At 42.6% G+C, this 65,085-nt stretch overlaps 1 protein-coding gene across 6 annotated transcripts; it reads right to left on the bottom strand.

Moving 5' to 3' along the window:
- Positions 1-9,280: 9,280 nt before the first annotated feature.
- On the bottom strand, positions 9,281-37,996 carry TRA2A (transformer 2 alpha homolog). Of its 6 annotated transcripts, XM_025379522.1 has the most exons (10): positions 37,744-37,996; positions 37,136-37,225; positions 28,125-28,424; positions 27,700-27,833; positions 22,140-22,305; positions 18,984-19,172; positions 13,248-13,363; positions 10,638-10,766; positions 10,250-10,314; positions 9,281-10,069 (listed from the first exon to the last, which is right to left on the bottom strand). In XM_025379522.1, the coding sequence occupies exons 5-10, from the start codon at positions 22,170-22,172 to the stop codon at positions 10,059-10,061; spliced, it is 543 nt and encodes a 180-aa protein (XP_025235307.1). In that variant the 5' UTR covers positions 22,173-22,305; positions 27,700-27,833; positions 28,125-28,424; positions 37,136-37,225; positions 37,744-37,996; the 3' UTR covers positions 9,281-10,058. The 6 variants fall into 6 exon arrangements, with proteins under 6 accessions (XP_025235307.1, XP_025235305.1, XP_025235303.1 ...); XM_025379520.1 differs by lacking the exon at positions 28,125-28,424 and having other exon boundaries at positions 10,250-10,317; XM_025379518.1 differs by lacking the exon at positions 37,136-37,225 and having other exon boundaries at positions 10,250-10,317; positions 28,114-28,424.
- Between the last annotated feature and the right edge of the window lie 27,089 nt (positions 37,997-65,085).

The following is a 65,085-nucleotide window of genomic DNA, read 5'->3' as shown; positions in this document are numbered from 1 at the left end:
TTTTTTTTTTTTTTTTTTTTTTTTTTTTTTTTTTTGAGACGGAGTCTGGCTCTGTCGCCCAGGCTGGAGTGCAGTGGCGCGATCTCGGCTCACTGCAAGCTCCGCCTCCGGGGCTTAGGCCATTCTCCTGCCTCAGCCTCCCGAGTAGCTGGGACCACAGGCGCCCGCCACCTCGCCCGGCTAGTTTTTTGTATTTTTTAGTAGAGACGGGGTTTCACCGTGTTCGCCAGGATGGTCTCGATCTCCTGACCTCGTGATCCGCCCGTCTCGGCCTCCCAAAGTGCTGGGATTACAGGCTTGAGCCACCGCGCCCGGCCTAAAATCATGTTTTAAAAAGAGTTTTAAAAATGACTGGGTGTGGTGGCTCACGCCTGTAATCCCAGCACTTTGAGAGGCCGAGGCTGAAGGATCACCTAAATTCAGGAGTTTGAGACCAGTCTGGCCAACATGGTGAAACCCCATCTCTACTAAAAATACAAAAATTAGCCAGATGTGGTGGCACGTGCCTGTAATCCCAGCTACTCAGGAGGCTGAGGTGGGAGAATCACTTGAATCTGAAAGGCAGAGGTTGCAGTGAGCCGAGATTACACCAGTGTACTCCAGCCTGGGTGACAGAGCGAGACTCTGTCTCAAAAAAAGAATTTAGCTGGGCGCGGTAGCTCAAGCCTGTAATCCCGGCACTTTGGGAGGCCGAGACGGGCGGATCACGAGGTCAGGAGATCGAGACCATCCTGGCTAACACGGTGAAATCCCGTCTCTACTAAAAAATACAAAAAACTAGCCGGGCGAGGTGGCGGGCGCCTGTAGTCCCAGCTACTCGGGAGGCTGAGGCAGGAGAATGGCGTAAACCCGGGAGGCGGAACTTGAGTGAGCTGAGATCCGGCCACTGCACTCCAGCCTGGGCGACAGAGCAAGACACCGTCTCAAAAAAAAAAAAAAAAAAGAAAAAAAAAAGAAAAACCCCAGATCATGGCTTGAATTTAGTTATCATGTCTTTTCAGTCTCCTTTAATCTGAAATACTCCTGTCTTTATCTTTTATAATATTGAAATTGTTTAAGCTCCCAAGTCAATTATTTTACAGACTACTTCTCAATTGGGGGGTATCTGATTTTTTCTGATTATAGCAGTGATTATACTTATTTTTTGTGAAGTATCACCAATGTCTTTAGTGCATCAGGAAGCACATGATATCCATTATTCCCATTACTGATGATATTAACTTTAATCCCATGGTTTGATATGCCAGGTTTCTCCAGTGTAAATTTACAAAGTTTTTTTGTTTTGTTTTCTTTTTTTTTTTTTCTTTTTTTTTTTTTTTGGAGATGGAGTCTCGCTCTGTCACCCAGGCTGCACTGCAGTAGCATGATCTCGGCTTACTGCAACCGCTTTCCTACTGCAACCGCTTTCCTACTGCAACCCATGTCTCCCAGTTTCAAGCAATTCTCCTGCCTTGGCCTCCCGAGTAGCTGGGACTACAGGGGTATGCTGCCACATCTGGCTATTTTTTTGATGTTTTTAGTAGAGACAGGGTTTCACTGTGTTGCCCAGGCTGGTTTCAAACTCCTGAACTCAGGCAATCCGCCTGCCTCAGCCTCCCAAAGTGCTAGGATTACAGGTGTGAGCCACCATGCCTGGCCCAAAGTTTTTTCTTATTTGTAATAAGTAGCTTGTGAAGATATATTTTCAGATTATATAAATTCCTTGTTATTCCTGAATTTTTTTTTTTTTTTGTTTGAGATGGAGTCTTACTCTGTCGCCAGGCCCAGGCTGGAGTGCAGTGGCGCGATCTCAGCTCACCACAACCTCTGCCTCCCAGGTTCAAGCGATTCTGCTGCCTCAGCCTCCTGAGTAGCTGGGACTATAGACGTGTGCCACCACACCTGGCTAATTTTTTATTTTTAGTAGAGACGGGGTTTCACCATGTTGGCCAGGCTGATCTTGAACTCCTGACCTCAGGTGATCCACCGGCCTCGGCCTCTTAAAGTGCTGGAATTACAGACATAAGCCACCACACTCGGCCTATTCCTGAAATTTTTATGTACTAGTTTTAGTACCCATCAAAGACTTCCCTTATCAACTATTATTATTGTGGTTGCCAAATAATAACATATAGTTTTTTTACATTTATATATTAACCCACCTATAATTTGTATTGTTGCAATATTGTATGAGGCAGGAGTCTAAATCTATTTTCTTCCAAATAGCCATATACCATCCTTTATTGATTTGTCATTTTCCCATAAAAATAAAATGCCACCTTTATCGTATAAGTACACAAGTTTTCTTTCCTTTTTTGAGACAGGGTCTCATTCTGTCAGCTAGGGTGGAGTGCAGTGGCATGACCATGGCTCACTGCAGCCTGGATCTCCCAGGCTCAACTTACACATCAGCCTCCTGAGTAGCTAGGACTACAGGTATGCACCATCAAACCCAGCAAATTTTTTATTTTTTGTAGAGATGGGGATCTCACTATGTCGTCCAGGCTAGTCTTGAACTCCTGGGCTCAACTGATCCTCCTGCGTCAGCCTCCCTAAGTGCTGGGATTACAGGCATGAGCCACCACGCCCAGCCCATGTAAGTTTTCATAGGTACTTGGATCTAGTCTGGAGTCTATTCCTGATTGTTTATTCATTTCTAAGTACATTCTTCCATGTGATCTTTGGAACTATTTCTTTTTTTTTTTTTTTTTTTTTTTTTTTTTTTTTTTTTGAGACAGAGTCTCGCTCTGTCGCCCAGGCTGGAGTGCAGTGGCGTGATCTCGGCTCACTGCAAGCTCCGCCTCCCGGGTTCACGCCATTCTCCTGCCTCAGCCTCCCAAGTAGCTGGGACTACAGGCGCCCACAACCGCGCCCGGCTAATTTTTTGTATTTTTAGTAGAGACGGGGTTTCACCGTGGTCTCGATCTCCTGACCTTGTGATCCGCCCGCCTCGGCCTCCCAAAGTGCTGGGATTACAGGCTTGAGCCACCGCGCCCGGCCCGGAACTATTTCATTGAACTTCCAGCCCCCAGTCCCAAATCTTGTAGGGACAACTATAAACTGTTTAATAAGACCTTTCCCCTTCTGTGTAGGAATTTGGCCTTTCATTAAATTTCTAGTTGTTTCTCTGGTACCCTGATAAGGATAGTATGTCAACTATGTTACAACATTGCTTGTGGTAAAAATGATTTGACTGGTAAATTGTGTCTGGACTGGGAGAAACTAAAGTATCCAATGGAGACACTACATCTTAAGTGCAATGACATAAGAGGCATGTGTCTCAGGAAGCTTGGAAGCGATGCCTGTGGGTACTGGGTCATAAAACTTTTAAAACCAGGTGTCTTGTGCACTTGCGTGATGTGGATCTCACATCTCAGACCTAAGTTGTATTGCTGTGTGAACTGCTACAAGGTTTCCTGTGGAATGCCTGGCACTGCCCTACTTGCTGCTTCCTATCCGGTATCTTTCGAAGTGAATATGCCAAATGTGGACTAATGGTTTTCTAAGTCTGAATGTTTAACTTAAGACACCCTGCTGGTACATTCTCACTGTAACTCCATGAAGTGTACAATAATATACATTTGGAGGTAAGGATTGAAATATTTATAGTACTAGGTTTTCCCATTCAGTAGTATGAATTCAGGATATATACATAAAAGACAACAAATGTTTTTCATTTTCTTCATTTGAGCTTTGCACTTTAATAACGAATTTAATAATTTGTTGTTAAAAAATAGTATAAACTCTAAATCACCTTAAGAACAACCAAAGCATACAAACCATACTTTAAAATGATAAATTTTATTAAAAGTTTGATTACAAATATATGTGTATGCCTTTACAAAGACAGGTTTGAAACTTTGCCTACATTCATTGTTGAAGGAAATGCTAAATTTCAGGTGGAAGTTTGTGAAAATAATGTATCAATAGCTTTGTTAGAGTATTTGAAATAAATCCAGCCGGGCGCCATAGCTCACATCTGTAATCCCAGCAATATGGGAGGCTGAGGTGGGCGGATCACGAGGTCAATCGATCAAGACCATCCTGGCCAACATGGTGAAACCCTGACTCCACTAAAAATACAAAAAAAGTAGCTGGGCGTGGTAGCGCGTGCCTGTAGTCCCAGCTACTCTGGAGGCTGAGGCAGGAGAATCGCTTGAACCCGGAAGGCAGAGGTTGCAATGAGCTGAGATCGCGCCACTGCACTCTAGCCTGGGCCAGGTGACAGAGTGAGGCTCCATCTCAAAAAAAGAATATAAATCCATATCCCTTTTAAGTTTCAAAAAAAGAACATTTTCCATTGTGACTTTTTTTTTTTTGAGACAGAGTTTCACTCTTGTTACCCAGGCTGGAGTGCAATGGCATGATCTCAGTTCACTGCAACCTCCACCTCCCGGGTTCAAGCGATTCTCTTGCCTCAGCCTCCCGAGTAGCTGGGATTACAGGCATGCGTCACCAAGCCCAGCTAATTATATATTTTTAGTAGAGACGGGGTTTCTCCATATTGGTCAGGCTGGTCAATTCCTGACCAGGTGATCTGCCCGCCTCAGCCTCCCAAAGTTGCTGGGATTACAGGCGCGAGCCACCGCGCCCGGCCCATTGTGACCTGTTTGCACTTGATATTCTTGTGAATATCAAATAGAATGCTTAACTTATCTGACATATATAATCAGGGATCCCAGTATTCTGTATCAATGAATTTTCTTTTTTTATTTGGAGATGGAGTCTCGCTCTGTCGCCTAGGCTGGAGTGCAGTGACACGATCTCAGCTCACTGCAACTTCTGCCTCCCGGGTTCAAGCGATTCTCCTGCCTCAGCCTCCGGAGTAGTTGGGACCACAGGTGCATGCCACCACACCTGGCTAATTTTTTAATTTTTAGTAGAGACAGGGTTTTATCGTGTTAGCCAGAATGGTCTCGATTTCCTGACCTTGTGATCTGCCTGCCTTGGCCTCTCAGAGTTGGGATTACAGGCGTGAGCCACTGTACCCCGCCATAAATGAATTTTCAAGGTGACTTAAGCACCAATACTTTAATGATAATTAAACTGCCATTTTTCTTCCCTTATTACAAAGATTACTAAAAGTGATTTTTAACCATTGTTAGGGTTGTCATGATTTTCAGCCGAGATCCCTTCTGTCACACTGCCCTTATACTTTAGCTCTTTCAATTACTCTTCTATCCTCATTCATTTATGCAAATATTTATTGGATACCTACTCCATGCCAGGCATCATTCTGTGCAGCAGTCACAAAGCAAGGAAGTTACCTCATTGGTTAATCATTTTACAACTTTCAAATTGCAGAGTATACCAGGAATAGTTATGTAGCAACAAACTACATATATGTGGATTTTTTTTGTTTTTGCTATACATACTTGAAACTATACAGATTAAACACTAACTCCCCATTTCCTCTCTCTGTATATACTTTGAATTTTTCCTAGTGTTTGGAGCCATACTCTGTAACAGTCTGAAACTAGTACCTCAATTACTCACGTATCCATGCACTTGAAACTATACCCATTAAATACTAACTCCCCAGCGGGGCACGGTGGCTCATGCCTTAATCCCAGCACTTTGGGAGGCCGACGCTGGCAGATCACAAAGTCAGGAGATCAAGACCATCCTGGCCAACATGGTGAAACTCCATCTCTACTTAAAAAAAAAAAAAAAAAATTAGCCGGGCGTGGTGGCACACGCCTGTAGTCCCAGGTACTCAGAGGCCGAGGCAGGAGAATTGCTTGAACCTAGGAGGCGGAAGCTGCAGTGAGCTGAGATTGTGCCACTATATTCCAGCCTGGAGAACAGAGCCAGACCGTCTGAAAAACAAAATAAAACAAACAAAAAACCACCACCACCACAAAAAAACAGTAACTCCCCATTCCTCTATATACACACATTTTTCCTAGTGATTGGAGCCATACTTTATAACGGTCTAAAACTAGTACCTCAACTACCCATGTATCCATTCATCCACCTCTAAGGGGTGAATAGGATAGTCATTTTAAACTAATTTTGTGTTGTAAATAATTGAGTATATAACCTTAGTTTTCTTTGTATAATACCATCTTTTTTTTTTTTTTTTTGAGTCTTGCTTTGTTGCCCAGGCTGGAGTACAGTGGTGCTCTCTGTTCACTGCTACCTCTGCCTCCCAGGTTCAAGTGATTCTCCTGCCTCAGCCTCCTGAGTAGCGGGGAGTACAGGCACATGCCACCATCCCTGGCTAATTTTTGTATTTTTGGTAGAGGCTGGGTTTCACCATGTTGGTCAGGTGAGTCTCAAACTCCTGACCTCAGGTGGATCCACCTGCCTCTGCCCCACAAAGTGCTAGGATTACAGACATAAGCCACCACGCCCAGCCCAAAAAGTAAATTTTTTTTTGTTTTTTGAGGCGGAGTCTCGCTCTGTCCCCCAGGCTGGAGTGCAGTGGCGTGATCTTGGCTCACTGCAAGCTCCGCCTCCCCGATTTACACCACTGTCCTGCCTCAGCCTCCCAAGTAGCTGGGACTACAGGGGCCCACCACCACGCCTGGCTAATTTTTTGTATTTTTAGTAGAGACAGGGTTTCATCATGTTAGCCAGGATGGTCTCGACCTCCTGACCTCGTGATCCACCCGCCTCAGCCTCCCAAAGTGCTGGGATTACAGGCATAAGCCAGCGCACCCAGCCTACTCTCTTAATAAATACTGTCTTCCAGGCCAGGCACGGTGGCTCATGCCTGTAATCCTGGCACTTTCGGAGGCCGAGGGGGGCGGATCACCTGAGGTTGGGAGTTCAAGACCAGCCTGACCAACATGGAGAAACCCCGTCTCTACTAAAAATACAAAATTTGCTGGGGTGGTGGCACATGCCTGTAATCCCAGCTACTTGGGAGGCTGAGGCAGGAGAATCGCTTGAACCCGGGAGGTGGAGGTTGTGGTGAGCCGAGATCACGCCATTGCACCCCAGCCTGGGCAACAAGTGCGAGAAGACCATGTCTCAAAAACAAAAAAAACCTGTCTTCCGGATTGCGGCTAATGTTTTCACTGTTGATATACTGCTTGTCTTTTAAAGTCAACAATGTTCTATTCAGAACTATAGGTTCTTTTTATTATTAAAGCCAAACCAAACCTTTATTATTATTAGAGGCAGGGTTCTCACTACGTTGTCCAGCTGGAGTGCAGTGGTTATTCACAGGCACAATCATAACATAATAGCACAATGCAGCCTTGAATTCCTGACCTCAAGCAATCGTCCTACCTCAGCGTTCCAAGAAGCTGTAACTATAGGTGCACTCTGCTCAGCTCCCTAGTCGCAAAATTTATTTAAAATAATTTTTAGTAATAAATTTATTATTTAAAAAAGACAAGTCTTTCAAAAAGTAAGCTTTTAAATAAAGATGTCTAGCTGGGCATGGTGGCTCATGCCTGTAATCCCAGCACTGTGGGAGGCCGAGGTGGGAGGATTGCTTTAGCCTGGGAGGCAAGGGTTGGGTGGTCTCTGCACCCAGCCTGGGTGACAGAGACCCTGTTTCAAACAGAACAAAAGATGTCTGAGGCTTCAATCCCCTAACACTTTTTGAGACCACTTTAGCCAGGCTGGTCTTGAACTCTTGACCTCAAGTGATCCACCTGCTCAACCTCCCAAACTGCTGGAATTACAGGCACGAGCCACCACGCCTGGCCCTAATGTTTTTCTTTTTTTTTTTTTCTTTTAGAGATGGAGTCTTACTCTGTTGCCCAGGCTAGAGTGCATTGGTGCGATCTTCGCTCATTGCAACCTCCACCTCCCGGGTTCACACGATTCGCCTGCCTCTGCCTCCTGAGTAGTTGTGATTATAGGTGCGTGCCAATGCACCCGGCTAATTTTTGTAGTTTTAGTAGAGACGGGGTTTCACCACGTTGGCCAGTTTGGTCTTGAACTCCTGAGCTCAGGTGATCCGCCTGCCTCCGCCTCCCAAAGTGCTGGGATTACAGGCATGAGCCACTGCTCCCAGCCTTTTTTTTATGAGACGGGAGTCTCACTCTGTCTCTAAGGCTGGAGTGCAGTGGCATGATCTTGGCTCACTGCAACCTCCACCTCCTGGGTTCAAGTGATCCTCCTGCTTCAGCCTCCTGAGTAGCTGGGATTACAGGTGCCCGCCACCACGCCCGGCTATTTTTTTTGTATTTTAAGTAGAGACGGGGTTTCACCGTGTTAGCCAGGATGGTCTCAATCTCCTGAGTTCGTGATCTGCCCGCCTCGGCCTCCCAAATGCTGGGATTACAGGTGTTAGCACTGTGCCCAGTCCCCTAACACCTTTTTTATAAAGGTCACTTGAAACACCCTCTTCTTCTTTTACTTTATGGTCATTTAAAAATGTGTGTTTTCTATTGGAATATATTCAGACTTTTTAAGATATTAGCTACCTACCGGCCAGGCGCGGTGGCTCACACCTGTAATCCCAGCACTTTGGGAGGCTGAGGCAGGCAGATCACGAGGTCAGGAGATGGAGACCATCCTAGCTAAGACGGTGAAACCTCATCTCTACTAAAAATAGAAAAAATTAGCCAGGCTTGGTGGCGGGCGCCTGTAGCCCCAGCTACTTGGGAGGCTGAGGCAGGAGAATGGTGTGAACCCGGAAGGCGGAGGTTGCAGTGAGTCAAGATCATGCCACTGCACTCCAGCCTGGACAACAGAGCGAGACTCTTGTCTCAAAAAAAAAAAAAAAAAAGGCCGGGCGCGGTGGCTCAAGCCTGTAATCCCAGCACTTTGGGAGGCCGAGACGGGCGGATCACAAAGTCAGGAGATCGAGACCATCCTGGCTAACACGGCGAAACCCCGTCTCTACTAAAAACACAAAAAATTAGCCGGGCAAGGTGGCGGCGCCTGTGGTCCCAGCTACTTGGGAGGCTGAGGCAGGAGAATGGCGGGAACCCAGGAGGCGGAGCTTGCAGTGAGCTGAGATCTGGCCACTGCACTCCAGCCTGGGCGACAGAGCGAGACTCCGTCTCAAAAAAAAAAAAAAAAAAAAAAAAAGAAGTATTAGCTACCTATCTTTCCTTCAGCATGGTGCTAGTACTGAATATTCTCAATATTTACAACTTGGTCTCCTCCCTCCAAAAGAGAAGAAAAACAAGGGTTTTAAAAGAACCAAAGAAAAGACAAGAAATAACATTCTGGTGTAAGAAAAAATATTTTTAAAAATGAGAAACATTGGGAAATTAAAACTCAGGATGGGTAAACTTTCATATAAATATGCACTGGGGGGATGTGAGGGAAAAGGACCAGTTCCTCAATCAATCATATTTCTCCATTATACCACAATAAAGAGACAATCCCATTTTCAAAGAAATTAGCTTTTATTTGAGACTACTTTTCCCCACATGTATCTTTCAAGAATTCTATGCTATATGATAACCTGCTTATCCACTGTCCCAATATCAGAATTTCTAACAGCAAATTATACAACTGCTGTAGGTAATAAATAAGGGTTGTCCTTCACTGATTAAGGGACTAAACGTCAATAAATTTAACAATAACAACAAAAAAATCACACTTTAGTTTTTAAGTTTTAACAGATGTATTTCAAATACAGCATGTTTTACAGGAGTTCACAAACTTTCCATCCCTAAAAAAAAAACTTTCAACTACTTGACTGTTCCATTCCACCCCAGACAATCCTGACACGACTGAACTACTTCATGTGTTACTTTCCTGAAAATAAAGTTAAAAAAAGGAGTTCATGATAAATGCAGATCTCTAATACAGTATCTAACACAAAATAAGCTTTAAAAAGACAGTTTCTTTCCTTATTTGATTAGTTAGAAGTTTAGGTAAAAGCAAAAAAAAAAAAAAAAAAATTACAAAGCATAACATTGGGGTTCTTTTATACTCAAGATGTTTAACTGCTCAAAATGATAACAATTACATCTTTAAGAGTATAATTAAAAGGGGTGGAAAACAGCAACACAATTGACAAAAGTGTAGATGCTAAATCAAAGATTTTTTTTTCTTAAGGAGTAGGAAGAATCCAAAGCTTGGGGAAGTCTCAGGAAAAAAAAAAAAAAAAAAAGAAAACAAAGAGGAAAAAAAAGTCCTTAATTGCAACCATTCCGTTATCAATAGCGTCCTAAAAGAGAAAAAGCAAAAAAAAAAAAAAGAAAAAAGAAAAGGTTAACAATTATAGTTTAATTTGCCTAATATTTTTCCAACTATTAACTGCCACCTTCCACCTTATACTCTAATATTCTGAAGTAAGCCATTAATTAGAAATGAGGTTTTTAATGCTACAAAAGCAAAGTTCACATACTTGGGCTGTAGGAACGAGATCTTGATCGTGATCTGTATCGACTATAATAAGGAGAAGGTGATCGTCTTCTGTAAGAAATGAAAGATTACTTAGCATACTACATAATCACTCCACTGAGGCCGATGAAAATAAAAATTCCTCATCATTCAAAATAATAATGTACCTAAGGTGATAACTACTTAATATTAAGTTCTCTTTGTGCCAATGAGACCAGAAAAGTATAGAGCACAACAAAATACTGGCATATACAGATTGCTAACTTCTGTTCCCAAAGCGTCATATATGATCTATTTTAAAAATCAAGTTTTTATTCATATGTATCAAACATAAAAGTGCCAAACACTACTATCATCTAATTTAGAACAGAAAGCTCAAGTTAAAACATTACCTGTACCGGTAATCATAGTCTTCATATCTGTCATACCCACGATCATATCCTCTATCATAGTAAGAATCTCGACGTCTGCCACCACCTCCACCTCCACCACCGCCTCCTCCTCCACCACCACCACCACTACTGCAGAAAAATGTAAAAATTCTACATTAGTGTGAATGACTATTTTCCAGGACACTTTAATAGAAATTGAATGCCTTAAAAAAGAGAAAAGTGAGAAAGAACATCCCTTTCATCAGAAATTGCCTCCGTATCTCATTTTACTGACTCCCATGGTATTCTGCTTTGCCTTATTCACTACATACATAACCAAGAAGGACTTCACAAAACTCTCAAAACTATTAACTGCTCTTCTATTAATGCACTGCCCAAATCATCAAAACCTTTTCAACAAATTGAAACGATGAAACACTGTGTTGAGCAGCAGTATAAAAATGCTAATATGCATCCCTACTGCTAAATGAGACTGGTAAAATAAATAAATAAATGAATAAAAGGTGTATCCCTGTGACTAAAAGGCAATAAACACCAAGAATTTTAAAGTAACTAACTCTGGACACCAAAGAGAATACCAAGGAATGACTATATTCCTTCTTTTATTCCCAAGAAATACCTCCGTGAATACTGCCTTTGGTTGTATATTTTATTTTTATTTTTTGAGACAGAATCTTGCTCTGTCACCTAGGCTGGAGTGTACTGGTGTGATCTCAGCTCACTGCAAGCCCTGCCTCCCGGGTTCACACCATTCTCCTGCCTCAGCCTCCCAAGTAACTGGGACTACAGGCACCCGCCACCACGCCCGGCTAATTTTTGTATTTTTAGTAAGAGACAGGGTTCCACCGTGGTCCCAACCTCCTGACCTCATGATCCACCCGCCTCGGCCTCCCAAAGTGTTGGGATTACAGGTGTGAGCCACTGCGCCTGCCCAATGAACATCACAAGCCAGCCAGGAGGGTTGTATATTTAAAAACATTATCAAAACCCCTACTTACGTTTTTTGTTTTTAGAGTCTCACTCTGTCGCCCAGGCTCACTGCAACCTCCGCCTCCCAGGTTCAAGTGATTCTTGTGCCTCAGCTCCCGAGTAGCTGGGATTACAGGTGTGTGCCACCACACCCGGCTAATTTTTGTATTTTTCTTTTAGTAGAAGCAGGGTTTTGCCACGTTGCCCAAGATGGATTTGAACTCCCGGCCTCAAGTGATCTGCCTGCCTTGGCCTCCCAAAGTGCTGGGATTACAAGTGTGAGCCACTACACATCAGGATGGCATACAGTGGCTCATGCCTATAATCTCAGCACTTTGGGAAGTCAAGGTGGGTGAATCCCTTGAGCCCAGGTGTTCAAGACCCACCCAGGCAATGTAATGAGACCTCTTGCTCTAAGAGAGTCCTTCTCTCTTTAAAACAAAAAAATTAGCATGGCGGCATGCACATGTAGTCCCAGCTACTTCACAGGCTGAGGTGGGAGGATTGCTTTGGCCCAGGAAGAAGTTGCAGTGAGCCAAGGTTGCTCACAAGGTGCTACAGGTTCTTTTTATAACCTACCTCCAATTTTATTCTTTAGCTTATGAGGCGCAACCTCAGTTCACTGCAAACTCTGCTTCCCAGGTTGAAGCAATCCTCCCACCTCAGCCTCCTGAGTAGCTAGGACTACAGGTACATGCCACCATGCCTAGCTAATTTTTGTATGTTTTAAGGAGAGATGGGATTTCACCATGTTGTACAGGCTGGTCATAAACTCCTGGGCTCAAGTGATCCACCCACCTTGGCCTCCCAGTGCTGGGATTACAGCTGTTGAGCCACTGTGCCCGGCCTACTGTGGCATCTTTTAATATTTTTTACAAATGCTAAAACCAATAAAATCAGTCTTAAACACAGAGACTTCCCCAAATCACATAAGAACAAAAAGAGAATCAATATTTAAACAGCCTATGATATTTTTCTAGTATTCAGTAATTTTTCTGCTTGTACAGTACAAAGAGCTCAGCCAGGCTGGGGGGAAAAAAAAGCCAGGATGCACTTTTGATAGTTTTAATTTATCCTGTTGCTCAAACATATGTATGTAAAAATAAAAAGACTGGCTGAGGCAGGTGGATTGCTTGAGCCCAGGAGTTCAAGACCAGCCTGTACAACATAGTGAAATCTTACCTCTGAAATACACAAAAAACAATGTATTTAACTTTCAACTCTCTCCTGGCATGGTGGCTCATACCTGCAATCCTACACTTTGGGAGGCCAAGGCGGGCAGATCACTTCAGCCCAGGATTTCAAGACCAGCCTGGGCAACAAGGCAAAACCCCACATGGCAAAACCCCATCTCTACAAAAAATACAAAAATTAGCTGGACATGGTGGCACGTGCCTGTAAGTCCCAGCTACTCGGGAGGCTGAGGTGGGAGGACTGCTTGACCCAGGAAGCAGAGGTTGCAGTGAGCTGAGATGGCGCCACAGCAGCCCAGCCTGGGTCACAGAGGGAGACCATGTCTCAAACCCACACCCTTGCCAAAATCAATTCTAATTATAGGAAAAAAGTTTTTCTGAGTAATCAAAATTTTGCACATATTTCTGGTGGATTTCATAGTTTAGCTTAGGAAACTTGAACTCTTACTGAGTTGGTCTGCCCATGTAGATGCCTGGTGTTGGTGTGTGTGCTCTCTTGGTGATAGAATAATCCACCCGAATTCTTCTACCATCCAGCTCCATTCCATTTGCCCTTTCCATAGCCTAGAAAGAACAGGCACAGAAAGTCATGTATAATTCACCAGTCTTGAAGTAATCATTACTTAAAATTAAGCACAAAGTATTTGTAATCCAAATAAACTCCTGATTTTGAAAATGACAGCAATGTAGCTTGTACAGGGCACTGTATAGACAATTCTAGACCTCAACAATGTCCAGAACACATTTTAATTTACTCAGCAGAAAAAGTAGTTAATAAACTTTCCCAAATAATTTTCCAGTTCTGGTTCAATTCCCATTCCCCACTCCATGAGATCAACAAACAGTAGTTAATAAACTTTCCCAAATAATATTCCAGTTTTGGTTCAATTCCCATTCCCCATTCTATGAGATCAACAGGGGAGCGGAGACTGAAGTCTTTTCAAGCTAATTTTGTAGGTTGCCTAGGTAGACTGCCATTTCATACTTTCTAGTTTCCGGCGATTTCACTTATAAAGACTGACTTCAGAACATTAAAAAGGGTTTGCTAAGCTTTATACAGGTTCTTTTTATAACCTGCCCCCAATCTTATCCTTTAGTTTGCAGTCTAGTATACCGACAAGACTCAGTGAGCAGTCAAGAAATGATGATATAAATAGACAAGAACAAATTTATGGTAATGCCTTTCAGCCTTTTACTGAGACTGAACTAATAAAAGTATAATAAACTAATAAAAGCTACACAATTTTTATGTATCCACAAATATTTCTCTGTAAGAGTGCCCTATAAACTAAAGGTCATTAAAAAACAAAACAAAACAAAAGACAAGGTCTCACTCCGTTGCCCAAGCTGGCAGTGACAAGATCATAGTTTACTGTGGCCTCAAACTTCTCGGCTTATGCAATCCTCCAGCCTTAGTCTCCTAAGTAGCTAGAACCACAAGGTTTGTGCCACCATGCTTGGCTAATTAAAACAAAAATTATTGGTAGAGAAGGGGTCTAAATAGTATTCCATTCAATGGATTGCATTTTATTATTTATTTATGAGAACAAGTTTCGCTCTTGTTGCACAGGCTGGAGTGCAATGGCGTGACCTCGGTCACTGCAGCCTCTGCCTCCTGGGTTGAAGTGATTCTTCTGCCTCAGCCTCCCAAGTAGCTGGGATTACAGGCATGCGCCACCATGCCCAGCTAATTTTTTGTATTTTTAGTAGAGACGAGGTTTCACCATGTTGGCCAGGATGGTCTCGATCTCTTGAGCTCGTGATCCGCCCACCTCGGCCTTCCAAAGTGCTGGGATTACAGGCATAAGCCACCACACCCGGCCTGCAAGCATTTATTTTTGTAGAGACAAGATCTGGATATGTTGCCCAGGCTGGTCCCTTAACTCATGGCCTCAAGTGGCCTTCCCACCTCAGCCTCCCAAATTGCATGAGCCACCTTGCACAGCCTAATTCTTGAAGATCAAGAGATGTCTCTTTGAAAACAACTCTTTAGAGTATTATTTGTTTCTGGAACAATTTTTTTCCTATTCTCTCACACACACATATATATTTGTAGAGACCAAGTCTCCCTACGTTTCCCCAGGCTGGTCTCAAACTCCCGGGCTCAAGTAATCCTCCTGCCAAAGTGCTGGGATTAGAAGCATGAGCCACCACACCCGGTTCAATTTTTAAAAAGAACTTTACATCACATAAATGTCTGTAAAAGCAAAGCTGCAAAAATTTAACACATTTTCCATCTGAAGTTCCAAAAATCAAAGTTGATCTCCCCTCATCCCATCCTAAGCACTGCCCCCCAAAACACACACAAAACCTCTAAGTACTTCTTACTAAAACAGGGTGAGGAGCTTATATTATTATCTTCACCACATGCACTCTAACAACTTTGACACTTCAGTGAAATTTTCAGAATCAGGGAGAAGTTAGTTAATAAAGGACACAAATTTTAAAATGATTTTAAAAATCACTTTAGGCTGGGCGTGATAGCTCACACCTGTAATCCCAACACTTTGGGAGGCCACGATGGACGGATCATGAGGTGTCAGGATTGAGACGATCCTGGCCAACATGGTGAAACCCCATCTCTACTAAAAATACAAAAATTAGCTGGGTGTGGTGGCGTGCGCCTGCAGTCCCAGCTACTCAGGAGGCTGAGACAGGAGAATTGCTTGAACTCGGGAGGTGGAGGTTGCAGTGAGCCGAGATTGTGCCACTGCCCTCCAGCCTGGCAACAGAGCAAGACTCTGTCTCAAAAAAAATAAATAAAAAAAAAATAAAAAAAAATCACTTTAGCCAACTGAAGTGGCTCATGCCTGTAATCCTGGCACTTTGGGGAGGTCAAGGAGGGCAGATCACTTGAGGTCCAGGGTTTGAGGCTAGCCTGGGCAATGGGGCAAAACCCTGTCTCTACCAAAAAATACAAAAATTAGCCGGGCATGGTGGTGTGCACTGGGGTTGTCCCAGCTACTCTGGAGGCTGAGGTGGGAGGATCACTTGAGCCTGGGAGGCGAAAGTTGCAGTGAGCTGAGATCGTGCCATCACACTCCAGCCTAGGCGACAGGGCAAAGAGCAAGACCTCATCACAAAAAAAAACAAAAAACAAAAAACAGAAACAAGAAAAAAATCAAATCACTTCAGATTGCCTGTCCCTAAAGACTGGAGGCAGTCTCAGCCATAGAGAAGAAACCATACAACATGCCTGTGTTAGCTGAGGATTCAGCCTAGGCAACTGAAAAGAGAAACTGCGATTTAGCTGACAAGCCTAGTCAACCCAATCCTTAAGTAACACATTGTCACCTAGTGAACTAAAAGGAACTTCTAAACCTGCCACTAAGTAACTGTTCCTGTCTTTAAAGTTGCCATTTAAGCTTTTTTTTTTTCTTCTTTTTGAGATGGAGTGGAGTCTTGCTCTGTTGCCCAGGCTGGAGTGAAGTGGCACGAATTTGTCTCACTGCAACCTCTGCCTCCCAGGTTCAAGCAATTCTCCTGCCTCAGCCTCCCGAGTAGCTGGGATTACAGGCACATGCCACCATGCCTGGCTAATTTGTGTACTTTAGTAGAGACGGGGTTTCACTGCGTTGGCCAGGCTGGTCTTGAACTCCTGACCTCAGGTGATCCACCCACCTCAGCCTCCTCAAATGCTGGGATTACAAGGTGCGAGCCACTACGCCCAGCCTGCCATTTTAGCTTTATCCAGAAGTGGAAGGGGGAGAGGTGGAATCAAGAGATAAACATGTTTCATATTAAAAAATAGTAAGAAGAAAAAAACTGTGTTCTGGCTTGCACATTGCAACTTTTACTTCAGCTCAGATATCCTAGTATTTCTAAATTGATACCTTTATCTCTTGAGAAAAGAAATATATATAAATCACAAATATGTAACAGTAAAAAAAAAAAAAAAGTCACAATACTGACAAATTAAGGCATTAAACTGCCTGTGACATAAATGATTAAAAACTGAAGTACTAGGCAAGATTGCGCCACTGCACTCCAGCCTGGGCGACAGAGCGAGACTCTGTCTCAAAAAAAAAAAAAAGCCTGATTATTAATAGAACTTCTAGATATATACAAATATATATATATTTTTTAATTTAGAAGACAGAAGGTCTAATAAAACTAAAAGTATTGAGCTTCAAATTCCTTAAAATGCAATTTTATAAATCAATTACTATCAACTTTTAGTAAAGAGTAAGCGAGCCTAGGCCAGGTATAGCAGCTCACATCAGTAATCCTAGCACCTTGGGAGGCCAAGGCAGGAGGAACAGTTGAGGCCAGGAGGAGTTCCGAGACCAGCCTAAGCGACACAGCAAGACTCCCTGCAAAAACTTAAAGCAAGCCTAACACTTCGTTTATAATACCTAATGTGTTAGAATAGCACTATTTCAAATCATTGACATTGATTAGTTCATTGTTAGACAAGAACAGCATTAAAAAATTATCAATTCTTTCCTTGTAGTATTTTTCAATTATTGAACAGACTGATACATGAACATTTAGAGAACAGAAAAACAAAGTTCCTTCCTCATTATAGACACAAAATTAAACATATCAAACCTAAACATCCCAGAATTATTTTTAAAGTTAACGTAATCACCTATTTGGAGCATCATTATGGCTTATTCAAAAGAGAACACTTACACATATATACTTTTTCCATTAACTTTTAACTTTTTCCATTAACTTTACATAGCCAGATTTCAATTAGGATATGCCTATACCAGAGAGCATAACTGAAAAAAGTGAAACTGTGGTCACTCCAATTGTTAACACTGAGAGGCAGAGTTTGAATCAGGTCAAAATTAGAAAGGACACAACAGACCACATATGATGGCTCATGCCTGTAAAACCAGCATTCTGGGAGGATCACTTGAGGCCAGGAGTTCAAGATCAGCCTGGGTAACATAGTGAGACCTCATCTCTACAACAAGAAATTATCTAGGCATGGTGGCCCACGCTTGTAGTCCCTGCTACTCAGGAGGCTGAGGTGGCAGGACTGCCTGAGCCCAGGAGGTCAAGGCTGCACTCCAGCCTGGGCAACAAAGCAAAATCAGCAAGATCCTATCTTTTATTTTTTTGAGACGGAGTCTCGCTCTGTCGCTAATCAATGTCAATGATTTGAAATAGTGCTATTCTAACATATTAGGTGTTAAAAAGGAAGTGTTAGGCTTGCTTTAAGTTTTTGCAGGGAGTCTTGCTGTGTCGCTTAGGCTGGTCTCGGAACTCTTTCTGGCCTCAACTGTTCCTGCTGCCGTGGCCTCCCAAGGTGCTAGGATTACTGATGTGAGCTGCTATACCTGGCCTAGGCTCGCTTACTCTTTACTAAAAGTTGATAGTAATTGATTTATAAAATTGCATTTTAAGGAATTTGAAGCTTAATACTTTTAGTTTTATTAGACCTTCTGTCTTCTAAATTAAAAAATATATATATTTGTATATATCTAGAAGTTCTATTAATAATCAGGCTTTCTTTCTCTCTCTTTTTTTTTTGAGAGGGTCTCACTCTGTCGGCCAGGCTGGAGTGCAGTGGTGCGATCTCGGCTCACTGCAAGCTCTGCCTCCTGGGTTTGCGCCATTCTCCTGCCTCAGCCTCCCGAGTAGCTGGGACTACAGGTGCCCGCCACCACGCCCGGCTATTTTGTATTTTTAGGAGACTCGGGGTTTCACCGTGTTGGCCAGGATGGTCTCGACCTCCTGACCTCATGATCCGCCCGCCTTGGCCTCCCAAAGTGGTGGGATTACAGGCCTGAGTCACCGCACCCAGCCGCAAGATCCTTTTTTTTTTTTTTTTTGAGACGGAGTCTCGCTCTGTCCCCCTGGCTGGAGTGCAGTGGCGCCATCTCGGCTCACTGCAAGCTCCGCCTCCCGGGTTCGCGCCATTCTCCTGCCTCAGCCTCCCGAGTAGCTGGGACTACAGGCGCCCGCCACCGCGCCCGGCTAATTTTTTGTATTTTTAGTAGAGACGGGGTTTCACCATGGTCTCGATCTCCTGACCTTGTGATCCGCCCGCCTCGGCCTCCCAAAGTGCTGGGATTACAGGCGTGAGCCACCGCGCCCGGCCCCTATCTTAAAAAATAAATAAATAAGAAAGAAAGAAAAAGGGATGCAATGTTTACAGAAACAAAAGTCTGTTAATCAACTTTTCACACTAATTCAGTACTATAATCAGGCATATAAAAGACAAATTTACCTCCTTTGAGTCATCTATTCTCTCAAAATACACAAATGCAAATCCTCGAGATCGTCCAGTTCGCTGATCATAAACCACATTGACACCACTCAATGGTCCATATCGAGAAAATACTTCACGAAGATCTCTCTCTGTTGTGTACAAACTGAGGCCAAACACTCCAAGGCAAGTGTTGGGATCTGGATTTGCCTATTGAATAAAAATATTATTTAAAACTCCAAATTAAAATCAAAATTAAAGAAACAGAAATACTTTGTTTAGAACACCTCATCTAATACACAAAAAATATATTGTTTCTAGTAATTTAGAGGTAAGATTTTAAGAAAACTAGAGCAGATGAGCCGTATTTTACAATTCACAATACACCCAGGGACTTCTTTGGGATATGCTTTCTGTCTATTGCCTGAATTAAAATGTTCTTACTCTCCAGCCCAGCAACGTTCATAATGTATCCTAAAAATCCTGTAATCCCAGCACTTCGGGAGGGTGAGGCGGGTGGATCACCTGAGGTTAGGAGTTTGACACCAGCCTGGCCAACACGGTGAAACCCCATCTCTACTAAAAATACAAAAATTAGCCGGGCATGTTGGCAGATGCCTGTAATCCCAGCTACTCCAGAGGCTGAGGCAGGAGAATCGCTTGAATCCTGGAGGTGGAGGTTGCAGTGAGCCAAGATCACGCCATCACACTCCAGCCTAGGTGACAAGAGTGTTAGAAATGTTTGTTTCTCGGTGTCGTAAAGAAGTACCACTTGAACATACATTTTTTTAGTAAGGCCATTTTTATTTTCTGGAGAAAGGGTACACTTGTCAGCAGTTTTGTCACAAGAGTACACTGAACAAAGGAAACAGGGTCATTTATAATCTGATATGTCTACCTTACTGTTGTGTCTGTTTTTTATTGGTTGGAACGGGACTTCACATTCTGTATTTGTCTTGATTGGCTAGTAACTTAGAACTTTTTAAAAGAGGCAAAGGCAGGAGAACAAAGGAAGGAGGAAGTAACTTGTGGAATGTTGAGAAAGGTAAAAACACCTTTAAATAAAGAAGAGGAACAGGCTATGACCTAATGCTTATTTGGACCTGTACAAGCATGTTAGGGCAAATATTTAGGCTACATTGTGGGAGCTAAGAACATAAAGTACATTGATTTTTTTTTATTACGGCTAGTACTTTTTTTTTTTTGAGACGGAGTTTCACTCTTGTTGCCCAGGCTGGAGTGCAATGGTGCGATCTTGGCTCACTGCAACCTCCACCTCAGCCTCCCAAGCAGCTACACCCATTCACAGTATACACTACCCATTACAGGCATGCACTACCACCCCCAGCTAATTTTGTATTTTTTGGTAGAGATGGGGTTTCTCCATGCTGGTTAGCCTGGTCTCGAACTCCCAACCTCAGGTGATCCACCCACCTTGACCTCCCAAAGTGCTGGGATTATGGGCGTGAGTCACCGCACCTGGCCTAGCAGATATTTAAGAATGTTAGCACAGGGCTTTGAACAAATTTTGCTTCTAAGAGAAGTTATTATTTACTTCTAATTAGATGGGGAGGAAAATCTCTTTGAAGAGGAATCTTTACTTTTTACAAGAGCGAAACTCCATCTCAAAAAAAAAGTTTAATGCCATCTTTCTTGTTTATTCAAATGCTTTACATCCCTTACAGATTTGTACTTAATCTGACTTCATCTGTAGTTGTTGACTTAGACCCCTTCTCCTCCATTTTCTTATTTTTTTTCCCCGAGACAGGGTCTCACTCTGTTGCCTAGGCTGGAGTTTAGTGGCCCGATTACGGCTCACTGCAGCCTTGGCCTCCTTGGGCTCAGGGAATCCTCCCATCTCAGCCTCCCAAGTAGTTGGGATTACAGGCATAAGCCAATATGCCTGGCCCATTTTCACTTTTTAGCAAGGATATTCTTTCAGTGTTCCCACAATCCAGATTTTGAAATAAATTTACAGATTTCAAAACATTAAATAATGACATGCTCCACCAGTTTAAGTTAGTATCCTGTGGGAGAAGTATAGCACGGCATGCAAACATGCTCTAAAAACTTCAGAGTTCGGCTGCCTGGTTGAAATCTAGACCGCCAGTTAGCAAAAACTAAACCAAAACCAAAAGTCCTTCAATGTCATATATCCAAGACTCAATAACTTGCCTCACAGAAATACTAAGAGCTTGAAGTGTACTGAATAAAAGTGTTAGCTATGATTACTAAAAAGTTTTTAGTATTTCTTCGACCCCCTTACCCCATCATAAAACTCTGAACATATCCCAGTATTTCCAACTCAGTTTATGCTTTTCACTTGAATTCTTGGAACACATTTCTTCTCAAATATCATCTCCTTTATTTTTTGAGACAGAGTCTCACTCTGTCGCCAAGGCCAGTCTGGAATGCAGTGGCACAATCTCGGCTTGCTGCAACCTCCACTTCCCGGGTTCAAGGGATTCTCCAGCCTCAGCCTCTCAAGTAGTTGGGATTACAGGCGTAAGCTACCACGCCTGGCTAAATCTTGTATTTTTAGCAGAGATGGGGTTTCACCATGTTGGCCAGGCTGGTCTCGAACTCCTGACCTCAGGAGTGAGGTCACCCGCTTTGGCCTCCCAAAGTGCAGGGATTACAGGTGTGAGTCACCGCGCCCAGCCTTCATCTCCTTTTTACTCAAAAGTCATGAAAAGAAAAATATACTCCCAGCCAGGCACGGTAGCTCATGCCTGTAACCCCAGCACTTTGGGAGGCCAAGGCAGGTGGATCCCCTGAAGTCAGGAGTTCGAGACCCAGACTGGCCAACATGGTGAAACCCCATCTCTAAAAATATAAAAATTAGCTGGGTGTGGTGGCGCACACCTGCAATCCCAGCTATTCGCGAGGCTAAGGCCGCAGTGAGTCGAAATTGCACCCTTGCACTCCAGCTGGGGAGACATAGTAAGACTCTGTCTCAAAAAAAGAAAATATACTCCCTTTGCATTCTTCGTCATAAAACATGTAAGCTTATGAAAGATGGTGGTATTTCCTTTATTTTGAAAGCTAAAGCAGCTTATTAAGGATGTTTCCAGAGTATCACTCCTAAACAATGGCCAAGCTCTCCTAAAAGCAAGACATGCTATGACTAAACACAGGAAAGAGAAAATAAGTCATTAACTTTTATAAACCACATACCCTGCTGCCAGTATGTCTTCTCCGGTTAGACATTGGAGAATGGCTTCGGCTCCTTCGCCGCCGGTATTCTGGTGTGTATGATCGACTTCGAGATCGTCTCCTATGAGAGTGAGAGTGGGATCTGGATCGAGTGTAACGTCTATGAGAATGCCTCCTTGACCTCGACCTTTGAGAGAAATACATTTAGGTAAAAATATTGAAACAAAATGGCTAACATCCTTCCCTTTTCCAAGGAAGTATACATGTATTCCTAACTATTCTGAGGTCCTTCCTCCTTGTTTCTGAGGAAAGGGTATCCTTTCTCCGGTTCACTTAAGTCACCACATCTTCCACTTTGTTCTCAGTCAAGCCCCTCTACATTCACCCTTTTCACCTAACCTTACAAAAACGTTAAGGCCCCATCTTCTTTTAAAAAAACAAAACAAAAGGGGCCGGGTGCGGTGGCTCAAGCCTGTAATCCCAGCACTTTGGGAGGCCGAGATGGGCGGATCACGAGGTCAGGAGATCGAGACCATCCTGGCTAACACGGTGAAACCCTGTCTCTACTAAAAAATACAAAAAAACTAGCCAGGCGAGGTGGCGGGCGCCTGTAGTCCCAGCTACTCGGGAGGCTGAGACAGGAGAATGGCATAAACCTGGGAGGCGGAGCTTGCAGTGAGCTGAGATCCGGCCACCGCACTCCACCCCAGGCAACAGAGCGAGACTCAAAAAAACAAAAACAACAACAAAAACCAAAAAACAAAAACCCAACTATTGCTGTAAAATAAAATCCTGGCTGGGTGCAGTGGCTCATGCCTGTAATCCCAGCACTCTGGGAGGCCGAGGCGGGTAGATCACAAGGTCAAGAGATCATGACCATCCTGGCCAACATGTTGAAACCTCGTCTCTAGTAAAAATACAAAAATTAGCCAGGCGTGGTGGTGGGCACCTGTAATTCCAGCTACTTGGGAGGCTGAGGCAGAAGAATCGCTTGAACCCAGGAGGCGGAGGTTACAGTGAGCCAAGATCATGCCACCGCACTCCAGCACGATGACAGAGCGAGACTCCGTCTCAAAATAAATAAATAAATAAAATCATTCGATTCTTAGTTAAGTGCAGTGGCATGTGCTTATGTTCCCAACTACATGAAAGATGAAGCAAGAAAAATCACTTGGACCCAGGAGGACAAGTCTAGCCCAGGCAACACATCAAGACTCCACACCTCTATTTAAAAACAAAAACAAACAAACAAAAAAACAGGCTGGGCGCAGAGGCTCACGCCTGTAATCCCAGCACTTTGGGAAGCCGAGGAAGGCAGATCATAAAGTCAAGAGATCAAGACCATCCTGGCCAACATGGTGAAACCCTGTCTCTACTAAAAACACAAAAATTAGCTGGGCGTGGTGGCCCACGCCTGTCATCCCAGCTACTCAGGAGGCTGAGGCTGGAGAATCGCTTGAACCCAGGAGGTGGAAGCTGCAGTGAGCCGAGATCGTGCTACTGCACTCCAGCCTGGGCAACAAGAGCGAAACTCCATCTCAAAAAACAAACAAACAAAATCCTTTTTGATTTTCCGCTACTTTCTCCATATAGTTCTTTGTCGCCCAGGCTGGAGTGTAGTGGTGTGATCTCAGCTCACTGCAGCCTCTCTTTCCCGGGCTCAAGAAATTCTCCCACCTCAGCTTCCCAAAGAGCTGCACCACCATGCCTGGCTAATTTTTATATTTTTCCGGGTTTTGCCATGTTGCCCAGGCTGGTCTTGAAGTCCTGGATTCAAGCAATTTGCCCACCTCGGCCTCCCCAGTTAAGCCAGTGTGCCTGGCCCATAAAGTTCTACATTCCCCTCACTGCTAAGCATCATTTCCATTTCCGATCCTTCTTTTTTTTTTTGAGACGGAGTCTCGCTCTGTCACCCAGGCTGGAGTGCAGTGGCCGGATCTCAGCTCACTGCAAGCTCCGCCTCCCGGGTTCAACGCCATTCTCCTGCCTCAGCCTCCCAAGTAGCTGGGACTACAGGCGCCTGCCACCTCGCCCGGCTAAGTTTTTTGTATTTTTAGTAGAGACGGGGTTTCACTGTGTTAGCCAGGATGGTCTCGATCTCCTGACCTCGTGATCCGCCCGTCTCGGCCTCCCAAAGTGCTGGGATTACAGGCTTGAGCCACCGTGCCCGGCCCGATCCTTCTTTAGCCTGCTGCAATTTAGCATCTGCTAAACTAATCCAACCACCACCTAAATGGCCCATCAAAACTGATAACTTTTCTTTTCTTTTTTTTTTTTTGAGACAGTGTCACTTCTTTATCCAGGCTGGATTGCAATGGCACGTCTCGGCTCAGTGCAACCTTCACCCCCCAGGTTCAAGTGATTCTCCTGCCTCAGCCTCCCGAGTAGCTGGATTACAGGCACTTGCCAGTGTGCCCGGCTAATTTTTGTATTTTTAGTAGAGATGGGGTTTCACCATGTTGGCCAGGTTGGTCTCGAACTCCTGACCTTGTGATCCACCCACCTCAGCCTCCCAAAGTGCCGGGACTACAGGTGTGAACCACTGTGTCCGGCCCAAAACTGCTAACATTTCTGAGTCTTTATGTTTTTTTTTTCCTTGAGACAGAATCTCGTTCTGTCACCCAGACTGGAGTGTGCAATGGCCTGATCTTGGCTCACTGCAACCTCTACTTCCTGGGTTCAAGTGATTCTCCTGCCTCAGCGTCCTGAGGAACTACAGGCCTGTGCCACTACACCTGGCAAATATTTTGTATTTTTAGTAGAGACAGAGTCTCAACATGTTGGCCAGGCTGCTCTCAAACTCCTGACCTCAAGTGATCCACCCCTCCTTGTGCTCCCAAAGTGCTGGGGTTATAGGCATGAGCCACCACACTCAGCCTAAGCCTTTACTTATTGATACTTTCTATAACATCTCACTTGTCTACTGCTGCTTTTCTAGTTCATCTCCTCTAATTCCCAGTTGCTTGCAGTCCTTTCTTTGCCTGTAAGACTAATCCAACAGGCCGGGCACAGTGGCTCATGCCTATAATCCCAGCACTTTGGGAGGCCAAGGCAGGCAGATCACAAGGTAAGGAGATCAAGACCATCCTGGCCAACATGATAAAACCCTGTCCCTATTAAAAATACAAAAAATTAGCTGGGTGTGGTGGTGCATGCCTGTAATCCCAGCTACTCGGGAGGCTGAGGCAAGAGAATCACTTGAACCCGGGAGGCAGATGTTGCAGTGAGCTGAGATCAGGCCACTGTACTCCAGCCTGGCAACAGAGTGAGACTCCGTCTTAAAAAAAAAAAAAAAACTAATTCAACAAATTCTTACCTACCATTCATATGACCCACCCTTAACTGACACAGACCAGCAGTGATGACAGTCATATAAAATACCTTCTATATGGTACTCAATGAACCCATGAGGTGGAGGTTGCAGTGAGCTGAGATCACACCACTGCACTCCAGCCTGGGCAACAGAGCAAGACTCCATCTCAAACAAAACAAAACAAAACAAAACAGAACAAAACAAAACTCTTCAAGAGTCTCTACTTTTTTTCAGCTCAATAATAACCCATTGTTAATACGGCTAACTGTCCTCAGTAATTCCCTAGTTGAACCAGATCACCAATTTTCTGTTAAGTAATCAAGCAAAAACTTTTTGCATGATTTTACAAAGTGAGGATATGGAATACAGGAATAAAACTAGAGGGAAGACCTTATGAAACCCAATAGGTGAATAATAACACTAGGAGAGTTGATATTTCCCATTTTAGCTAGCACCAATTTACAGTTCCAAATTTTAAAATGAAGAAAAAAAAAGTAAGAAAACCCTTAATTTAAAACATCAATTATTACTTTTAAACAGCAATGAAAGTGAGACAATAAAACTCTTCCAGCCAGGCGCAGTGGCTCACGCCTGTAATCCCAACACTTTGGGAGGCCGAGGTGGGCGGATCACCTGAGGTCCAGAGTACGAGACCAGCCTGGCCAACATGGTGAAACCCCGTCTCTACTAAAAATACAAAAAATCAGCCAGGCACCTGTGATCCCAGCTACTCAGGAGGCTGAGGCAGGAGAACTGCTTGAACCCAGGAGGTGGAGGCTGCAGTGAGCTGAGATCGTGCCACTACACTGCAGGCTGGGCAACACAGCGGGACTCTATCTCAAAAAACAAACAAACAAAACCCTTCAAGAGTATCTACTTTTTTTTTTTAATTAGACAGTGACAAATAACATAAAAAAATTAAGAGTAAGGGAATAAAGGATATGTGAGTAACTCAATGTTCTCAGGTGACAATCAAATGAAATGAGGAGAAAAATGTTCTAGGTTGAAGGTGGCAAATGCAAAGGCCCTAAGGCAAAAACATGCTTCTTTCTATATTTATACTCAAATTCTAGCCCGTGCTATTCTGCACATAATAAATTTAATAACTGAGTAGTAAGTAATCGAGCACTGGGCTAGACCCTTGCTGTAACAGAAAAGAGCATGGCTGCTAACCCCAAGAAAAGTATAGCCTTTTAACTGATTTTTCTGTCTCATGCCCCTTTGCCAGTAGACTGTTCAAAGACGTAAAATCTATCCCTCCACCCAAGAAATGACAATGAAGTAGCTAACTGGTCAGGCTGTTTTAAAACCTTTTTTTTTTCTTTTGAAGAAAGAGTCTCGGCCGGGCAGTGGCTCGGCCGGCGCAGTCTCGGCCGGGCGCAGTGGCCCTATAATCCCAGCACTTTGGGAGGCCGAGGCAGGCGGATCACCTGAGGTCAGAAGTTCGAGACTAGCCTGACCAACATGGAGAGCTCCCCCCCGCCCCCAACCATCTCTACTAAAAATACAAAATTAGCCGGGTGTAGCAGCACGTGCCTGTAATCCCAGCTACTAAGGAGGCTGAAGCAGGAGAATTGCTTGAACCTGGGAGGTGGAGGTTGTGGTGAGCTGAGATCACGCCATTGCACTCCAGCCTGGGAAACAAGAGCAAAATTCCATCTCAAAAAAAAAAAAAAAAAAAAAAAAAAAGGAGTCACCCCAGGGTGGAGGGCAGTGGCGCCATCTCTCGGTTCACTGCAACCTCCACATCCTGGGTTCAAGCGATTCTCCTGCCTAAGCCTCCCAGGTAGCTCGCCACTACGCCCAACTAATCTGCACTAAATTACATGTGAGACTCCAATGCAGAAAACCACCTTTTTGTTGTGCAAATATTGTTGGCATAGAAACCAAACACTAATTATCAAATGCCAAACACACTTAAATCGATGCCTATATACACATAATTTGTATTGGTTGCAACTATCCAATATATTAACTGGGCCAGGAGATGATTTTATTATTAATTTCTTATTTTTCAGCGACAGGCTCTCCCTGGCACCCAGCCTGTGGTACAGTGGTGCAGTCAATGCAGCCTGGAACTCCTGGGCTCAAGCCGTACTTCCAAGTCTTTGTCTGGGATATGGTATTCATTTACAAAGAGCAGTCTGAGAAAAACTACTTCGTCATTTTGAGTCTTTTGTGAAATTTCTACACAAAATGCAGCCAACAACCGCTTTGTCCTCAAAAACCCCAGAAGAATATTTTAAGTATTATCTTAAACAGACTTACCTGGATTTTGATCTTGATCGAGAATGGGATTCAGAGTGTTTGGAAACCCTTGATGGACTACGAGATCCTGACCTGCTCTCCGATTTTACACGAGCAGGAGTTCCCGTTGGAGATTTTGACTGAGAGCGAGACTCCTAACAAAGAAGACAGTATTACAAATGGCACTGGTCATGTAGATGCCTAACACCTAACATTTAAAGTACCGTAATTATTTATATTGATTGCTCCTGAAAAACAAATGGTTAGGCAACACCCTCCAGAAAAAATTTCAGCTCAATAATAACCCATTGTTAATACTGCTAACTGTCCTCAATAATTCCCTACTTGAACCAGATCACCAATTCTCTATTAACTAAGTAATCATGCAAATTCATCTACAACTTGATCATACAGACACTGGAACATAAACCATACATTTACTTAACCTAGGACCCATTCATTCTTCCAGATTCTTTTAATTCTACTTCACTCTTGCTTTCTACTTCTCTTCATTCTTCATTGAGTTTTTCATTTTTCATACTTCGTGTATTCTTCCCCAATTCAAACAATTCAAAATAGCCTTAAAAAAAATTCAAGTGCTTCTATCTGACCAATCTTCTGTTCAATTTTTTCCCCCATTCAATTTTAATTTTCTGATCTTTAATACTTTTCATTAGCCTTCTTTTATCTTGATTTATCTTCCACATTCTTGGAAAAAACTCTTCAATTTCTTCACGAACATTAACCTTAATGGAAAAAGAACATTTAGTATATTTAAGCACGTGGGGATTATAAAACTCTGCTGGAGTTCAGAATGTTATCTACCAAATGGAAAAGCCAGCAGGTAAAGTGCAAGTAACTAATTTAAAAAAAAAAAAAGAAAAAAAAAAACAATTTTATAGTCTTTAAAATTGTTCAAAACTCTAGTTTCTAACAGAGAAGTTACTAAATTTCTCTAAATGTTTTTTTAACCATACTCTTCACCCTCCTCCCATGTTTCATTCTAGTTCCTAAAATGTGAGCAATTTTAATATAAATAATTCAAACATAAATCTAACAACTATAATTTCCCCCCACCTGTTAAATTTTCACTATTTTATAATCTGAAGATTCTTAAAACAAGCTTTCACTAAGTTATGCTAAGAAATCAAGATATAGTTAGAGTAAGGCATCCAGGCTGAAATATTTGTACACACCTATCTAAACTCACCCATAGCACATATCAAAGTTCAAATAAGTCAAAAAGAAAAAAATCAGTAAAATTACACCTTCTTCAACTTTGACCACTATCTTTGTTCATTCTGACTTAAAATATGTTCTGAAGACAAAAAAGCATACTGAAAAAACTAATAGGCATCAAAGTCTTAAAATTTCCCCATTAGCTTATTAATTCCTGATATATACATTTTTGCAACCATATCACTTTAAAATGCTCTATTATCCATGAAATACCACAATGTGGCAAGAAGGTACAAAATGTATATCATGGTCTTTATCTTTGATTCCACCTGTTTTGTTCAGTTTTTACATAATTTATGCTTTTATGTATGCTGGCACTCCCTTCAGTGACTATATCCTATATCCAAAAAGTGATGGGTTTCTGAAAAAATTGGATGTAAATCAAAGCATTCCAAATAAAATAACTTACTGATCATAAGCTTTTTTTTTTTTTTTTTTTTAACAGATATGAGGCACTCATGATCAAAACAGGATAGACAGCTTGGTTTCTGTCCAGTTAAGCCTTGATTATCAGTGTAAATAATTATCTCCATTTCACAGAAGTAATTTCATACCAATTTATTTATGCCTTAAGACTATCACACAACTCAAACAGCTTTCTGAAAATGTTTCCTTTGCTTCAAGTTTAATGTCAAGACTTATTTATCAAAACTGAAATACACAGCTACCTTTCCGCTCAATACCAACCTTTCCCATTTAGCTACCTACAAGTCTTTCACTGCATCTCAGATACTCTAAACTACTGAACAGATGTCTGCAGCAGGCACAGCAATCTGGGCTTTTTCAGTCACTGAAACTATGAAAACAGCATATTCAGTATCTTATTTTAAAAAAAAAGGCATGGCTAATTTGCTTGTAATTTAAGTTTCACAGACTGGTTCATTAACCAAACAGATAAGAGTATCTCATATTCCCCTCTTCTCTTTTGGCTTCCCTTTCTACAAAACAGACCTTATGACATAACATTCATTTATGCTACTGTTGAATAGCAATAGCTGGATTATCATCTACGAAAGTTGCTACTGTCTTTCTTATATATACACAGGAGGCTTTCCTCTGTAAAACACTACAATCCTTTAATTTTACTAGGATGGAAATAAAAACCTTTTATTAAAGTAAACAAAATAATTCAGTAACATCTTAAAATTCAAATTTTAAATCCCAGTTTTGGAGTAGCAGCAAAGCATTACGGTATGATAGAATGTCTTTTTAAGGGACATTAGCTTATTTATTTTGAGACGGAGGAGTCTCATTCTGTCACCCAGGCTGGAGTGTAGTGGTGCCATCTAAGCTCACTGCAACCTCCACCTTCTGAGTTCAAGTGATTCTCCTGCCTCAGCCTCCTGAGTAGCTGGAATTACAGGCATGCACCACCTTGCCCGGTTAATTTTTGTATTTTTAGGAGAGATGGGGTTTTCCCATGTTGGCCAGGCTGGTCTCAAACTCCTGACCTCTAGTGATCGGCCCGCCTCGGCCTCCCAAAGTGCTGGGATTACAGGTGTGAGCCACCATGCCCGGTCAACATTATATTTATTTTAAAAGAAGCTTTGCTTTTTATTATCAAAGGTGTCACAAATACCTAACCTCCTTTGTTGTCTGCCCTTCTCTCTCTTTATCTCAGAGGAAATCTCAAGTCTGCATAAATTTCTTCATGGAAACATCTAAGTTTAAAACAGTCCTCTTCTTCCTAGCTATGAAGTTGTCACCATGATTTTTTTTTTTTTTTTTTTTTTTGAGATGGAGTCTCACTCTGTAGCCCAGGCTGGAGTGCAGTGGCACGAGATCTCGGCTCATTGCAACCTCCGCCTCCCGGGTTCAAGCGATTCTCCTGCCTTAGCCTCCTGGGTAGCTCGGATTACAGGTGCGCGCCACCACACCCAGCTAATTTTTGTGTTTTTAACAGAGACAGGGTTTCACTACGTTGGCCAGGCTGGTCTCGATCTCCTGACCCCTTGATCTGCCTGCCTTGGCCTCCCAAAGTGCTGGGATTACAGGCGTGAGCCACCACACCCAGCTTCATTTTAACTTTCAAAAACAATTTACACACTTATATTAACAAATCAGTCAGTAACACTGTTAGTAAACTTAACTGGAAGAATAAACTGCCAAGTATATAATTATTTAGAAATAAAGTAACATTTCTCAAAAGCTGTTACCAAATAAATGCCACTTTCATGGAACTCTACATTAGGAATCAGGCTATAAGAAGTCCTTTATATAAAGAGGATAAATGCTAGACTAATCCTTTTCTCTCTGACTTGTCTTCATTATGAAATAATTTCAACTTTTTCTCAAAGAAATTCATAAAACTATCCATAATTTGGAAAATGAATTGAAATTGCAAACAAAAAAAAATTTGCTAGGAATGGGTGGTATCTGCCCTATTTCACTAGACTACTTGTTCTTAAAGCTGTCCAGTCAAAGAATCCTACATTTCCTCAGTAATCTGGCTCCTGCATCCAATAACCATTAAAAATACACTGCCCAGTTGAAATGGGCAGATTAATAACTCAACTCATATCATGAATTTTAACAGAAATCTTAAATAGGCCTCCAGTCTATCTTACACGCTATAAAGCAGAAGCCAGGCAGAAAAGTTCTTTTAACAGCACAACCTGCTTAAACAGGTTTTTGTTTTGATGTTTATTTGCTTGTTTGGTTTTTCTGTCACCCAGGCTGGAGTGCAATGGCACAATCTTTTCATTGCAACCTCCACCTCCTAGGTTGAAGCAATTCTGCCTCAGCCTCCCGGGTAGCTGGGAGTACAGGCACCCAACGCCGCACCCAGCTAACTTTTGTATTTTATTTTAGTAGAGATGGGGTTTCACCACATTGGCCAGGCTGGCCTCGAACTCCTGACCTCAAGTGATCCACCCGCCTCGGCCTCACAAAGTGCTGCGATTACAGGCATGAGCCACTGCACCCGGCCTGCTTGATTAAACTATTCTACTATCAAGATGCCCCTGCTGTTGGTTGAAGGAAATGGCCAAAAATTAAAAGGAGGGAACTAATACTAAGAAAGTATTACAGTGTATCCAATACAAGCTGGTCAAGAATTGTCTGTGTTAAAACAGAGTTGTATTTTACACACTGAATAACCACAATAACCACGTACTATTCTTTAATCAGGAAAAGGGTTATTATATACATGTACATACTGTTGAGGAACATGAACAATTCCTACAGCAAACAATAATTGCAATCTTTTAATATAGCCTGTGTCATACTATAAAAAGAAATTCCAATACAATATATATATGTGTGCTACCCATTAAAATAAACAAACTATTAAATGCTATACTGTAACTTACTCTAACATTAAGGCCAGGCAAATTCTATGCCATTTAATAGTGCCAAATTTACTCAAGTCCAAGTCTATGAGTAGAAGCTTGTAAAACAAACTTACTCAAAATGTGTTTTCCTGCCACTTTATGACACTGGCTCGCTCTATTTCCATAGATACACACTAGTGCATTCAGGAAAATCACAAGTACCCCAAACAAAGGGAAATGTACATAAATTATCCAAATACCTTACAATATTCATCTTACTATTTACTAAAGAAATTCTTCAAGACTTGTAAAAAACCTGTATTTACTCAACCTCAGCCTATAGAAAGAACAGTTCTGCTTCCTTCCTCTTGGGTATGGTAGAATACTTATACAGACCCCATGAAGTTAAAGCAACACTTCCATTCTCTCCTTAAACCATAACTGCTATTAGAACAAATCCCTTAAAAAGAAGATGGCAACTGCTCATATTAGTTAAATTTAAACATAATTTCCCTTCTTTTAAATGCAGCATGCCTATATGCTGCATTCTGAAGTCAATGTGGTCTTTATCTGCAAAGACTCAAACATATTCTAATACAGTATGTTTGCTTATTCTCTGAAGTTTAGAATAGTCTTATCATAAATGATTTAGTAACTGACACCCACATATAATCAAATTTAAACTCATACCATAATTGTGAAATTACCTGTAAAATTTACAATATTTTGTACAGATTTTAAATGTGGTTCATAAGTCTCCTAGCTTATATATCATGATCAATTGTAATGTTCAAAAAGCTAATGTATAAGTGGCAATTTCAAAGGTAGAAAAAACAAGTTTGTTTTAAGGACTAATGTGGTTTAACTGTATTAAAAGCCAATAAATAGCAACTAAACCCAAACTACTAAGAACCTGTTACAGCATTCTCTATGTTCTCATCTTCTGGTGTTATACAGTATTTATGAATCTTGGTAAGTCAGATGATTTTTCCTGGTTTCAAGGAAAAATCACAACTTTTCTTCTACATATTAGTCAGGCCTAGTCACTCCATCTTTGGTGAAAGTCATGGGACAGGAAGGATTATATATAACTATATATAGCAGTAACTTAAAAGGAGGGAAGGGAAACCATATTTCCCTTTATTATTCTCCTCTCAACTTTTCTTCAGTGTATACAATCTTTCCCTCATCTGGTTGTTACTATCTTTTTTCACCTCCATGCCTGTCTTGCTAAATTTGTGAGGACATATGAACAAATAGCAATCAGTTTTAATTCATTAGCACGTGAATACACATCTTTTAGTTATCTAATGAATGAGCACCCACTGATACTATCAAAGAAAGTTTTCTGTCAGTCAAGTTCTAAGAAACTACTATACTGATTATTGATGATATTTCACACTTGTTATGCTACATCATAGGTCAGAGTTTGGTGGATTTACAAAATTAAGCCCACAAAGTGTTTTCCAAACCACACATCCCTAAATATTTGAATCCCTGGACATTCCTTCAGATCTCAAGGTTCTATATTCCACTTAATGAGCAGTACAAAGTATAAGCCTCTATGACAGAACTGTAAAATTAGTTATGCACTGTGGGTATAATTACTTGCGCTGCTCCTTTTCAAAATCTTGCCATCTACTTATATTGAGCAGATCAGCATCCTTCAGTGAAAAAACCTCAAATATAAAAATTCGAGATTTAAATTTTTTTTTAAGTTTACAAATTCTTTGCTTAAATGGAAGGGGGGAAAACAATTGAAAGCATTAAAATCAGATAAATGATAGTACTTAAATTTAGGAAAACAGATTAAACCCAAGACTCTCTTAGGTTAACACTATCCCTACTATAAGAAAGCAAGCTTTACCCTTATGTAAGGTCAATTTGATGATATATGGAATTAAATTGCTAAAGATGCTGAATAAGCAAAATGCTGACATCTCACATTTATCTTAAAATTTCATACACAAATTTTAAGCCCAATTTAAAAGTTTTGGGTTTTTTTTTTTTTTTTTTTTTTTTGAGACAGAGTCTCGCTCTGTCACCAGGCTGGAGTGCACTGTGGGGAGTGCAGTGGTCGATCTCGGCTCACTGCAACCTCCACCTCCTGGGTTCAAGTGATTCTCTACTTCAACCTTCCGAGTTGCTGGGATTACAGACACGCGCCACCACGCCCAGCTAATTTTTGTATTTTTAGTAGAGACGGGATTTCACCATATTGGCCAGGATGGTCTCCATCTCTTCACCTTGTGATCCACCCACCTCAGCCTCCCAAAGTGCTGGGATTACAGGCGTGAGCCACCGCGCGCGGCCTTGTTTTGTTTTAAACAAGCCAGTCACAGAGCTGGGTTTTGAATAAGTAGTCATCATCCCTATCATTCTCAGATTTCAGAAAAGGACCCTCCCCCAATTTCTTCTATTCTTTAACAAAAAATCTTTACACACAAAACTTTTAATTCCAAATTGGTACAGATAAATGTTTGCCTTTTTTTTTTTTTTTTTTTTTTGAGACAGAGTCTCGCTGTCGCCCAGACTAGAGTGCAGTGATGCGATCTCGGCTCTCTGCCTCCCGGCTTTAAGCAATTCTCCCACCTCAGCCTCCTAAGTAGCTAGGATTATAGGCATGAGCCACCCCGCCCGGCCTGTAGGAATCTCTCAAAAATATTACAGCTACTCAAGAAGCCAAAACAAATCCTGAAAAGGAGGCAAGAATAAGCGGTATTTTTCCTCTTCAACTGTAGAAAACATAAATATCTCTGGAATTACAAGATAGGTCCCTAACAATAAGGAATCATTAACCTCTATTATCAACACTGGGCTGTTGTATGAAAATTGCACATTTTTATAAAATATAATTCTTAAAATTTTAGGGGTAGAGGTGTAAAATGTTAAGAAAAGATTTCCATTGCCCTTAATTTCTATGAAGGGCATTAACAGTTTTTGAGCTCAAAATCCCAATTTTGGTTGAAGCTGTATTGAGGCAAACAACTCATTACTTTTATCAAGACATGCGAAAGCCACCGCTTAAGTGCTACTTTCACTCCCAGCTCCAAAGGACATCTCCACTTAAAATTTCTTTAATGGACCTATTTATTTATTTTTGAGATAAGAGTCTCACTCTGTTGCCCAGGCTGGAGTGCAGTGGCGCAATTCCGCCTCCCAGGTTCAAGTAATTCTCCTGCCTCAGCCTCCCAAGCAGCTGGGATTACAGGCGCACGCCACCAAGCCCAGCTAATTTTGTATTTTTAGTAGAGACAGGGTTTCACCACGCTGGGCAGGCTGGTCTCGAACTCCTAACCTCAAGTAATCCACCCGCCTCGCCTCCCAAATTGTTGAGATTACAGGCGTGAGCCACTGCGCCCGGCCAGAAACGATTTAAAAAGGACATCTCCAGACAAGCTTCTGGCATTGTTCTAATTCTTTAACCAATTGCAAATAAAGACAATTATCTCAACCTATAAAAACTAAAAGACAAAACATAAAAAGATACAACAGGTGAGCCTACAAGCACTAGCTGATTTCCACGAAAATACATTTGGGTACCACTTGTGAAAAAAGTCTTTCTTATGACCACAAAGGGCCGTATGGCCTTTTAATGGCTACATATATTTTAGTTTAAAAGTGGGTGGGAATCTTTTTTTTTGGGGGGGGGGAGACGGGAGTCTCACTCTGTCGCCCAGGCTGGTGGGTGGGAATCTTAACATGTTACTTTCTTAGGAGGGAAAAGTGACAATTGTCGGCAACTTACTCCTTTCCTAGACTTCATGATAAATTAAAAAAAAAAAAAAAAAGCAAACAAGGTCCCTCTAGTAGTTCTCTTCACTCCCCACAAACCAAATCAAACATCAACCCCCCAATTTTTTTAATAATGAAAGTTAATTGAAGAAATGTATGAATCGACAGCAAATTTTCTATCGACAATTACTCAACATTTTCAAAACAAGAAGCATTTTACAACTACCATCATATATGCTTATTGCATGATTTTAGAAAGTTATGTTGGGGCAATCAATATACCATCCTAAAAAATGAGCCAGTTCAATTTTCATTTGTTTCCATGCTCCAAACTTTGTCAAAAAATTCCAATCAAAAGAAAGGCAATTTCTTTAGTCTATTGGGTAACTATCACAGTCTATTGCTTTAAATCTCTTTCCTCAAAGAGAACTAAAGCCTAAACCGACCTTCTGATTTGACTTTTTGGTTCTAGATCTTTATATCATGAACTCCCAAAAAGGACAAAATTCGCCCTCCAGTACACGCCTCAAGTGTTTTTATGTGCTTCCCCTAGTGACTAAAATAAACATCAACACAACAGCCCGGAACGTGTTGCATGAGGCTTTTGTTTTCCTTCCAGTTTCACAGGAACTCACTTCTACAATTCCCAATGTAGGGTAAACTTTGGAAATGAAACTCACTGAAAAACGTTCCAGTACATTTAAGCTGGGTATAACGTATTCTTTGTGATGTTTATATTTCTCCGACCCCAAATACATTAATAAAAACTTTCTTCTGAGCCCTCTTCGGTGGGGGATAGGGTGAGAAGAGAAATGGGAGAGGGCCTGTTAATTTTCAGGTCATCTTTTAAGTTACAGAACAGTACATACTGACTAGTTATCTTAATACTGAGCCAATGAATTCGTTCAGTTATGTAAGATTAAAGACAGTTTTTTGTTTTTGTTTTTTTTACCGTAAAAAGTTGTAAAGAAGTGGTCAGTTTTTAGATGAAAGGTCATAGGAAGAAGAGCATTAAAAAGTTCAGATATAAAGAAGAGAAAAAACCCAACATCGAGGAATTAGAAAAATAAGGCGTGAAAGCATTTCCACATTCATTTCGAAATGAAAGCAAAAGTCGAAGGGACATTAAGGGAAAAGGGCTCCTTGCGTAGTTTTCCCCTCACAGCTCTCGTCTTAAGAACGCTTAAGGGTCGGTGCGGTCGTTGACTAACCACTTCATTAGGCTCGTCCCACCTTCAACCTCAAGGCTTTCGCCTTTATAGACGCAACGCCGCCGGTTCCAACAGAGACGCGGCCGCTCACTGCAATAGAGAGCCAAGGAGACACAGGCCCCAGCTAGTCCCACGCCAGCTTCTCCCCGCCCGGAAAACAGCCCCGCGCACTTTCGACCCCGAGACCCTCTACGATGCTCGGGGTCGCCAGAAATGCCACCGCAGGAAGCACCTACCACTATCCGGACGGAGGGGAGCTCCCTGCCGCCTCCTCCCGCCCAACCGCGACCGGGACCCACACCTCGGAGCAGACATAAGGAAGCCTCAGGGGTGGGGAGAAGGACGGGAGCAATGCGGGGGCGGGGCGGGAAGAGGACCCAGAAGTCCAGGTATCAATCAGCCTCCAAAAAAGGGGGAGGGGTGTTATCCGTGGTGTTTGGGGAAGGAGTGGAACCCAGAAGCCATCTTGGGATGGGAGGAAGCAATCGCGATGGCTCCAGAGGTTGCTCCTCGCGGGACTACCCGCAACCCCGCCCGACCGCGCTTGTTCCCGTGAAACCCCGAGCATTGGGCCGCCGCCTAGACGGCTCCCGCGGCTTTGTACTCACTCTGCCCTCGAAGTTGTTCTCCTCTACATCACTCATGTCGACGAGGCGCTCCCCAGAACTAAATAAGAGACAAGTCTCGGCTCGAGGGCCGATGGCCTAATTAACCCGCTGACTGGACCGTGGGGAAGAGGAAAGAGTCGGCAACCACAGCCGCTCCACTCCACTCCCACTCGGTCGCAGGCTCCGGCAAAATGGCGCCGGCGCCGCCAGAAATCTCCTGGCCTCCTCAGAGCACGACGTAAAGGGGGCGGGCGTATCTGTGACTTCACGAGGCCCCACCTCCCGCGAGGCTTTGTGCCGGCTGGGCGGGGCGCCAGGGTGGAGGTTGGCGGGTGGCCTGCGCGCTCAGCCTGGGCGCCTTGGAATCGCGGTCCCGTGCTGTCCTCCAAACTTCAGACTCATCTCGGACGTGTCAACCTCTTTGAAGACTTTTCAGTCACCACCAAGTGGATTCTGATGCAAGGGAACAAAACAATGGAAGCTTTTTTTATTTTTTGAGACAGGGTCTCCCTCTGTCACCCGAGCTGGAGTGCAGTGGAGCGTTCACTGCTCACCACAGCCTCAAACTCCCGGACTCAGGCGATCCACCCACCTCAGGCTCCCGCGCGCACCACCACGCCCGGCTAATTTTTTGGGGGTGGGGAACCGAGTCTCACTCTGTTGCCCAGGCTGGAGTGCAGTGGCGCTATCATGGGGTTTTGCCATGCTGCCCAGGCTGATCTCGAATTCGCGGACTCAAGCGATCTGCTCGCCTAGGCCTCCCAAAGTGCTGAGATTACAGGTCTGAGCCACCGCGCCCGGCTGGAATCGTGTATATATAATTAACAGGCTTTTGCGGGGGACGTTGTCAGCTGACTGTATTACTTTTCTTCCCTATTTGCCCGGTGTAACGTCGACGTAATACATGCACAGATGAGGTTATGATGCAAAGCCGCTGCTCCTTGCCTCATCCCTCCCTGCTCCAGATCCCCCTCCTAGAGACAGCCGTGTAGTCTTTTTTATAATGCTTAACTCCCTACTAGTCTTTTTGACTTAGATATTTCCATAAAGCTTCATAGTGAAGACCTCCCAAATCTGTCAACTTGGTTCCCAATCATGGTAATAATCTCTGAGATGAGTTTTCCTTGTGTAATACAACTTTAAAAAATTAGTTTCATCGTACATTTTTTTCCTACAGTGCTTTATGGTAAAAAGATTGACATGGACTTTCAACTATAGTTCTATGGTAGGAAAGTTCATCTAGCATTATTATGAAGATTGCTACCCCTGGGGGCAAGATTTCAAGGTTTGAATGTCAGTTATTGATAGGGCTAAACTTATATGACATCTGGCTCTTAGAAAAGATGTTGAACCTAAAAACAAACAACCCCATCAAAAAGTGGGCAAAGGATATGAACAGACAGTTCTCAAAAGAAGACATTCATACAGCCAACAGACATATGAAAAAATGCTCATCATCACTGGCCATCAGAGAAATGCAAATCAAAACCACAATGAGATACCATCTCACACCAGTTAGAATGGCGATCATTAAAAAGTCAGGCAACAACAGGTGCTGGAGAGGATATGGAGAAATAGGAACACTTTTACACTGTTGGTGGGATTGTAAACTAGTTCAACCATTATGCAAAACAGTATGGCGATTCCTCAAGGATCTAGAACTAGATGTACCATATGACCCAGCCATCCCATTACTGGGTATATACCCAAAGGATTATAAATTATGCTGCTATAAAGACACATGCACACGTATGTTTATTGCAGCACTATTCACAATAGCAAAGACTTGGAATCAACCCAAATGTCCATCAGTGACAGACTGGATTAAGAAAATGTGGCACATATACACCATGGAATACTATGCAGTCATAAAAAAGGATGAGTTTATGTCCTTTGTAGGGACATGGATGCAGCTGGAAACCATCATTCTTAGCAAACTATCACAAGAACAGAAAACCAAACACCGCATGTTCTCACTCATAGGTGGGAACTGAACAATGAGATCACTTGGACTCAGGAAGGGGAACAACACACACCGGGGCCTATCATGGGGAGGGGGGAGGGATTGCACTGGGAGTTATACCTGATGTAAATGACGAGTTGATGGGTGCAGCACACCAACATGGCACAAGTATACATATGTCACAAACCTGCATGTTATGCACATGTACCCTACAACTTAAAGTATAATAATAATAAATAAATTTAAAAAAAAAAAAAAGAACAAAAAAAGAAAAGATGTTGAACCTGGTTGGGTGGTGGCTGATGCCTGTAATCCCAGTACTTTGGAGACCCTAGACGGAAGATCGCTTGAGGCCAGAAGTTCGAAACCAGCCTGGTCAACATGGTGAGCCCCATCTCTACAAAATTGTTATTATTATTATTATTATTATTATTGTTATTGAGACGGAGACTCGCTTTGTCACCCAGGCTGCAGTGCAGTGGCGTGATCTCGGCTCACTGCAACCTCTACCTCTGGGTTCAAGTGATTCTTCTGGCTCAGATTTCCAAGTAGCTGGGATTACAGTGCGTGCCACCATGCTCGGCTAATTTTTGTATTTTTCGTAGAGACGGGGTTTCACCATGTTGGCCAGGGTGGGCTGGAACTTGTGACTTCAGATGATCTGCCCGCCTTGGCCCCCCAAAGTGCTAGGATTACAGACATGAGCTGCCACGCCTGGCCAGGTTGATACCATTTGAACCACTGATCAATCTTAGTACCATTAAAAGTGAGATAACCAGATATAAGATACCTCATGATGTGATGCAATAGAAAATACCCAGTGCCTCCTGTGAAGTATTCGTAATCCCTCTAACTGAACTCAAATCTAATTAAGCCTTAGATCTAGCCAACAGTTTATAAGGAAATACAAGAAAGGGAAAAATAAAAACACCGAGATGAAGTACAGGACAAATAACCACATTCCCCAACAGATTAAATTAACAATCAAAGATGGGAGAAAGGTAGACTATTATGGACTAAGAGTCTTCCCCCGACCCTTTATTCCTCTTATTTATTTTTTGGAGACATAATCTGACTCTGTCACCCAGGCTGGAGTGCAGTGGCACAATCATGGCTCCAACGATCCTCCAACCACACCCTCTCAAGTAGCTGGGACTACAGGCCTCCAACACCATGTCCAGCTAATTTTTAAATTATTGTAGAGACCAGGTTTCACCCTGTTGCCCAGGCTGCTCTCAAACTCCTGGGCTCAAGTGATCCTGCCGCCTAGGCCTCCCAAAGTGTTGAGCAACCAGGCTGGGCCTAGAAGAGTAGTTTCTTTTTTCTTTGTCTTTTTTCTGAGACAGTTTCACTCCTGTGCCCAGGCTGGAGTACAGTGGCACAATCTTGGTTCACTGCAACCTCTGCCTCTCGAGATTCTTCTGCCTTAACCTCCCCAGTAGCTGAGAACACAGGTGCATGCCACTGTGCTAGGCTAATTTTTGTATTTTTTTTTGTAGAGATGGGGTTTTGATGTTGACCAAGCTAGTCTCTAACTCCTGGCCTCGAGTGATCCACCCACCTCGGTCTCCCATAGTGCTGGAATTATAGGAGATATTTGCTTTATTTTATGAGTTGTAATGCATTGCTATAATTATTTATTTTGTTGCTTGAATTGTCCCAGATTTCAGTTATAATCTTTTGATATGTTTAAACATATATAATGTCCTTTTTTGGGAATTGTCTCCATTTTTCTATTGGATTTTTATCCTTTGTCCCTCAAGTTTTATGAGTTCCTTATATATTAGGAATATTAGCCTTTTATTTGTGCTTTATGTGCAAATATTTTCTCCTAGTTTGTAAATTGTATTTGACTTTGCTTATGGTATATGTTGCATACTATTTTTTGATTTTTAATTAAATTAATTAATTAATTTATTTTACTATGGCAATAAAAGACTTCCAAACTAACATACTATTATTATTATTATTTTTTTTTTGAGATGGAATTTCGCTCTTGTTGCCCAGGCTGGAGTACAATGGCTCAATCTCGATTCACTGCAACCTCTGCCTCCCAAGTAGCTGGGATTACAGGCATGCACAACCACACCTAGCTAATTTTTGTATTTTTAGTAGAGATGGGTTTTCACCATGTTGACCAGGCTGGTCTCGAACTCCTGACCTCAGGTGATCCACCCTCCCCACCCCCCTCAGCCTCCCAAAGTGCTGGGATTACAGGCGTGAGCCACCGTGCCCGGCCACTACTTTCTTTTCTTCTTTTTTTTTTTTTTTTTGAGATGGAATCTCACTCTGTTGCCCAGGCTGGAGTGTAGTGGCGCAATCTCGTCTCACTGCAACCTCCACCTCCCAGGTTCAAGCGATTCTCCTGCCTCAGCCTCCTAAGTAGCTGGGATTACAGGCGAGGGCCACCATGCCCGGCTAATTTTTGTATTTTTAGTAGAGACGGGGTTTCACCATATTGGTTAGGCTGGTCTCAAACTTCTGACCTTGTGATCTGCCTGCCTCAGCCTCCCAAAGTGCTGGGATTACAGGCGTGAGCCACTGTACCTGGCTGCCCCTGGATTTCAAGTCATAGTTAGCCTTTTTTTCATACTGAGGTTAAAAAGGACTTCACTATGTTTTCTTCTAGTAGTTATGTAGCTTCATATTTTACATTTAGATTCTTGATCCATTTGGCATTTATTCTTATGTATGATGTGAACTATAGATCTAATTTTACCTTCTCCAAATGGCTACCCTGTGATCCCAGCATTAAAAAGCCCATCTTTGCTTTTTAGATGTCACCTTTATCATATACTACATTTTCTTATGGAGTTGAGTCCATTTTTGGGTTTTCTGTTTCCCTAGTCATGCACCAGTAGTGCCACACTGTTTTAATACAGAGGCTTTCAAATTTTTGTTTGTTTTTTTGTTTGAGATGGAGTCTCACTCTGTCACCAGGCTGGAGTGCAGTGGTGCAATCTTGACTCACTGCAACCTCCGCCTCCCGGTTTCAATCGATCCTCCTGCCTCAGCCTCCCGAGTATCTGAGACTACAGGTGCTCACCACCATGCCCAGCTAATTATTTGTAATTTTAGTAAAGACAGGGCTTCACCATGTTGGTCAGGCTGGTCTCAATCTCTTGACTTCATGATCCACCCGCCTCAGCCTCCCAAAGTGCTGGGATTACAGGTGTGAGCCACCATGCCCAGCTCAAATTTTTATGTCTGATTGGGCAAGTCCCCCTTCCTATATATTTTTAAGTAAGTCTCATTGCTTAGTAGCCACAATTCATTTTAAAAATCTTATTTTGTTTTATTTATTTTCGAGACAAGTTCTCACTCCATTGCCCAGGCTGATTCTCCCACCTTAGCTTCCAGAGCTGCTGAGACTACAGGCATGTGCTACCACACCCAGCTAATTTTTTTTCTTTTTCTTTTTCTTTTTCTTTTTTTCTTTTTTTTTTTTTTTTTTTGAGACGGAGTTTTGCTCTTGTTGCCCAGGCTGGAGTGAAATGGCGTGATCTCAGCTCACTGCAACCTCCACCTCCCAGGTTCAAGCAATTCTCCTGCCTCAGCCTCCTGAGTAGCTGGGATTACAGGCGTGCGTCACCACTCCCAACTAAGTTTTTTTGGTACTTTTAGTAGAAACGGGGTTTCTCTATGTTGGTCAGGCTGGTCTCAAACTCCCGACCTCAGATGATCTGCCTGCCTCAGCCTCCCAAAGTGCTGGGATTATAGGCGTGAGCCACCGTGCCCAGCTTTCTTTTTATTTTTTAAGCAGAGATGAGGTCTCACCATATTACTCATGCTGGTCTTCAATTCCTGAACTCACGTGATCCTCCTGCCTTGGCTTCCCAAAGTGCTGGGATTATAGGAGTGAGCCACCATGCCTGGCTCCTTGAGAGAAATTGAAAATGTGAGTGTGTGAAGTATCTTTCCTCTCCCCAAGCCCAATCTCTCACTTTTGGCATGTGAGGAGTGTTAGAGTATTTGAGGCTAACTCTCCTTATTCATATCTTACTGGGAGTTTAGGAGAAGATCCTGCATGAGGAGCAATATTAGAAATAAGAGGTGTCTCCAGTTCCCTTATTTTATATGCAGAAAGGAAGACTCAGAAAAGGAAAGTCACCTGCACCAATAAGAGAGAGATGGACATTGGATACAGTGTACACTGCTCGGGTATTGGATGCATAAAAATCTCAGAAATCACCACTAAAGAATTTACCTAAGTAACCAAAAACCACCTGTTCCCCAAAAACTATATAAATAAAAAATTTGAAAAAAACTGTTAAAAAAAGAGAGAGATGGAAACAAGCTTAGAGATAATCTAATTACTTGGTTTTACAGAAGCAGAAGTCATAAGTTGCCCACCCAAAGTCATGTGGCAGTAATAGTACCATTGAGTCTTCACCATGCTTCAGGCACTGAACTATTTTTATTTATTTATTTATTTATTTATTTAGAGACAGAGTCTTGCTCTGTCACCCAGGGTGGAGTGTAGTGGCACCATCTCAGCTCACTGCAACCTTGGCCTACTGGGTTCAGGTGGTTCTCCTGCCTCAGATTACAGGCACCCACCACCACGCCTGGCTAATTTTTGTATTTTTAGTATAGATGAGGTTTCGCCATGTTGGCCAGGCTGGTCTTGAACTCCTGACCTCAGGTGATCCACCTCTGCCTCCCAAAGTGCTGGGATTACAGGCATGAGCCACTGCGCCTGGCCTGGGCTACGTATTCTAAAAAGTTTAACTTGTGTATTACAACCTAAAGATTAGATAATATTATTGCCTCCATTTTTTTCATTTATTTATTTATTTAGAGATGGGATCTTGCTATGTTGCCCAGTCTGGAGTGTGGTGGCTATTCACAGGTGCAATCATAGCAAACTGAAGCATGGAAGTCCTGGGCTCGACTGATCCTTTGCTTTAGACTCCCAAGTAGATGGGGCCACAGGTGTGTGCCAGGTGGCTCAACTGCCTCCATTTTATAGATTTTTTTTTTTTTTTTTTTGAGATGGAGTCTTGGTCTGTTGCCCAGGTTGGAGTGCAGTGGCTCATGTGATCACAGCTCACTGCCAGCTGTGCCTCCCGGGTTCACGCCATGATCCTGCCTCAGCCTCCTGAGTAGCTGGGACTCCAGGCGCCCGCCACCACGCCTGGCTAATTTTTTGTATTTTTAGTAGAGACGGGGTTTCACTGTGTTAGCCAGGATGGTCACGATCTCCTGACTTTGTGATCTGCCCACCTCAGCCTCCTAAAGTGCTGGGATTACAGGTATGAGCCACAGCGCCCGGCCATTTTATAGATTTTTAAGGCTGAAGCTGACAGTGGTAAAGCAACCAGGTGAGTCAGACAGCTGGCACAAAGCAGAACTGGGGTTTAAACTTGAGTAGATTAACACTCTTAACCATTAGGCTCTCGTGCCTCCCGACAAGCCACTATCATCACAGATAAAGAGCTCAAATGAGCAGACCTAAGTTTAGTCTCCAGTCACTCAAAAATTACTTGTTTTAACCAAGAACTGAAGTGTTGATATTGTACAAACTCTTGCATTAAAGTAAAAACAGATAGAATGAACAGTTTATATTAATGATTTCACAATGCACCAGGCCAACCCAAGAAGGTCATTGTCTCACAGCGGTGGTTTTTGTTTTTGTTTTTTTTAATGTATGCAGCTTGAGCTTTTGCTTTAAACATGTATACATCTGCACATGTGCATTCTTCCCTTTTGACTAGCAAGCAGAGAGAGATACCTCCACACCACCTGAATATCCAGTTGCCCATCAACCCTTCATTCAGTGGGTTTGGCATCCATTGAAAAATCTTTGCCTGAATCAGCCATTCTATTCAAAATGTGAACTTTCCAATTCTATCTTGTCCCTCTATTCACCAGCTGGCAATCTTCTAGTAAATAGTTTCGTTTTTCTTTGTTTTGTTTCCTGCCCACTTCCTCTCTCTGCTCAATAGTTTTTTGTTTTGTTTTGTTTTGTTTTTTAAGAGCTTTTTCCATCAGCTACAGGTTATTTGACTATTTTGAAATACAGTTCCATTGCTTCTCAGCCTTTTGGCTAGGATCACATGCAAAATACAGTTCCTGCTGGAAATGATAAATGCTTAATTATTTTAATTGCTAATTTCAGAATAAGGTGTTTGTAAAACAGCTCCAAAGGAGGAATATGAAGCTTTTCAATTTGAAAGGGATTCTCACTTAGAGTACCTTTCCACTTATATACTGTGGTGTTATGATATCTCATATCCATTTTCGTCCAGGTTCCTGGCTGGTAACTCCCCACAGGCCTTGTTACAGTCTTTTGTTATAATGTTGGTTGTGTTAGGCTTCTTGCAGGCCTCAGGAAAGAATCTCTTTGACCTTCTTCTGTGCTCCTTTCACTTGACCCAAGGTAGGACTCAATACTCTTCCCCTGCCTTTCTGATTGTGGGTCATAAGACCCTCATTCCAGAGAGGCCAATCACATTTCCAAATAGTTGTCCATAAAAACCCAGGAGGACTGGGTTCACAGAGTTTTCAGATAGCTAATACTTGGAGGTTCCTGGAGGGTGGCTCCCCCTGGGAGGGCATGGAAGCTCCACACCCCTTCCTCCATACCATATATTTTGTAATGTTTCTTTGAGTTTTGTGAGCTGCTCCAGCAAATTTATTAAACCCAAAGTGGTGGATGTGGGAATGCCCAAAGCACTAGGGTTATAGGCATGAGCTATCTCTTCTTTTTAGTATTATTACTGTTATTTTTTGAGATAGAGTCTGGCTCTGTCTCCCAGGCTGGAGTGCAGTGGCACAATCTCTGCTAATTGCAACCTCTCCTCCCGAGTTCAAGTTATTCTCGTGCCTCAGCCACTCGAGTAGCTGGGATTACAGGCACATGCTACCATGCTCAGCTAATGTTTGTATTTTTGGTAGAGACAGGGTTTCGCCATGTTGGTGAGGCTGGTGTTGAACTCCTGACCTCAAGTGACCCACCCCCGGCCTCAGCCTCTCAAAGTGCTGAGATTACAGGCATGAGCTGTCATGCTCAGCCAAAAATATATTTTGTGGCCTCCCCAGTACCTCAAACCTGTAATCTCAGCACTTTGTAAAGCTGAGGTAGGAGGACTGCTTGAGCCCAGGAGTTTGAGACTAACCTGGGCAACAAAGTGGGACCCTGTCTCTAAAAAATTTAAAAAATTAGCTAGGTGTGGTGGTGCATGCCTGTGTCCCCTCTACATAGGAGGCTGAGGCAGGAGGATCGCTTGAGCCCAGGAGGTCAAGGCTGCAGTGAGCAGTGTTTGCGCCACTGCACTCCAGCCTGTCTGACAGAGCGAGACCCTGTCTCAAAAGAAAAAAAAAAACAATCAGCCAACAAACATTTTATCACCTCAAGCACTCAGAGTAGAACACAATGAAATTAACCTGTAGCATTTAGCCAGTTCTTAGGAACTAGATCTCAACACTGAAAGTGAGAAAGATCAACCACAATTAAAGAAAAGATAGGTGAATTCGAACATCAAAATTTACAACTTTTGTGCATTAAAGGATAATATCAACAGAGTGAAAAAACAACCCATTGAAAAGGAGAAATATTTAGAAATCATATGTCTAATAAGGGTCTAGTATTCAGAATAAATAAATAACTCTTACAGTTTAGGAAAAAACAAGCAACCGGTCCCAGTGGCCTATGCCTGTAATCCCAGCACTTTGGGAGGCTGAGGCGGGCGGATCACAAGGTCAGGAGATCGAGACCATCCTGGCTAACATGGTGAAACCCTGTTTCTACTAAAAATACACAAATTAGCCGGGTGTGGTGGCAGACGCCTGTAGTCCCAGCTACTCAGGAGGCTGAAGCAGGAGAATGGTGTCAACCTGGGAGGCGGAGCCTGCAGTGAGCCATGATCTTGTCACTGCACTCCAGCCTGGGCAACAGAGCGAGACTCCATCTCAAAAAAAAAAAAAAAAAAAGAAAAAGAAAAAGAAAAAACAAGCCTGGGCAACATAGTGAGACCCCTTCTTTCAAAAAAATTTTTTTTACTTCTTATTTATTTATTATATTATTATTTATTTTATTTTTTATAGAGACAGGGTCTTACTATATTGCTTAGGCTAATCTCAAACTTCTGGCCTCAAGTGATTCTCCTATCTTCACCTCCCAAAGTGCTGTGATTACAGTCATGAGCCACCATACCCGGGCTATATCTCTTCCGTAGGGAGAAATCTACTGTAGTCCTTTGTTCATTTTCTAATTGTTGGGTTTTTTTTTTTTTCATTTTTTATTTAATTTAAAAAAATTGTTTGCTTTTGTTGCTGTAAAACTTTTTTTGTTAGTTTCTTGTTTTGTTTTTGTTTTTTGGTGTTTTGGGGGCACAGGGGCTTGCTCTGTCACCTCATAGCCTGCTGCAGCCTGCAACTCCTGGCCTCAAGCAATCCTCCCACTTCAGCCTCCCAAAGTGCTAGAATTATAAGCATGACATAAATTTTTTTTTTTTTTTTTTTTGAGACGGAGTCTCGCTCTGTCACCCAGGCTGGAGTGCAGTGGCCGGATCTCAGCTCACTGCAAGCTCTGCCTCCCGGGTTTACGCCATTCTCCGGCCTCAGCCTCCCGAGTAGCTGGGACTACAGGCGCCCGCCACCTCGCCCGGCTAGTTTTTTGTATTTCTTAATAGAGACGGGGTTTCACCGTGTTAGCCAGGATGGTCTCGATCTCCCAACCTCGTGATCCGCCCGTCTCGGCCTCCCAAAGTGCTGGGATTACAGGCTTGAGCCACCGCGCCCGGCCGACATAATTTTTTTGTAATTAGCTGGGCATGTTGGTGTGGGGCCATAGTCCTAGCTACTGTGGGAGGCTGAGGTTGGGGATGGCTTGGGCCCAGGAATTGGAAGCTGCAGTGAGCTACAATGGCACCACTGCACTCCAGCCTGGGTGACAGAAGGAGACCCTGTCTCTTAAAGAAAAAAAAAGCAAGATGATATATAAATGGCTAATGAGCATACGAGCCTATGAAAAGATGCTCAACATCATGAATCTTAGAGAAATGCAAATTAAAACCACAATGATATACCACTTTACACCTGCTAAGATGGCTACTATAATGTTGAAAAAAGAACAATCAATGACAGGTGTTGAAAAGGATATGGAGAAATTGGAATCTTCATACACTGCTAGTGGGAATGTAAGCTGGTGCACCTGCTCTGGAAAGCAGATGGACAGTTCCTCAAAAAGTTAAACAGAGAATTACTGTATAACCCAGCAATCCCACTCCTAGGTATATACTGAAGGGAAACATATGTTCGTTCACATGAAAACTTGTACACAAATGTACATAGCAGCATTGTTCATAATAGCCAAAAAGTTGAAACATTTCAAATGTTTATCAGCTGATGCATGGATAAAAAGTGTGATACGTCCATACAATGGAATGCTATTTAGTCATAAAAAGAAATGAAATACTGTTACATGGTCCAACTTGGATGAACCTTGAAAACATTATGCCAAGCGAAAGAAGCCAGACACAAAAGGCCATACAATGGGAGCTTCTGGATACTGCGTGAAGGTTCCTGGAGGGTGATGCACCTGGAGAGGGCATAGAAGCTTCCAGCCCCTTCCCACATGTCTTATCCTATGTATCTCGTCATCTGTATCCTTTGTAATATCCTTTATAATAAACTGGTAAATGAGACCAGCTGCTAAGGTTGCAGTGAGCCGAGATCACGCCCTGCACTCCAGGCTGGTCTACAGAGCAAGACTCTGTCTCAAAACAAAAACAAAATGTGGCCTTTTTTTTTTTAACTTGAAGTTCTTGGCTCAAGCTTCATTGCTCTCTTCATTTGTTCCTTTTTTAGAATTCCATCCTCCTAGACGGGGCCAGAGTCCTAGTTGTACAGGTGGGAGGAGCAGGTGCTACGCCCATCGTACTAATTGGTGGTGAGGCAGCACAGTATGAAGTGGCCCACACTGTGTTTGGAGATGAAACTAGAGGGCCCTTGCTTATCCAGCTGGTCTCATTTACCAGTTTATTATAAAGGATATTACAAAGGATACAGATGATGAGATACATAGGCTAGGACATGTGGGAAGGGGCTGGAAGCTTCTATGCCCTCTCCAGGTGCACCACCCTCCAGGAACCTTCGCATGCTATACAGAAGCTCCGAATGCATGGCCTTTTGGGTCTTACTCTGTTTCCCAGGCTGGAGTGCAGTGGTGCACTCTCAGCTCACTGCAGCCTCCGCCTCCTGGGTTCAAGCGATTCTCCTGCCTCAGCCTGCGGAGTAGCTGGGATTACAGGCGCCTGCCACCACGCCCTGCTAATTTTTGTATTTTTAGTAGAGACAGGGTTTCACCATGTTGGCCAGACTGACTTTGACCTCCTGACTTCAGGTGATCTGCCTGCCTTGGCCTCCCAAAGTGCTGGGATTATAGGCATGAGCCACTGTGCCTGGCCGATATGGAAGTTTCTAAAGAAATTAAAAATAGAATTACCAGATGGCCCAGCAATCCCTTTGCTGGGTATACATAGCCAAAGGAAATGAAATCACCACCTAGTAAAGATATCTGCATTCCCATGTTCATTGCCATGTTCATTGCAGTACTATTAACAATAGCCAGGCCTGGCGCAGTGGCTCACGCCTGTAATTCCAGCACTTTGGGAGGCTCAGGCGGGTAGATCACCTGAGGTCAGGAGTTCGAGACCAGCCTGGCCAACATGGCAAAACCCCATCTCTATTAAAAATACAAAAAAGAAAAAAAATTAGCCAGATGTGGTGGTGGGTGCCTGTAATCCCAGCCACTCGGGAGGCTGGGTCAGGAGAATTGCTTGAACCTGGGAGGTGGAGGTTGCAGTGAACTGAGATCGTGCCATTGCACTCCAGCCTGATTGACAAGAGTAAAAAACTCTGTGTCAAAAAAAAAAAATAGTGAAGATATGGAAACCACCTCGGCGTCCATCAATAGATGAATGGATAAAGAAACTGAAACTGTGACACACACACACACACACACACACACACACACACACACACACACACACAGTGGAATATTATTCAGCTATAGGAAAGGAAATCCTGCCATTTGCCACAACACAGATGAAACTAGAGGGCATTATATTAAGTGAAATAAGCCAGATAAATAAAGAAAAGTACTGCATGATCTCACTACTTACATGTGGAATCTAAAAAAAGGAAAGAAAAAAAAAAGAAGCAACTTCAGGAGCAGAGGTACCCTTGCAGAGCACAGAGAAAATTCACAGTATCTTTAAACACTTTGGTAGGACTGACTTTGGTCTGTCAGTCGCCAAAATGATACCATCTGGGGGGTGTAGAAAAGACCTCTCTGCTTAATTGATTCTCAACTTTTCCACTTTGCTGAGACTCGTGGTTAATCATCAGCAAAACCCCCTGTGTCCTCTATGTCCTCTTTAAATAGTTCATTCACCTTGCTGTAGCTCAGAGATTCTCACCTGGAAGCAATTTTGCCCACCTCCCCAGAGCACATTTGGCAATGTTTGGAGGTATTTTTAGTTGTCACAACCGGAGATGGTGCTACTGACATCTAGTGGGAAGAGGCCAGGGATGCTGCTAAACACCCTACAATGACAATGTACAGGATGGCCCCTCACAGCAAAGGAGTGTCAGACTCAGATGTCAATGGCCAAATTGAGAAACCCTGACTCTTTTCTGTAGGTAGTGCTTCCTCTTTAGATCTCTCAGATCATCTGTGTTTTCTCGTACCACTGGGTTTGGAGGTGGAGTGGGAGTCTTCTTCCTTTCTCATTGCTGCTTGCAAACAATTCTTCCTCCCTAAATCCTTAAAAAAGCCCAGCTTAACTTTGAATTTTACATCCTCAGACATTATCACTCACCACCTCTCCTTAATGCAGTCATCTGCAGATTTCCACTCCTTTCATCGTCATTCTCTTTAACACCACAACCGTCTTCAACCTCGGCGATTTCATCATCCACACAGACGATCCTTCCAACATCTTGGACTCTCAGTTCATTGTATTCCACTCCTGCGGGGAGTATGACTCTCCACCACAGTCACTTCCTCACCTACATTGCCATAATTGCCATCATCTGAATTTCACTTTCTGGGCACTACATCCTATCATTTTAGCCCACTCCCTGTCATAGGTTGATTTCAACAAATCTTTGATCTCATTAGGTAGTGAATGATAATGTCTGATGATGTCATTAGGACAACCAATCCATCAATCAATTGCATAGTATTTACACTATGAAAATCAGCAAATCTACAAATTAGTGTTCTTTTCCTTTTTCTTTCAGAAAGCTAGTTGTTAAACATTTAACTCTTGTGTATTCATGGGATATACCTTAAGCAATCTATATGTGTGTGTGTGTGTGTGTGTCTGTGTCTGTGTCTGTGTATGTATACATACATAAAATGTTGCTTTGCACATTTAAACATTTTGTATACCTGGTTTACTATAGTATGTTTTCTGATATGACTTTCCCTCCACAACATTTAGATTATGAGATGCATTCACGTTGATATGTGTAACTCTGGATTACGGGTTTTTTTTTTTTTTTTTGAGACAGAGTCTCACTCTGTTGCCCAGGCTGGAGTGCAGTGGCATGATCTTGGTTCACTGCTGCCTCTGCCTCCCAGATTCAAGTGATCTTCCCACCTCAGCCTCCTGAGTGACTGGGACTACAGGCCTGCACCACCATGCCTGGCTAACTTTTGTATTTTTAGTAGAGAAGCTCTTTCGCCATGTTGGCCAGGTTGGTCTGGAACTCCTGACCTCAGGTGATCCACCCGCCTTGGCCTCCCAAAGTGCTAGGACTACAGGTATGAGCCAAGGTGTCAGCTGGTTCATTCATTTTCTGCCCTACACAGCAAGAATGTAAGCTCCATGAAGGCAAAGATTTTTATTGATTTTATTCTCTGCTATATTCCTAGGATTTGGAACAGTGCCTGGCACAAAGCAAGCTCATATTTATTTGAAAAAACTGGCCCAGGACGGTGGCTCACACGTGTAATCCCAGCACTTTGGGAGGCCGAGGTGGGCAGATCACTTAAGGTCAGGAGTTTGAGACCAGCCTGGCCAACATGGGGAAATCCCATCTCTAATAAAAATACAAAAATTAGCTGGGTGTGGTGGCTCACACCTGTAATCCCAGCTTCTTGGGAGGCTGAGGCAGGAGAATCACCCAAACCTTGGAGGCAGGGGTTGCAGTGAGCAGAAATTGTGCCACTGCACTCCAACCTGGGCAACAGAGTGACACCCTGTCTCAAAATAAAAAAAAAGAAAGAAAGAAACAGAAATGAATGTTGGGCCTGAAATTCTACCTTTGCCACTTATCTAATTTAAAATATTGCTTGGTTATTTTTCTTTTCGTTTCTGTTTTTTTTTTTTTGCTGCCCCTTGTGGAGCAGAGCTACCTCATACACAGTGGGCCCGGAGTAGCCTATGTTGCTATTTGGTAGCTTAGTAGATCTTACTACACTGAACCACTTGGGTTTTCAAACCTCATCAAGGAATTTATTTTGCGTATCCTTTGTAACCAGAATAGGGCAAGCTTGGAGGGAAAAACAAATAGGTGAGGAATGGAAACAAGTCCTAAATGTAGTACGCTGCCTGTTTTGAATATCTATAGCCACCAGGTGGCAGTATGAGCATGCTGGAAATTTAAGGTCGGGGATCCAGGCTACAGGGGTCTCCGAAAGTAGATGGGTGCCCCAAACTTACACATTTTTCCACTTTATTTCTCCTTTTGGTCAAGTTGTCATTTTTTAACATCACTATTCTGCAGATTTATATAAGTTGATACTTTCTATTTTCCCTTACATTTGACAATACTAAATTTAAAATATTGGAGCATAACAGAATAAAAAATCACATAGCAGGGTGTGGTGGCTCACGCCCATAATCCCAGCACCTTGGAAGGCTGAGAGAGGAGAATCGCTTGAGCCCTGGAGCCTGGGCAACATGGGGAGACCTTGTCTCAAAAAAAAAAAAAAAAAAAAATCCACGCTTGGTGGTGAGCACCTATGGTTCCAGCTACTTGGGAGGCTGAGGTGGGAGGATCGCTTGAGCCCAGGAGGTGGAGGCTGCGGTGAGCTGTGTCTGTGCCACTGCATTCCAGCCTGGGCGAGAGCGAGACCATGTCTCAAAAAAAACAAAACAAAACGACAAAAAGACAAAAAGCAAAACAAAACAAAAAACTCGCATAACATACAAATCACTATTAAGCCTGCCTGCTTCCTTGCTTTCTGCCTGCTTGCATGCTTCCTTTTCTTTTTCTTCTTTCTTTCTTTCATTCTTTCTTTCTCTTTCTTTCTTTTCTCTTTCTTTCTTTCCCTTCCTTCCTTCCTTCCTTCCTTCCTTCCTTCCTTCCTTCCTTCCTTCCTTTCTTCCTTCCTTCCTTCCTTCCTTCTTGCCTTTTTCTTTTCTTTCTTTTTTGACATCTGACTCCATCACCCAGGCTGGTGTACAGTGATGCGATCTCAGCTCACCGCAACCTCTGCCTCCTGGGTTCAAGCAATCCTCCCACCTCAGCCTCCTGATTGTCTGGGACTACAGGTGTGTGCTACCATGCCTGGCTAATTTTTGTGTTTTCTGTAGTGATGGGGCCTTGCCATGTTGCCAAGGCTGGTCTCCAACTCCTGAGCTCAAGCAATCTGCCTGCCTTGGCCTCCCAAATTGCTGGGATTGCAGGCTGGAGCCACTGTGCCAGGCCTTAAACCATTTTAAAGTGTAAAATTCAGTGGGTTGCCTTAAACCATTTTAAAGTGTAAAATTCAGTCGGTTTTAGTATAATATATTCACAATGTTGTGCAACCATCACAATGACCTAATTCTGGAATATTTACATTAAACCAAAAGGAAATCTTATACTCATTCAGTCACTTGCAAGCCTCCCGCATCTTCTGACAAGTACTAATGTACTTTATGTCTCTATGGATTACCTGTTCTGGGGATTTCAGGTAAATGGAATCATACACTATAACAGTAACAGCACCTTTTTTTTTTTTTTTTTTTTAAGAGTCTTGTTCTGTTGCCCAGGCTGGAGTGCACTGGTGCAATTTCAGCTCACTGCAACCTCTGCCTCCTGGGTCCAAGCGATTCTCTTGCCTCATCCTCCAGAGTAGCTGGGATTATAGGTGCCCACCACCAAGCCTGGCTAATTTTTGTATTTTTAGTAGAGCCTGGGTTTCACCATGTTGGCCAGGCTGGTCTTGAACTCCTTAACTTAGGTGATCCACCCATCTCGGCCTCCCAAAGTGCTGGGATTACAGGTGTGGCGTGAGCCTCTGTACCCGGCCAGCAGCACATATTTTTAATTGCAATATTTATCTATGGCATCATACAGATGGACATTGTAGACAGAATTAGGGGATGTTGAAGGCGCGTGAGGGATGAAAAATGACCTATTGGGTACAATGTACACTATTCAGGTGACCTGTGCACTAAACGTCTAGACTTCACCATTCCACAATTAATCCATGTAACCAGAAACCACTTGTACCCCTAAAGCTATTGAAATTAAAAAATGTTAGGCCGGGCGCGGTGGCTCAAGCCTGTAATCCCAGCACTTTGGGAGGCCGAGACGGGTGGATCACGAGGTCAGGAGATCGAGACCATCCTGGCTAACATGGTGAAACCCCGTCTCTACTAAAAAAATAACAAAAAACTAGCCGGGCGATGTGGCGGACGCCTGTAGTCCCAGCTACTCGGGAGGCTGAGGCAGGAGAATGGCGTGAACCCGGGAGGCAGAGCTTGCAGTGAGCTGAGATCCGGCCACTGCACTCCAGCCTGGGCAACAGAGCAAGACTCCGTCTCAAAAAAAAAAGAAATTAAAAAATGTTATAAAGGACTTATCTCTGGCATTGAAATAAGGCTATGTTTTTAGGAATTTCATCTAAAATATCAAAGTTATATACAAGGTGGAAAAACATACAATTTTGGAACAATTAGTAACCCTAACTTCCTTTAATATTACATAATAAAGTTTTAAGGGCTACCTAAATTGTGTTTGCCTGCCCTCTTGGGCAGGGATGCACTTTGGTTCTCTTAATTGCAATGAGACAGAGATTGAAGAATGGAAGCGATGGAGAATGATTAGCAGAATTCATGTTCCCTTAATTCCCTAGCAAATAAAATGCATAGCAATATCCAGACATTACCCATCACGTTTTCAAGCTCCTACATAGTCTTCATGGCTCTGAGCTCAGAGCTGGCTGCAAGTAGTCCCTGATGGGTTTTGCCCACAGCACAGGCATGGCACCTCTGGAGACAGCTGGGCTAATGTTCAGCAAAGGTTGGCAGAAGCAGGGAGAGGGGTTTGTCTGTCTTTCCTAACTTTCCCAAAAATAGAACTTGTGAGTTCATGGCAACATTTAGTCACAACTTAATTTTGTAAATAGAGACAGGGTCCCACTCTTTCACCTGGATTGGAGTGCAGTGGTGTGATCATAGCTCACTGCTATGAACACCTGGGCTCAAAGAATCCTCCTGCCTCATTCTTTTAAGTAGCTGGGACTTACAGGTGCACACCACCACACTCAGCTAATTTCTTTTGAATTTTTGGTAGAGACAGACAGGGTTTCACCATGTTGCCCAGGCTGGTCTTGAACTCCTGGGCTCAAGGGATACTCCTACCTTGCCCTCCCAAAAGCTGGAATTACAGGTGTGAGCCACCATGTCCGGCCTCCTTCTTTTCCTTTATTATTATTATTTTTTAGATGGAGTCTTGCTCTGTTGCCTAGGCTGGAGTGGAGTGGCATGATCTTGGCTCACTGCAACCTCCGCCTCCCAGGTTCAAGCTATTCTCCTGCCTCAGCCTCCTGAGTTGTTAGGACTACAGGCACATGCTACCACATGTGGCTAATTTTTGTATTTTTAGTACAGATCAGGTTTCACCATGTTGGCCAGGATGGTCTCAATTTCCTGACCTCGTAATCCACCGGTCTCAGCCTCGCAAAGTGCTGGGATTACAGGCTTGAGCCACTGTGCCCGGCCTCCTCCTCCTCCTCCTCCTCCTCCTCCTCCTCCTCCTCCTCCTCTGCTTCCTCCCTCCTCCTCCTCCTCCTCCTCCCCTTCTCCTTCTCCTCCTTCTCCTTCTTCTTCGCAATTTCTCTTTCTCATTTTCTGAGACGTACTCTTGCTCTGTCGGCCAGGCTGGAGTGCAGTGGCGTGATCTGGGCTCGCTGCAAGCTCCACCTCCCGGGTTCAGGCCATTCTCCTGCCTCAGCCTCCCAAGTAGCTGGGGTTACAGGTGCCTGCCGCCACGCCAGGCTAATTTTTTGTGTTTTTAGTAGATACGGGGTTTCACCATGTTAGCCAGGATGGTCTTGATCTCCTGACCTCGTGATCCGCCCACCTCGGCCTCCCAAAGTGCTGGGGTTACAGGAATGAGCCACGACTCCTGGCCTCCAAAGAGTTTTTCAGAGGGGATCCCACAGCACTGAATGACGTCTTCACTAGTGACAAACACAGACAGATGCATGTACTTTAAAACTGAAATTCATGGCTGGGTGTGGTGGCTCACACCTATAATCCCAGCACTTTGGGAGGCTGAGGCAGATGGATTGCCTGAGGTCAGGAGTTCAGACCAGCCTGACCAACATAGTGAAACCCCATCTTTACTAAAAATACAAAAATTAGCCAGGTGTGGTGGTGTGTGCCTGTAGTCCCAGCTACTTGGGAGGCTGAGGCAGGAGAATTGCTTGAACTTGGGAGGCGGAGCTTGCAGTGAGCCGAGATCCCACCAATGCACTCCAGCCTGGGCGACAGGGCCAGACTCCGTCTCAAAAAAAAAAAACAAAAACAAACCCAAAAACCAAACAAAAAAAACCCCCAAAACCAAAAACTGAAATTCACTGAAGTAAAAGTGACAGGAACATGGGGAGAAAATGATTCTACAGCCATCATAATTTTTTTTTTTTTTTTTTTTTTTGAGACAGACTCTTGCTCCGTTGCCTAGGCCAGTGGCACGATCCCGGCTCACTGCAACCTCTGCCTCCCAGGTTCAAGTGATTCTCCTGCCTCAGCCTCCCAAGTAGCTGGACTATAGGCGCATGCCACCATGCCTGGCTCATTTTAGTATGTGATTTTTTATAATAGGAATAGCCAGCTATGTCTTGAAGATTATGAAAACATTCAGATTTTTAAAAATTCGGAGAGCTGGGTATGGGTGGCTTGCACCTGTAATCCCAGCTACTTGGGTGGCTGAGGTGGGAGGGTCACTTTAGGCCAGGTGTCCCAGGCCAGCCTGGACAACATAGCAAGACCCTCATCTCTTTAAAAAGTTTTAAACAATTATCTGGGCTTGGTGGCACACACCTGTAGTCCCAGCTACTCAGGAGACTGAGGTGGGAGGATCACTTGAGTCCAGGAGTTCAAGGCTTCAGTGAGCTATGATCATGCCACTGCACTATAGCCTGGATGACAGAGTGAGACCCTGTCTCAAAAAAAGAAAAAATGAGTTCAAAGAAAGGAGAGGCATAATTCATTGGAATGATGGCCTCGTACAGCGGTTCACGCCTGTAATCCCAGCACTTTGGGAGGCCAAGGTGGGTGGATCACCTGAGGTTAGGAGTTCGAGACCACCCTGGCCAACCTGGTGAAACCCCGTCTCTACTAAAAATACAATAATTAGCCGAGTATGGTGGGGGGCACCTGTAGTCCCAGCTACTCAGGAGGCTGAGGCAGGAGAATTGCTTGAACCTGGGAGGCAGTGACTGCAGTGAGCCAAGATCGCACCATTGCACTCCAGCCTGGGCAACAGAGTGAGATTTGGTCTCAAGGAAAAAAAAATTCATTGGAATGAGATTTTCTTTCATTTATTGTCATTCATTAAATATTTAGTAAGTTCCTATTATTTGCTCTGCACTGTGCTAGATGTGCCATGATCAAGAGGATTGGGTTGCCCTGAAATAGTCAATTCTGATCACATAATTTAAAAGGACCTCAGTGAAGAAGAGTAAAAGGAGATGTCTGAAAAAGCCACTGTGATAGTATGCAGCATTTTCTAGTTAGTTTGGATATTAATAGAAAATATATGCATGACAGAAATAAGGAAATGTGACTAAAGATGAATAGAGAGAGTTCCACAAATCTGTAAAAATGGCATGAGGAATACTACAGCTCAAATGCAGGGAGAATTGCAAAGCCACTAACGACAAATAAAACAGTTTTTTAGGCCAGGCGTGGTGATCCATGCCTGTAATCCCACCCCTTTGGGAGGCCAAGGTGTGTGGATCATCTTAGGTCAGGAGTTTGAGACCAGCCTGGCCAGCATGGTGAAACCCTGTCTCTACCAAAAACACAAAAATTAGCCAGGAGTGGTGGCGTGTGCTTGTAGTGCCAGCTACTCGGGAGGCTGAGGCAGAATCACTGGAACCCAGGAGGCGGCAATTGGAGTGAGCCAAGATCACACCACTGCACTCCAGCCTGGGTGACAGAGTAAGACTCTATCTCAGAAGAAAAAAAGATCACATTTAGCTGAAGAAGACAAAAGAAGACCTAGGTCTGATGCTTGGGCTGTGTAGTGTGAACAAGTGACAGAGGAAGCATAACCCTTTGAGTCTGTCTTCTGTGTCAAAGAAAATGGTCTGGATACTGAAAAAGGTAAAACAAAAGTGGGTCAGAAGGAACTGGAGCCCAAAATGGGTGAGAAGTGTGAGAATATATAAATTGTACAGTGATCTAAATAATTTTCAATTATCAGGCCTACGTGAATTAGATCTCAGCTTACTCAGAGAGCCCTGAATGAGTAGATGAACAGATATTCTTTTATTTGAAAATCAAGGAGAATGAAATCAAGGTCGGATATTAACAAATACAGAGGCAATTTCTAATAGGAGAAGCTGGAGCTCTCAAATTATATGCTGATGAAATTGGTTTTGATTCCGGGCAAGATTCAAGAAAGAATTCTTCAAAGTATCATTTATGTGGTCATATAAAGGAAACACATTCTTAGAAGTGAGAGTTTGCTAGAGATGTGTATTTTCAGATTCACTTTATTTTTATTTATTTATTTTTTTGAGACAAGGTGTGACTCTGTCACCCGGGCTGGAGTGCAGCGGCACGATTATGGCTCCACCTCCTGGGCTCATGGCATCCTTCCACCTCAGCCTCTTGAGTAGCTGGGACTACAGGTGCACGTCACCATGCTTGGCTAGTTTAGCAATTTTTGTTGTTGTTGTTAGAGATGGGATTTCCACATGTTGCCCAGGCTGTTTTCCAACTCCTTAATTTTTCAAAGTGCTAGGCTTACAGGTGTGAGCCACTGCGCCTGGCTAACTTTACTTTCTTTATTTTGACATGATTAATGAATTTGTAAAAGAAGGAATGCAAATGACAGGAAACCTTTTTTTTTTTTTTTTTTTTTTGAGATGGAATCTCACTCTGTTACCCAGGCTGGAGTGCAGTGGCACAATCTCCGCTCACTGCAACCTCCGCCTCTCGGGTTCAAACGATTCACCTGCCTCAGTCTCTTGAGTAGCTGGGACTACAGGTGCACACCACCATGCCCAGCTAATTTTTGTATTTTTTAGTAGAGATGGGGTTTCACCATATTGCCCAGGGGTGTCTCAAACTCCTGACCTCGTGATCCACCCACCTCAAACAAGTCAGCCTCCCAAAGTGCTGGGGTTACAGATGTGAGCCACCGCACCTGGCCAACAGGAAATCTTGTCTTCCATAGGGCTATAGAATAGGTTTCTCAGGGTACCTTCCAGACTGCAAGGTCCTTGAGTGTAAACGATTGTGCCTCATTTATCGTTGTGTCCTCCAATGCATGCCTGAAACAGATTTTTCTTTTTTGAAGAAACATCCCGAGATTTAGTTTTTATTTATTTATTTATACACAATAGTTGTACATATTTATGCAGTACATATGGTATTTTGACACACGCATACAATATGTAATGATCAAATCAGGGTAATTGGACTATCACTTCACATGTTTATCATTTCTCTGTGTTAAAAACATTCCAAATCTTCTCTTCTAGCTATTTTGAAATATATGATAAATTATTATTAACTATAGTCAGCCTACTATTCTATCGAATATTAGAAATTATTCCTTCTATCTAACTGTATTTTCGTACCCATTACCTAACCTCTCTTCATTCCCCCTTCCTCCTACCCTTCCTGGTCTCTGTAACCACGATTCTATTCTCTACCTCCATAAGATCAAATTTTTAGCCCTCACATATGAATGAGAACATGCAATATTTGTCTTTCTATGCCTGGCTTATTTCACTTAACATAACATCCTCCAGTTTCATCCATGTTGCTTCAACTGGCAGGAGTTTATTCTTTATTATGGCTGAATAATATTCATATATATGTATATATCACATTTTCATTTCTGTCTCTTTTTTTAAATACCCACATTTTCTTTTTACATTCATCCATTGATGAACTGTCTTAGATTAAGATTCCATTCGTTGGCTATTGTGAATATGCTGCAATAAACATGCAAGTGCAGATATCTCTTTGGAATGCTGATTTCCTTTGTTTTGGGTATATAACCAGCAGTGGAATTGCTAGATCATCTGGTGGTTCCCTTTTTAGTTTTTGAGGAACCTCCTCTGTACTGTTTTCCACAGTGGCTGTACTATTTTACATTCCCACCAACAGGGTAGAAGTGCTCCTCTTCTCCTTGTTAGCATCTGTTCTCTTCTTTTCTTTTCTTTTTTTGAGACAGAATCTTGCTCTTTCGCCCAGGCAGGAGTGCAATGGCATGATCTCGGCTCACTGCAACCTCCGCCTCCTGGATTCAAGCAATTCTCTGCCTCAGCCTCCCGAGTCCCTGGGATCATAGGCACCCGCCACCACGCCTGGCTAATTTTTGTATTTTTAGTAGAGACAGGGTTTCACCATCTTGGCCAGGCTGGTCTCGAACTCCTGACCTTGTGATGTGCCTGCCTCGGCCTCCCAAAGTGCTGGGATTACAGACCTGAGCCACCGCGCCTGGCTGCTGCTTCTCCTTTTTTTTTTTTTTTTTTTTTTTTAAACCTTTCCTATGGTGCTGAGCATTTGTTATTTTTGATCTTTTTGATAATAGCCATTTTACTGGGGTGAGATATCTCATTGTGGTTTGATTTGTGTTTGCCTGATATGATTAGTGATGTTGAGTATTTCTTTTCGTATACCTGTTGGCCATTTGTATATCATTTATTTATTTTTAGAGATAGGGTCTTGCTATATTGCCCAGGTTGAACTTGAACGTCTGGCTTAAGAGATCCTCCCACCTCAGCCTGATGAGTAGCTGAAACTACAGGCATGCGCCACCATACCCTTATACATCTTCCTTTGAGAAATGTCTATTCAGATCTGTTGCCCATTTTTAAAATGAATTATTTGTTTATTTTTGCTATTGAGTTGCATGAACTCCTTGTATATTCTGATTATTAATCCCTTGATAGATGGATAGTTTACAAATATTCTTTTAATTCTTAAAATTAGTTAATTATTTTGTAAAGACACGGTCTCACTGTGTTGCCCATCCTGGCCTTGAACACCTGGCCACAAGCCATCCTCTTGCCTTGGCCTCCGAAAGTGCTGGGATTACAGATGTGAGTCACTGCACCCAGCCAGTTTGCAGATATTTTTCCCATTCTGTAGGTTGTCTCTTCACTTTGTTAATTGTTTCCTTTGCTGTGCCAAAGCTTTTTAGTTTAAGATAGTCCTGTTTGTCTATTTTTGTTTTTGTTGCATGCGCATTTGAGGTCTTACATACAAAAAAGTCTTGCTCAGACCAGTGTTCTGGAGCATTTCCCCCATGTGTTCTAGTAGTTTTGTAGTTTCAGGTCTTAGAATCAGCTCTCGAAGCCATTTTGAGTTTATTTTTGTGTATGATGAGATATAGGGGTCTAGTTTTATTTTTAAGCACGTGGATATCAGTTTTCTGAGCACCATTTATTGAAGAGACTACCCTTTCCCCAGTGTAAATTTTTGGCACCTTTGTTGAAAATGAGATGGCTACAATGTGTGGCTTTATTTCTGGGTTCTCTATTCTGTTCCATTGGTCTATGTGTATGTTTTTATGCCAGTACCATGCTGATTTGATTACTATAGCCTTGTAGTATATGTAGCATACTACTGAAATCAGGTAGTGTAATGTCTCTGGCTTTGTTCTTTTTGCTCAGAATTACTTTGGCTATTCAGAATCTACTATGGTTCTATAAAAATTTTAAGATTAAAATTTGTAACAATCTGGTCTGGCGTGGTGGCTCACGCCTGTAATCCCAGCACTTTGGGAGGCCAAGTCTGGAGGATCACTTGACATCAGGTGTTTGAGACCAGCCTGACCAACATGGTAAAACCCCGTCTCTACTAAAAATACAAAAATTAGTCAGGCATGGTGGTGCACGCATATAGTCCCAGCTACTCAGGAGGCTGAGCAGGAGAATTGCTTGAACCTGGAGGCGGAGGTTCCAGTGAGCCGACATCACGCCACTGCACTGCAACCTGGGTGACAGAGGAAAATTCTGTCTTAAAAAAAAAAAAAAAGGTAGCTTTTTCTATTTGTATAAAAATATCATTGGTATTTTGATAGGGATTGCATTGAGCCTGTAGGTTACTTTGGGTGGTATGAACATTTCAACAATATTAACTCTTCCAATTCATGAGCATCATTTATCTTTCCATTTTTTTTGTGTCCTCTTCAATTTCTTTCATTAATGTTTTATAGTTATCATTGTAGAGATCTTTGATTTCTTTGGTTAAATTGATTCTTAGGTATTTTATTTTATTTTTGTAGCTATCGTAAAATGGGATTGCTTCTTGATTTCTTTTTCAGATTGCTCACCGCTGGCATACAGAAATGCTACTGATTTTTATATGTTGCTCTTTGTATCTGCAAACTTTACGAAATTTATCAGTCCTAAAACTTTTTTTGTGGTATCTTTAGTTTTTTCTTGAAATAAGATAATGTTATCTGCAAGGAAGGACAGTGTGACTTCTTCCTTTCCAATGTGAGTGTTCCTTATTTCTTTCTCTGGTCTAATTGCTCTGGCTAGGCCGTCCAGTTGAATAAAACTGGCAAACATGGGCACCCTTGTCTTGTTCCAGATCTTCAAGGAAAGACTTTCAATTTTTGTCCATTCAGTATGATGTTAGCTGTGGGTTTGTCATATATTGCCTTTATTGTTTGAGGTGTGTTCCTTCCATACTCAGTTTGTTAAGAGTCTTTATCATGAAGGGATGTTGAATTTTATTCAATGCTTTTTCAGCATCTATTGAAATGATCATATGGTTTTTGTCTTTGATTCTGTCAATGTGGTATATCATGTTTATTGGTTTGCATATATTGAACCATCTTTGCTTCCCTGGGATCAATCTCACTTGATCTTTTACATATCAATTCTTAATTTAATAAGTAATTATTAGTGAAGAGACTGTCTAATAATATTAATATTAATTCATTTAATATTTATTTTTAATTTAATTTAGTTTGTTAGTATATTTTGTTGGGGATTGTTGACTATGTTTCTCAGGGGTAGTAGAATATAGTTTTCTTTTATTATTGTGTCTTTGTTAGGTTTTGGTATCAGGGTAAAGCTGGCCTCACAGAGGAAGCAGTACCTTCTTATTAATTTTCTGGAATAGTCTGAGTAGAACTGGTATTATTTCTTTACAAGCTTGGTAGAATTTATCAGTGAAGGCATCTGGTCCTGGGCTTTTCTTTATTGGCAGACTTTTTATTATGGTTTTAATCTTGTTGCTTTTTATTGGTCTGTTTAAGTTTTCTATTTCTTCATGATTTGATCTTGGTAGTTTGCATGTGTCCATATATATATATAGTTGTCCAATTTGTTAGCATGCAGTTGTTTATAATATTCTTTAATAATCCTTTATGTGTCTGTGGCATCAGTTATAATGTATTCTTTTTCATCTCAGTTTCATTCATTTTATTTTTATTTATTTGTTTATTTTATTATTATTTTTTAGAGATGGAGTCTTGCTATGTTGCCCAGGCTGACCTTGAACTCCTGGGCTCAAGTGATCCTCCTGCATCAGCCTACCAAGTAGATGGTATGCATGCACCACCATATCTGGCTATTTTTCTTTAATTGATACTAATATTTGTACATATTTATGAAGTAACTGATATCTTGATATATGCATAGAATGTGTAATGATCAAGTTAGGGTACTTAAGATATCCCTCACCTCAAACATTTATCATTTCTTGGTGTTGGGAACATTTCAAATCTTCCCTTCTTGCAATTTTGAAATATACAATATATTGTTGTTAAACATAGTCACCCTACTGGGCTATTGAACACTACCTACTATCTAACTGTATGTTTGTACCATAACTTTTTTTTTTCCTTTTTGAGATGGATTCTCACTCTGTACCCCAGGCTGGAGTGCAGTGGTGCCATCTTGGCTCACTCCAACCCCTGCCTCCTGGATTCAAGCGATTCTCCTG

This window comes from Theropithecus gelada, chromosome 3 (assembly GCF_003255815.1).
Source record: "Theropithecus gelada isolate Dixy chromosome 3, Tgel_1.0, whole genome shotgun sequence".
Lineage (NCBI taxonomy): Eukaryota > Metazoa > Chordata > Mammalia > Primates > Cercopithecidae > Theropithecus > Theropithecus gelada.
The sequence above is the reverse complement of the archived record's forward strand: the minus strand, read 5'-3'. Positions and strand labels throughout refer to the sequence as shown.

What these genes read in the sequence shown, in the direction of transcription:
- TRA2A (XM_025379516.1), bottom strand. Translation starts at nt 37,779, where the DNA reads ATGAGTGATGTAGAGGAGAACAACTTCGAGGGCAGA. An exon ending in AGAACAACTTCGAGGGCAGA is followed by an intron (nt 27,834 to 37,743) that starts GTGAGTACAAAG and finishes CTTCTTTGTTAG; the next exon opens with GAGTCTCGCTCTCAGTCAAA. An exon ending in TACATGGGCAGACCAACTCA is followed by an intron (nt 10,767 to 13,247) that starts GTAAGAGTTCAA and finishes ATTTTTCTGCAG; the next exon opens with TAGTGGTGGTGGTGGTGGAG.